This window comes from Chelonoidis abingdonii, chromosome 16, assembly GCF_003597395.2.
Source record: "Chelonoidis abingdonii isolate Lonesome George chromosome 16, CheloAbing_2.0, whole genome shotgun sequence".
NCBI lineage: Eukaryota > Metazoa > Chordata > Testudines > Testudinidae > Chelonoidis > Chelonoidis abingdonii.
Window position 1 is genome coordinate 21,647,467 of NC_133784.1, and position 72,089 is coordinate 21,719,555.

The following is a 72,089-nucleotide window of genomic DNA, read 5'->3' on the forward strand; positions in this document are numbered from 1 at the left end:
GCTTCAGCTACATCTCATTTACAGCAGGAAGTTCCGACTGGGGGCTGCAGGGTGGCTCAGGACTTGTGTCCACATTGTGCCTCACGCATGGATTGAGGTTTTTTAACAGCATCAGATAAAAAGATATCACCGGCTCCCCCTGCTCCATAAGCAAATGTGTCGAAAACAGCACTCTGTACCCAAGTCAAGGCATCTGATTTCTGCTTGCCATGCTCTGGAAAACAATGTGCTTGTGGCTATGGAAGTTTTCCCTTAACACTCTGCAAATGTGCCTCAGACTGGTCCCACAGCACCCCCTGACAATAATAGGCTGGGCTTCTTGCGCAGCTCTGCCAATGCTCCTCAGCATCCCTAGATAGTTCAATCCTGGGGCTCTTGTGAGCAGAAACTGCCAGCTGTGCTGTATTACATGGTGAAGCGGAGATGTGAACTACCATCCCTTAGAGCAGGGGTCTCAAACTCAAATGACCACAAGGGCCACATGAGGTTTAGTGCATTGGCCCGAGGGCCACATCACTGACGCCCCCTCCCTCACTGCCCCTGGCCCCATCCCCACTCCACCCCTTCCATGAGGCCCTGCCCCCCCTCTTCCCACCCCTTTCCTGCCCTTTTCCACCCCCTTCCCCAAAGTCCCCACCTCAATGCTGCCCCTTCCCTGTCACCAGAGGTTGCAGGAGGGGTGTGGGGTGCGGCAGGAGGCTCAGGGCAGGGAGTTGGGTGCAGGAGGGGTGTGGGTGTGTCAGGGGGCTCAGAGCAGGGGGTTGGGGTGCAGGAGGTGTGCAGGATATATGAGGGGACTCAGGGCAGGGAGCTGGGTGCAGGAGGGGTGTGGGGTGCAGCAGGGGGCTCAGGGCAGGGAGTTGGGGTGCAAGAGGGGTGTGGGGTGGGTTGGGGGGCTCAGGGCATTGGGGTGCAGGAGGTGTGCAGGATATATGAGGGGTCTCAGGGCAGGGAGTTGGGGTGCAGGAGAGCTGCGGGGTGCGAGCTCTGGCCCAGCACTGCTTACCTAGAGCAGCTCTGGGGTGGCAGCGGTGTCATCGGGGCCAGGGCTTGTACCTGGCCCTGTGCTGGGCCGCGCTGCTCCACTCCAGGAAGCAGCTGGAACCACGGCCCTTGGGGGAGCAGGGATGGGCACAAGGCTCCACTGCTGCTCCTCCAGGTACCTCCCACTGGCCGTGGTTCCCTGTTCCCAGCCAATGGGAGCTATGAGGGGTGGTACCTTGAAGTGAGGCAATGCAGAAGCCCTCTGCCTCCTTCTCTCTCCCCTCCGGCCCTAAGGGACGTGCTGCCAGCCACTTAAGGGAGTGGCGCGGAGCTGTAGTTTGCCCACCCCTGGCCTGGAGGTAGGCAGGGGGACACAGGGAGCTTGGCAGGCCGCACAGAAGAGCCCCGCGGGCCATGTGTTTGAGACCCCTGCTTTAGAGAATAGAATGAGACCCACCAAACTCATTTCATTAATGATCTAATTTGGACCCCAGTACTGCTGAGATAAAAAGATCCAGAGCCTCCAAGGTTTAGCAGCCTCAAACAGCTGGCTGAACTCTCTCTTCCTCTGCATACTGAGAAACCAGCATAACCCAGCGGCAATGCTGCCCCAGACAGCTTTCTAGTAACATGTGTCCCTGCTGCTATAGTTAAGCATCTGCAAGGCTCCCAATTATAAACTCTGAGGGTATGTCTACACTATGAAATTAGGTCAAATTTATAGAAGTCAATTTTTAGGAAGCGATTTTATACAGTCGATTGTGAGTTTCCCGACTTAGCACATTAAGTCGGCGGAGTGTGTCCACAGTACCGTGGCTAGCGTCGACTTTCAGAGTGTTGCACTGTGGGTAGCTATCCCACAGTTCCCGCAGTCTCCATTGCCCATTGGAATTCTGGGTTGAGCTTCAAGTGCCTGATGGGGCAAAAACATTGTTGCCATGGTTTTGGGTGTATGTCATCAGTCGCCTCTCCCTCCGTGAAAGCAACGGCAGACAATCGTTTCAAGCCTTTTTTCCATGCAGATGCCATACTGCTTTCAGCAGACGGTGCAATAGGACAGCTAACAGTCATCATCCAACCACTGCTTCCACTGCAACTCTGCTCTCCTGGTGCCTTGAATCCACCTCACAGGTTCTCTCGTCTTTCAGTATAAATATCTATTCTCGTGTCATCTGTTGTCATTCACTGCTTCCGCTGCAACTCTGCTCTCCTGCAGACCCCATACCACGGCAAGCATGGAGCCCACTCAGCTCACTGCTGCTATCGTGAGCATTGTAAACACCTCACACATTATCCTGCAGTATGTGCAGAACCAGAACCTGGAAAAGGAGGCAACGGCAGCACAATCATGATAGTGATGAGGACATGGCCACAGACTTCTCTTAAAGCATGGGCCCTAGCAATATGTTGATCATCGTGGTAATGGGATAGGTTCATGCCGTGGAACACTGATTCTGGGCCCAGGAAACAAGCACAGATTGGTGGGACCACATAGTGTTCTAGGTCTGGGATTTCCCAGTAGCTGCGAAACTTTCACATGCGTAAGGGCACTTCCATGGAACTTTATGACTTGCTTTTTCCCTGCCCTGAAGAGCAAGAATACCAAGATGAGAGCAGCCCTCACAGTTGAGAAGCAAGTGGTGATAGACCCTCTGGAAGCTTGCAACGCCAGACAACTACCAGTCAGTCTGGAATCAATTTGAAATGGGTAAATCTACTGTGGGAGCTGCTGTGATCCAAGTAGCCAATGCAATCACTGAGCTGCTGCTATCAAGAGCAGTGACTCTGGGAAATGTGCAGGTCATAGTGGATGGCTTTGCTGCAATGGGATTCCCTCACTGTAGTGGGGTGATAGATAGAACACATATCCCTATCAGTAGCGTAGGTAGCAGGGTTCAGTGAAAGCAGCCGCTTCTCCTCAGGGTGGCAGGCGCGGAAGTGGCACCTGTGGGCCTAGCTGCCAGCAGCACAGCCAGAGGAGCCGTGGGGTGGCAGTAGCAGGCCGGCGCGGAAGCGACACCTGCCGGCCGGCTCTGACAGCAGCACAGCCAGCAAAGCCATGCGGGTGCGGCAGACGCGGCCGGAGGAGAGAGTGGGTCGGCTCCTCAGCTCAGGGCTCAGTGACCAAGCACTCCCTGCCCCCCCCCTTGCTAATGCAGCGGGTGGGGGAGGCAAAAGGGCCCCGTGCCTTTAAGGCCGCCTGGCTGGCGAGCTCCACGTGGAGCGTGCCCAGCGCTGGGAGCAGGCCGGTGACAGGCGGTGGCACAAGATGGAAGGTGAGAGGGGGAAGTGTGTCCGATCGGTGGGCATGGCCAGAGGAGGAGCCAGGGAGTGCCTTTTTTATGTTTGCTCCCCCTACACTGAAAACCTGGCTACGCCACTGATCCCTATCTTGGGACTGGACTACCTTGGCAGTCAGTACATAAACCGCAAGGGGTACTTTTCAATGGTGCTGCAAGCACTGGTGGATCACAAGGGACATTTCACCAACATCAACGTGGGATGGCCAGGAAAGATACATGATGCTCTCATCTTCAGAAACTCTGGTCTGTTTGAACAGCTGCAGGAAAGGACTTACTTCCCAGATGAGAAAATAACTGTTGGGGACATTGAAATGCCTATAGTTATCCTTGGGGATACAGCCTACCCCTTAATGCCATGGCTCATGAAGCCATACACAGGCATCCTGGACAGTCATAAGGAGCTGTTCAGCTATAGGCTGAGCAAGAGCAGAATAGTGGTAGAATGTGCACTAGGATGTTTAAAAGTACGCTGGTGCAATTTAATGACTTGGTTAGACCTTAGCAAAACCAATTTTCCAATTGTTGTTGCCGCTTGCTGTGTGCTCCACAATATCTGGGAGAGTAAGGGGAGAATGTTTATGGTGGGGTGGGAGGTTGAGGCAAATTGCCTGGCCACTGATTACGCGCAGCCAAACACTAGGGCGATTAGAAGAGGAGGGCATGCTGTGCATCAGAGAAGCTTTGAAAACCAGTTTCATGACTGGCCAGGCTATGGTGTGACAGTTCTGTTTGTTTCTCCTTGATGAAAACTCGCTCCCTTGGTTCACTCTACTTCCCTGTAAGCCAACTGCCCTTCCCCCTTCGATCACCGCTTGCAGAGGCAATAAAGTCATTATTGTTTCAAAATCATGCATTCTTTATTCATTCATCATACAAATAGGGGGATAACTGCCAAGGTAGCCTGGGAGGGAGGAGGGAAGGACCAGGTGGGGTAGTGGATGAGGGGAGGAGAGAAGGGCAAGGCCACACTGCACTTCAAAACTTATTGAATGCCAGCCTTCTGTTGCTTGGGCAGTCCTCTGGGGTGGAGTGGTTGGGTGCCTGGAGGCCCCTCCCAGCATTCTTGGGCGTCTGGGTGAGGAGGCTATGGAACTTGGGAAGGAGGGCAGGAGGTTACACAGGGGCAGCAGCGGCGGTCTGTGCTACTGCTGCCTTTCCTGCAGCTCCACCAGATGCCGGAACATATCAGTTTGATCCCCAATAGCCTCAGTATTGCATCCTGCCTCCTCTCATCATGCTCCTGCCACCTCTCATGTCGCTCATCCCTCCTGTGCTCACATTCATTTTCTGCTTTCCTGGACTCTGACATTGTTTGCCTCCATGTATTCTGCTGAGCTCTTTCAGTGCAGGAGGACTGCATGAGCTCAGAGAACATTTCATCACAAGTGCGTTTTTTTTCACCTTATCTGTGCTAGCCTCTGGGATGGAGATGACAGGGGGAGCGTTGAAACATTTGCAGCTGCAGGAGATAAAAAGGGAGAGCAGTATTTAAAAAGACACATTTTAGAGAACAATGGGTAGGCTCTTCTGCAGTGAACCAAGCTGTTAACATTACATAGCACACATGCTTTCGGTGCAAGGTCGCATTTTGCCTTTTATATTGAGGGTTTGCCGGTTTGGTGTGAGAGATCACACACACACACACAGGGCCGGGCAACAGAATTAGGCTTGCAGGCAGCCATGGTAAGCAACAGTCTTTCAGCTTCTTCAACCTTCATAACATGAGGGAATGGTTTCAAACAGCAGCGCCCTCCTTTCCCATACCAAGCACCCATTGGGTTGGCCATCTAAAAGGAGGGGTTTTACTGGCTGCGAATGCATCCCAAGTCTTCAGGGCAAATTAATCATTAAACATGCTTGCTTTTAAACCATGCATTATATTTACAAAAGTACACTCACCAGAGGTGCCTTCTCCAGCTTCATGGTCCATGAGCCCGCCATGGGAGGGTTGGGAGGGTATTGGCTCCAGGGTGATAAACAGTTCCCGGCTGTTGGGGAGAATGGTTTCTCCGCTTGAGTGCTATGTGCTCTCCTCCTCCTCCTCTACCTCCTCATTTTCCTTGTCCCCCAAATCCTCACCCCTGTCGCATGAGACTCCTCCCTTGCAGGTGTCCATGCACAGGGATGGGGTAGTAGTAGGCCCCCCCTAGAATGCCATGCAGTTCATCACAGAAGCAACACGCCTGGGGCTCTGACCCGGAGTGGCCATTTGCCTCTTTGGTTTTTTGGTAGGCTTGCCTGAGCTCCTTAATTTTCATGAGGCATTGCTGTTGTAGCCTCTGTCCATCATGCCCTGGGAGATTTTTTAAAATATTTTGGCATTTCGTCTTTTGGAACGGAGTTCTGATAGGGAGGATTCGTCTCCCCAAACAGCTGTCAGATCCAGTAGCTCCCGTTTGGTCCATGCTGGAGCTCTGTTGCGATTCTGGGACTGCATAGTCACCTGTGCTGATGAGCTCGCCATGCTGGCCGAACAGGAAATTAAATTCCAAAGTTCCTGGGGCTTTTGCTGTGTACCCGGCTAGTGCATCTGAGTTGAAAGTGCTGTCCAGAGCGATCACAATGGAGCACTCTGGGATAGCTTCCGGAGGTCAATACCATCAAATTGCATCCACACTACCCCAAATTCTACCTGGTGATGTTGATTTCAGCGCTCTCCTTGGCGGGGAGGAGTACAGAAATGGATTTTAAGAGCCCTTTAAGTTGTCAGAAATGGCTTTCGTCGTGTGGACGGCTGCAGGGTTAAATTGATCTAATGCTGCTAAATTCGACCTAAACTAGTAGTGTAGACCAGGGTTGAGTGCTCTGTTCTTCTGGACTGACACCGGCCACACGTTCACACAGGCAGAGACCTTATTTGGTTAAAAGGGAACTGGATTCATGATCTCGCAGCACAGCTCTTCTCAACTGCATCAAGTCTTACAGTCCCTGATGTTCTTAAAGTCCCAGCACCTGAAGTCATGTGAGAATCTCTGCTTGCATTTAAATTCAAATGAGGTTTCTGGAGAACAGTTTGAAAATGTGAGCTCTGAAGGCTCAAACCAGGAAGAGCTTTGGGATCCTGAAGGCTGAAGAGTTTTATAGAACTCTAAGAGGCTAATGGTAAATGTCCGATTCACAGAAAGAGGCTACACCCTACACTCGGAACATCTTTTGTAGAAGTGATATCTTCTGCTCCTAAGATGATCTGTATAATTCTTTATGGGAAGGTCTTCCATGGAGACACAGCACTCTTCAACCTTCAGTGCTTCCTAAACTGCAACACCATCTACATGCAGATCACGTCATCCACCTCCAAAATGCAGACACCTCTGGGGTGGAACACAACAATTATTTAACAGTGTGTCGAATCCCAGGGCAGGTGGTGAAGAACTTTGCCTCTACCTGAGATCAAACAGGGACACTTCAGTAGGGAGGATGCATTTATCCAAGCTGGAATCTAGATCATTCACTAGGGTTAATATCCTTATCCTTGTCACCATTAGAAGTATTCTGGCACTTTTTACAAGTGGCCAGGAGGACCTTGGTTGATATTTCATCTGCATGACAATACCTCCAGCAACGCAGCACCCCCTAGCCCTATGCTGGGCATTGGCTCAGAGGCAAAAGTGCCACCCTCCTCTTCCCAATACTTATGTGTTTCTTGGAGATCTCCAGTCCAAGGGTCTACCCAGCCCACGCCTGCTGGTGGGCTCACAGCACAAGATGGCATAGCTGGCTGTGGCTGTATAACTCCTTGGGGGGAATGATGAAAAGCACAGGTGGAAGGTGTAGTTCATGGAGATGAATGCAAGTATCTGGGTAGATATTTGGCATGGTTAACCCCCTCATAGTACAATCAACTCCAGGGCTTGCCTTATCATGAGGTGAGCTGAGGCAGCCGCCTCAGGTGCCAGACTTGGGGTGGGGAGGGCACCACTAGGATCCAGAGTGTAGAAAATTGTGTCTGCTGCTGGTGCATGTATTCTGTCTGCTCTAGATGCACAGAGATGGTGGAGTGCTGTGCTGGAGGAAGGAGGGCACAAGAGACATAACAGGCAGGCAGGAGAAAAGGTGAGAGGGAATAACAGAAGGCAGCAGGAGCTGCAGGGAAAGAGAAGAAGAGGAGCCTCTTATGTACCTCTCTGGCATCCCCAGGAGCCTGGACTGATTAACACCAGCTTCTCAGGGAACTTCCTGTTTCCTGCTACTTCTGTGAACCCACTTGAGGAGAACAGGCAGTCAACTGAAGCAGTAGGAGCCAGTTAGGCCCTTAAGACACTGATATCTTCCCTCACTCAGGCCCTGCTACCAGCCTGCTTATTTGTCCCCTTCTACTGAGGGTTGAGAGCCATTATAGCTGGCACAGAGCAGCAGTCATGAGTGAAAGAAGAAAACGCCCCTCTGGGGCAGCATTCAGAAAAAGAAAGAGGCAAAGGAAGCTTTTCTATCTAAGCAGGAAGGAGCTCTCCTGAGATACACAGACACAAGTGTTCACAGTGAGCCTTCCAGCCCCAGTGAGGATGTGAGTGGTGAGGAGATGCCTGATCTTCCAGTTAGAGTGCAGATGACCTGGCAGCTACTGCAGCATCCATATCTCCATCTCAAATGGATGTAAAACTATGCACTTTCCTGAAGAAAAGTGTAGATCAGAGAAGAGTGTGGTGGAGGTGCAAGAAACAGCTGCTGCTGAGTCTAGTTCCTTAAGTCTAGATGATCCAGGACTTTGGACCCACTTGAGCAGTAGCCTGAGGGACTTCCTTGTACTGTATGGGCCACAGCAAGTGAAAAACTTCATGTTCCCCAAAGACAATGAAAATAGAAGTTTCCATCCAATACATTACTGGCGTGAAATCCCCAACGGTAAAAAAGTGGAGAGACTATGGTTTATGTGCTCAAAAACCCAGAATGCTGCATACTGTTTTTGTTGTGAACTCTTCTAGTCTAATGTTCTAGCCACACTGGGTTGTACAGGAACAAAGGACTGGAAAAGTCTGGCTAGAAATCTGGCATGCCGTGAGAAGACAGCAAATCACTAGAGAACTTTCCATAGGTGGAAAGAGCTTGAGATGAGACTAAGGTTAAAGGCCACCATAGATGATCAGCATCAAGAGAAGATTGCATCAGAGTCTCTTTACTTGCAAAATGTTCTGAAAAGGCTCATTGCCATTGTGAGAATGCTTGCTTGCTACTCAAAACCTAGCACTGCATGGCACTTCAGATCAGCTCTATGTGCCATACAATGGAAACTTCATTAAAATTGTGGAGCTGATGGCTGAGTTTGATGCTGTACTCTAGGACAGTGGTTCTTAAAGCCCGTCCGCCGCTTGTTCAGGGAAAACCCCTGGTGGGCTGGGCCAGTTTGTTTACCTGTGGTATCCGCAGGTTCAGCTGATTGCAGCTCCCACTGGCTGCGGTTCACAGCTCCAGGCCAATGGGGGCTGTGGGAAGCAGCACGGGCCGAGGGATGTGCTGGCTGCCACTTTCTGCAGCCCCCCATTGGCCTGGAGTGGCAAACCGCGGCGAGTGGGAGCCACAATCGGCCAAATCTGTGAATGTGGCAGGTAAAGAAATCGGCCCGGCCCAGGCTTTCCCTGAACAAGCAATGGACCGACTTTGAGAACCACTGCTCTAGGAGCATCTAAGAAGAGTCACCACCCAAGAAATGTACACACACTACTATCTTGGTAAAACAATTCAAAATGAGATCATACATTTACTGGCAACAAAAGTCAATCAGAAGATTGTGGCAGATCTGAAGTAAGCAAGATATTACTCTGTTATTCTGGACTGCACACCTGACATCAGCCATATGGAACAAATGACTATAATGGCGCATTTTTTAACAACAACAGAACCTAGTGAAAATGTCGCTGCAATGGTGAATGTCAGAGAGAATTTTCTAGAATTTATTGACATTGATCTGTAAAAAGTGACAGAGTCCTGTGGCACCTTATAGACTAACAGAAGTATTGGAGCATAAGCTTTTGTGGGTGAATACCCACTTCATCAGACGCATGATATTGATGATATTACAAGAGCTGGTATGACAAATGTGCTTCTTAAAAAGCTGGAAAATACAGGAATTTTGATAGCTGATATGAGAGGCCAGGGCTACGATAATAGTACCAATATGAGAGGAAAGAACAGAGGAGTGCAGACATGGATCCGAAAGTTAAACCCTCGAGCTTTTTTTTGTCCCATGCAGTCCTCATTCATTGAACTTGGTGGTCAGTGATGCAGCATCGGCTTCTAGTGAGGCTGCTGAATTTTTTAATGTAATTCAAAGCATCTATGTATTTTTCTCTGCATCAAATCATCGATGGCAAATTTTGAAGCAACATCTGCGAACATCCTCTCTGACACTGAAACTGCTAAGTGCCACAAGATGGGAAAGTCAAGTGGAGGAGAAAAAAGCCTATCAAACACCAAATTGGGAAGATAGATGATGCCATAGTTGCCATTATGGAGGATAATGCTATGAAAGGAACTGTTCATGGAAGAACAGTGGCAGAGGGAAATGGAATCACCAGAAACATACATAACTTCAAATTTCTGTGGTTTCGGGTTGTGGTATGACATACTGTTTGAAATAAATGTTGTAAGCAAGAGATTTCAAGGTGTTGACCTTGATATGTCTGGAGCAATGGAACAACTGGACAAAGCAAAATCACACCTACAGTCTTACTGGTCAGATGTGGAATTCCAAAACATTCTGAAGAGTGCACAGAAGTTGGCAGAGGAACTTCACACTGAAGCTATTTTCCCACCCATTCAAGAATACAAAAGTCACTGAAGAAGAAGACATTTTGATTATGAGGTACAGGATAATCCCATCAGAGACCCCAAACAACAATTCAAATTCTTTAGCCAGGTGCTAGATTGTGCAATATAGTCAGTTGAAGAACATTTCATGCAGCTCAAGCAACACAGTATTATATTTGGGATGTTGTATGATAGTCCAAAACTCCTCACTATACCCGAAGAAGACCTACACCAGCAATGCAGGGCACTAGAGACAGTGATACATGATGACATGTGCGATATTGATGCGAGTGATTTAGGTGATGAACTGAAAGCCCTTTCAAGATACCTTTCAGAAGGATCAACTCCAAAGGCTGTTCTGGAATATATGTGCACAAATAAGATGACCACCCTCTTTCCAAATGCTTTTGTTGCTCTGCGCATACTTCTAACACTTCCTGTAACAGTTGACAGTGGAGAACGCAGTTCCTCCAAGCTGAAGTTAATAAAAACACATCTATGCTCCACAATGACACGGAACCAGAAGCTTCCGCGCACCCCGTGGGGAGTGCACAAAATGCCGGCCTCCAAATTCTGCCTAGGGCACCAGAAACTCTGGCACCGCTTCTGGGGACTGGCTATTGTGGAATGGCTAGATAAACCCCTGATCTGATCCACTCTGGTAATCCCTATATTCCTTTTTCTGTCCTTGCATTCACCTGACGCGCTGGACTGTCTCCGAAGGCACAGGAGCCTGGGATGGCATGTGAACTGTATCATGAGCCTGTGTAAAGCTGGGTCTGCCCAGGATCAGTCAGATCTCCACTGCCAGTACCCATCACCCTGGGTATCCAAGCACCTGCTCCTCACTTCCAGCTAGGTAACATTTCTGCTTGTGAGGGGCCCAGGTGTCCCCAGCTAGAATCGGTCAGAAAAAAAAGTTATTCAAAACAATTTTCTGTTGGGAAAATACTGTTTGGATTAAATCAAAATTTTTGACAATCGGATTCATTTTTTATTAATGAAAAAAAAATCCAGTGGAAAACACTTTTTCAAATTGTCAAAACATCCTACTTCAACATTTTTGGGATGAAAAGTTTAAGTTTTCCATTTTGAAATGTCTTGTCATCTCGAAATTTACTGTACATTAAAAGGTGGGGGAAGGGTCAAAACTTCAGTGAAATACTCTGAATTTATCAAAGCAAAAATATTTCAGAATTTCCTTTTGCTAAAAAACTTTGAAATTTTGACCCAGTTTTGAATGGAAAAGGCTGAAATCTCAATTTTTTTGCAAGATAGAAAATCTATTTTCCAACCAGTTCTACCTTGGACTCCTTCACAGCTCAAAGGACACTGGGTCTTTGGTGCTCAGATGAGCCCCTGTTGCAGATACGAGAAGGAACGGGTGGTGCTGGGTTGGGTGGGAGAGTGAAAGGGGTGCTAAATTCCATTGTCACCTGCAGGATCAATCTACTGAGGACTAGACCTGGTGAACCAGGATAAAGGGACAGGAGCTAGGAGGAAGCAGCTGGAGATAAGCTGAGCTGGAATTCCCTTATCCTGAGCAGGCCTGGGCTACCAGCACTTATCTGGCATCTATCTCTCCAAAGCATTGCGGGCATTTAGATCCAAGTTTTCTGTCTGGCCCACAATAGAGTTGGGAGAAAGCCACCAAACTTGGATCTCATCTCCAGCCGGATAAGTGGACAGTTCTGACGCAACTCAGACAGAGTGAGCCCCCCTCACTTCAGTGGAAAGGCCCTGGCTCCAGGGTTTTTACCGCTCCAAGCAGGAAAAAAAAAAAAGAAAAGAAAAAAAAAGCTGTGATCGCGATCTGCAGGAGCTCTACCGCCACCGCTTCAGTCTACGGCGGCAATTCAGCTGCAGGTCCTTCACTCTGAGAGGGAGTGAGGGACCTGCCGCTAAATTGCCACCGAAGAGCCAGACGTGCCATCCCAAGCACTTGCTTGCTGGGCAGGTGCCTGGAACAGGCCTTGAAAGGCCATGGGCAGCAGCCCTTTGCACTAATAAGAGAAGGAGAGAGGATTGTGAGAAATCATACAGTGTGAGCGACTAGACTGAGCGATGCCAGACTCCTAGAAAGGGAATTTCCCCCTGGCAGATCACACTAGACAGCAGTTGAGGAGCTATGAAGCCTGTGCAAGCCCGACTGTGCTGCAGATGTTCCACACTGCGTGACTTCATTTGAACCTACTGGAGATGCGCAGGCTAAATACTAGTAGCTCTTGGGCTGGAGTGTAAAGGCAGGAGATGGTGCTGGAAGACCCTTCCAACCCCTGTGAAGGAGGTAGTCCAAATCCTAGAGCTCACACTCCTGGAGTACAAGTACTAGGGGCATCAGTGGGTGGATGTATGGCCTAGTGCTTAGGATGGTGGCCTAGGACTTGTGGAAAGTGGAGTTCAATTTCCTGCTCTGCCACAGACTTCTTGTCAGACCATGGGTAAGTCACTTATCCTCTCTGCCTTACTTTCTCTCTCTGAAAACTTCTCTTTACAGGAAGGTTGTGAGGATAAGTGCACTAAAGATTTCCAGGTGCTCAGATACTACAGTAGTAGGAGCCATAGAGGTACCTGAGCTAGAAGATAGTGCCAGACATTCCCAAAGAAGGTAGGAGCCATGGTTACCCCTCCTGAATGATCTGTGGTCTGAGGCCAGGTTAGAAGGTAAACTTGTGTGCTTTTCTAGGCTATAACACTGGCCATCCCTGCATGTGCTTCCCCAGGGCATTCTACCAGCCTTTGTTCTACCTAAATGGAATAAATCCAGCTGCTGCTGTTAGTTTGATCGCCTGTTGCACTCATTCCCTACCATGTTCTGCAACCACATCTGTAGTGTGATGAGCAGGCAGAGAACCAGAGTAAAATTTTACTCATCAGACTTTATTTTCGTGGACAAATGACCTTGTTCAAACATTGGAACTTTTTTTTTTTTTGCCACAACTTCTTTTTAAATTTACTTTTTTTCCCCCAACAAAACTGGAAAATAAAAAGCTTAGTTTTTGTTTTATTTTTTCAGGGTTTTGGTTTGGTTTTTTTCCATCTATCATTTTTTTCACCCTCCCATCACCTCTATTTCTGGCCTCTTTGCCTTCTTCCCCTTCCCCTTCTTCTGTGATGAAATGGACAAAAGGGGAAAAAGTGGCTGCAAGGACTGGGGGTGGGGAAGGAAAACTGAAAAGCCAAAAGTATAAAGAGAAGCAAAACATTTTGAAAACTTTTTTTTTAAACTGTAAAATTTCAATTAAAAAAAGCTACGTGAAAACGTTTGGAAAAATGACAACATCCTCCCTTTACAGAAGCTGCAGCAAGGACGCTGTCTCTATAATTTCTTGCAAAGAAAAAAGCTGTTCCCTTTGCTAAGAGATACATGACCCTAGGGGTTCCTAAAGAAAGCACTGGTTGGAGGAGAAAAACTAGAGCGCTTTTCACCAGTAGCTCTCAAAGTGCTTTATATAGGAGATCAGTGTCATTATCTGCATTTTACAGATGAGAAAACTGAGGCACATAGGGGAAATGACTTGCCTGAGGTCACCCAGCAGACTAGTGACAGAGCTAGACTAGAGCCGGGTCGTCTTAGCTCTAGTACAGCACGTTACCCTCTAGGCCACACTGGTTAGCTTTTTGCTAGGCTGGGAAACCACATTACAAAAAAGCTAACTAAGCCTAAAGTGTGACTGTTTTGGGACAGATGAATGTGACTCCATCAATCCTGAGATTGTCAGCAGTCTGGGAAACGCTTGGGTTAACTAAGGGTTAACTGTGGTGCTGAAGATGGAGAAAGTTTGATTGTAGGAATTATCCCAAATAGCAAACTGGGATGACGGGGGGCTCATTTTATAAAACTGTGTCTGTCCTGTTTCCTTGTTCTGATGGGGCCCAAGAAAGTGGCAACTACAAGACCACACAGAGGCTTAAAGCCCAAAGTCCCTTGGTCACGTAACTAGGTTAGAAAGCCTCTTCAGTAGGCATTGTGTAACTCAGTGCAGTGCTCCGAGTGAGGGGGCCTGTCTACAATTCTGCACGTGGCACTTTCAGGCTTTTTACTGTAGTTACATTCTGTCTCTGAAACAGCAGGGAGATGACAGCACTGCTGGGTTTTATTACTGGCAAAGTCAAGCAATAAACAATTTCCGCTTTTCAATCCAGGAATATATAAGCACAAGCAAACACATCAGTGTGCATTTATTATGCATCTCTAAATGTACATGCACTTGTAGACAAACTGCTTCAGGTGTAATGATGTGTTTACCTGCAGTATGTATTTCAGCACTAGATGTCTCTGTGAGCTGTAGTGGGTACAGCCTCTGGTAAACAAGGCTGACGAAGCTGGCACTTGAGCTGTGGAGAAGATTATTTGTAGTTATAGCTGTTTTGTTTAATAAACATCTCCTGTTTAAGATGGATTTTGATCCCAGATAGCTTGACAAAAGGCATGGGCCACAGGTCCCTGGTATGTTAGCAAATTGTGTGCCCTCTTATTGTGTAATACGCTGGTTCTCAAACTTTTGTACTGGTGACCCCTTTCACATAGCAAGCCTCTGAATTCGACCCCCTCTTTTAAATTAAAAACACATTTTTATATATTTAACATCATTACAAATGCTGGAGAAAAAGTGGGGTTTGGGGTGGAGGCTGACAGCTTGCAACCCCCATGTAATAACCTCACAACCTCTTGAGGGATTCCAACCCCCAGTTTGAGAACCCCTGGTGTGGGGGGAGGGATAGCTCAGTGGTTTGAGCATTGGTCTGCTAAACCCAGGGTTGTAAATCCAATCCGTAAGGGGGCCATTTTGAGATCTGGGTCAAAAATCTGTCTGGGGATTGGTCCTGCTTTGAGCAGGGGGGTTGGACTGGATGTCCTCCTGAGGTCCCTTCCAATCCTGATATTCTATGAATATGCCTGCTACACTGGGCAAAATTCCTCTCCAGTTCCTGTGCTTAATGGATCATGTCACTTCTCTGGTGATTGCATTGAAAGATCAGCAGAACATGGCAGCGTGGGGTGCTGTAGTAGATGAGCAGGAGTGAATCAGTTAATGGTGCTGGGTATGTGAGAGGGAGCTCCCAATTCATCTGCTGGCTGGATTAGCAAAGAATGCAGTTGGCCTGGCATGACAGGAGTGGTGAATGCTAAAGCTAACAGAGCAGCTGCAGCCATATTCCAAGCACTATTTGTATAATCCAGTGTCCTCGCTGCCGCTCCAGCACTAACGTGTGCTCGCTCCATTCTTGTTTTAGCAAATGAAGAGGCTCAGCCAGCTTATCTCCAAACATGGAGCACCATATTTCCGCCACTTCCAAGAGAAAGGGATGTGGGAGGAGGTGAGACAAGGAGGAGAATGAGATCAGAAAGAGAGGGAAGGATCCATTTTATGCGCCATCCCCACTTCTACTCACCATTCCCTTCCTACCTGTGGTACAGCTCAGGACAAAGGACAGTGAGCAGTGGGATGAGCGTGGGCATCGCTGGGACCCAGACCCCAGGCAGGGAGTGAGGATGAGTATTGGGAGTGAGTGTGGATAAAAAATGGGGGAAAAAGGAGGGGAATACAGGAGGCTCCTGTAAGCTGAGGGGCAGTGGAGAGTGCAGGGTGAGAGTCAGAGGGACAGGACGGGGAGCAGACATCCCTGCTTCTGAAAAGAGAGGCCCTCCAGGACAACAGGCCTAGAACAGACCCTGAGCTCAGTCACTCTGGCAAGGGAACATCTGCCTCTTTTTGGAAGCTACTGTCTTCTCCTAAAGAGGGGCTGCAGCATGCCCAGCTTCCTGGGGCCAACCCTAGTGCACAGCTGGTATGACTGAGTCTGTGCAGGTTGCAAGGCCCCTGTGTTCTGGCTGGCTGCTTCATCCCTTCTCATGGGAGTGATGTGTATACGGCACCTGCTGGATTTGTGTGTCTCTCCCGTTCCTGCCTGCTCTAGAAATAGAGCAGCCACGGTGAGGAAAGGGCATGGTGCATGGGGCAGGGCAGAGGGATGGCATACGGGGCAGAAGGCTGACATTCAGGACAAAGCAGATATGTAGTATATTTTTTCACAGGTACTCTTGGGCTTGGTGGGGAAACATCAAGGGATCCCATTATGAGTCGAGGCTGAGAGCAGACAGACACAGACCACATAGTCTGGACCAGTCCTGTTGCCCTTGTGGACCCTGCAGAGCAGCTGGGACTCCAAATTTCAGGGCCCTGGGGGGGAGCCCATCTCAGATTGGGAGTAGCTGTCATGAGGTGGGCAAAGGCGGGGAGGCACCCTGTTCTGGTGCTGGCATGGAGCCTGATGGGACACTGTCCTTTTCTTACCAGTTGGTGTGCACGTCTTTGGATCTTCCCAGTCCTTCCTGACTGGAGGCTCACTAGAGTCTTCACAGTCATCAGGTCCCCCAAAGTACCTGGCTGTAAGAAAAATACATTTAAATATACCCCTCACCCTGCTGAGTTGAATACCCTCCCAAGGTCCCCCTCGCTGTCTCTCTCTCTCTCGTTTTCCCAGGGGTGAGGATAAAAGCTTTGACATTTCTTAGCAATAGAGCGACTGCATTATCCCCACAGCCACCGCTGCCACGCCACCTCCCCACCCCATCGACGCCTGTCTGTCATTCAGCCTGATGCCCCCCCCTTGATTAGCATTTTAATTATTTTAATTACCTTGTTTGCCAGCTTATCTCCAAGCTCAAATCCGTCCATGTGTGCACACACACAAACGCCAACTTTTATCTCCGGCCCTCTGTGGCCACCATTAGCATTTCCGCTCCCGTGTCTCGTTGTGGAAAAGAGAAATTAGCATTTGTTCCTCTCGTTTCTGTTGTGATTGCCACTGGAACAATAGCTCGCTTCCTCAGCTCAGCTTTGTTCAGGGTCACTTTATTCTCCGAGCAGAATGGGGCTAATTTATCTCTATTTTCTCCTCTCTGTATCCATTTCAAACAAAGGCACCGAGAGATTAAAAATAATACAAAGCTCCCACAGAGGCCAATGCCATTCAAGGCTCATTAGCCTGTACAACATTTCAGCATTTTACCTTCCAAGGCCCAGCTTGGACTAGGCTGCCTGGGCATCTTGCTTTGTGGAGTGGCAGGTTCCCTGGGGAATGAAGAGGGCCCTGATGAAGAGGGTAGGTGACAGCTGAAGAGGCAGTATAGTGGGGACAAGGAAGCTGTGTGCCCACTGAGAGCTGGGGACTAGGTCTGATGGGAAAACGTCTCTTAGTACAGAAAACTTCAGCAAAACCTGCCATATTTGTCTCAGTGGAAAACTACCTTTTGGTAGCAAATGGAAAACCAGAGAACCTTCTGATGAAAACTGCCGTCCACTCCCATGTTCCATTTTTGGGGCTTTGATTTTCAGATTAAAAAAATCAAAAAAGTTCCTAGGAAAGCCAATGTTTTTGTCAATTTCTTCCTTAGTTGAAAACCCCCATTTTCTGTCTTCTAAAAGAAGCTTCAAGGGAGAATGTGTGACCACCGCTGCTGGGCACACAGCTTTCTCTGTGGTTGGCTGGTGGCGGGGCTCCCTTCCTGAAGAGATCAGGGTCTCCTTGAACCTCTACCACCTTCTGATCCAAATGCAAGAACCATCTCTGGACTCTAGCTTTCTGTCCCCAGTACAATAATCATAAGAATTTGAAAATGACTCTTTGCTGTCCTGAGCTGGGAAGGGATAGAGAGCCCGGCACCAGTGAAACACCTTCTTATCTTCTGGGAAGGCGCTCAAATGCTATGGCGATGAGCAGGAGATAGAAGTCAAAACAGAAGGAGCAAAGGGAACTTTCACCAGGGAGAAACTTGGCCACAGCCACACCATAGGATTCTATCATTCACCAGTCCTTGTGCTGCTGCTTTGTTCAGTGCCCTCAATGCTGGCTGTGCATGGAGAAAAGAATACCTGTTACACAGCCTCAGCAGATCGGTACTGGCTCCCAGCTTGAGCAAACTCATGATATCAATCCACACCTACGGTGGAACTGCAAGCCGCTTCTGTCCTCCTCCCCCGTTGAACACACTGTGCCAGGACTAGGACCAGTTGCTCTACTACTAAAGCACTTGTGACAGGGGCTGCAGTCTCAGCTTCCTGTCTCATTTCCAGCCTAAACCCCCTAGCAGTCACAGTGCACCAGGGTGAAGCATTGTACAGTGATTTATACATCTGGGGGAGGAAGGGAGGCAGAGCAGAGTGACTCTAGTGCAAGCACCAGGCTTGCTAAATACTGTGATTAGGGCCTGTGGCCATGAACACTCCATCTTCTTGTGAAACCAACTGTGATGCTCCAGCCCTGCTAAAATCTGGCTTCTCCCTTGTCAGCGCCACACAGCAAAACATCTGCATGCCACGTACACCGAGCTGTCCTCTGGGTGTCCCCAGTGGTGCAGCGAAAGAGCACAGCATCTGCTGTTGGGATCGGGGAAGACAACTTTTGGAGATTAAGTCCTCATGGCAGTTCAGAAGGTCTTGTCCGTTACTAGGCAGCACAAACATGATACAGGCTGGGGGGTGATACTGAGGGGCTATGGGCAACATATGGGCTACGGGTGGAGGAGGAGAGAGGGCCTTCGTACAGATTCGTCCTTATTCTTCCTACTCAGGCAATACAAAGTGTCTGTGAATCCAGCCCCACTAGACTCTCTAGGAATGTGGGGCTAGATCCTAGCATAGCTTCACTGAAGGCAAAAGAGCTATGCTTATTTGCACTAACTGAGGATCTAGCAGATTCTTTCTCCTCCCTGTAAGCGAACCATCTGCTTGGGTTCCCTGGAGATGATGTTGTTTTGAGGGTGTAAGAGAGTGGCTTGCCCTTATGATTTGGAGGGCCAGCCAACCCTCATGGTGAAGGAGCCACAGCTGGGCTGGATCAGGTGATTCCACTCTCAGAAGCTGCAGTGAGGAGGCAGCTGCAGAGGAGGAGGGTTTTGAGAACACTAGAGGCAGGAGGTAAGGTGCAAATGAGGTGCCCCTGAGGACTGAACTCAACTTGCAAGGTAACTGTTGTGGTGTTTCCAGTTTTAGGGAAATGGAAAAGGAATAAAAGCCTGAGCTTGTGAGATAGCTGGTTTGTGGTGAATGTAATGAGAGAGCCCTGAAGAGGGGAGGAATAGTTAGCAGACCCCATAGAGGTGCCCCTAGCTACAAAGGGGTGCATGGGAGGCTGCTGAGCTCACTACAGGGAGGAATCCCTTAGGACTTGTCTGAACAACTTGCTGGATTTATGGCTCTGCCTGCTATTGGAGTGACCCAGCAGTGTGCATAATCCTGGGGGTGGAATTAGGATGTTAAACTTTAATATTTAGGCTTTCAAATTAGTAACTGGAAGTTCTTGGTTATCAGAGGACATACTCCCCACTCTCACTCCACACAAAAATTAGCATTCAAATATCATGAGGTTCATTTATTATGTCCTCTTTCATTTGAGCCTCTAGGGGGTGTGATGCTTTCCCATTTATCTCCACAACCAGGAGGGCTAGAAATTGACTTCCTTTTTTAAATGAAAGCTGGATTCTTCTCAAACCCCATGACTCCAGGAGCTGACGATTTAAAGAAAGAACTAAATATCACAAGGTTAAGCATTGCTGAACAAGCTTCAACTGCAGGAATGAGGAGAGGGCTCCTGCCGCATCAGTTGCCCATGATGGGCAGTACTGGTAGGGGTTTCTGATGCCATGTGACTAACAGTTCAACATGGTGCAAGGGTTGTGGCTTCCTCTTAGTCTTGTTACTATGTTGCAAAGAGTTCTGGTTTGCTGAGACCCACAGTTATGTTTAAGAGCATGCTTACAGAGAAGTTAAATTGAAAACATAAAATACTCTTACTGCAAGGCTGCAGAATAATGATGCTTTTATTTTTAGACTCCATAACAATAACACACAGTTATCAAAAACAGAGAGAGACAAAGGAGGCTGCTCCCTAAGGCAGTCCGAGGCACAGTTCACCCCATCCAAGCTGGGGCTTCACAGACTAACTGCTGCTAGGTCACAGGCTTTTCTGCGGGATCCCCTAGCGTGCAATTTAGGAACCCCTAAAATTTAAGGTGACATCTTGTAATTTTTCCACGTAGTTTTCTGAGAACACAGAAGTTGAGTAATACTGCTGTGAAAACAGATACAATTGCCCCAGGGCAAGGACACCTCTACCATCCAGCACAGAGCCTGTACCCTTGTTTCCATCCCCAAGGACTGTTCGACATACTCTTGCTCCTCTTTGACCATAATCCCAAGAGACTTTCCCATATTGTTCTTCTCTTCTAAAACCTAATTTAAATACTTGACACGCTTAATATGTTAATAAAAGGCCTCATTCTTGTGATTTATGTCATTAGGGAGAATAGAGTGAATTAAACAAATTCCAGATAAGGATAAATCTCTTCAAAGCCTACCTTTAATGAGACCAAACTGCAGTTTCCATGCATCTGGAAAAATCCTTTAATACCCAAGAAAGGCATAAATACAATTTCATCAGCCAGAGCAATCAGACAAATGATCTCCAGGTTGCCTAATAACATCTAAACCTGTTAAAATGCATAAATCTTATGCACACAAATGTCTATCAACATAAAGAAGGTCCTCTTTAGCAAATACTCAAATAAGCTATCAGCTCGAGCCTGCTGCAATAGATGGCACAGACCAACAGCTGGGTTCTTTAGTCAACGTCTTTCCTTCTAAACATAGTGTCCCAAGTTCTCTGTTTCAACTTGTTCAGTAGAGTTACAGTAGAGCCTCAGAGTTACGAACACCTGGAGAATGGAGGTTGTTCGTAACTCTGAACAAACCATTATGGTCGTTCTTTCAAAAGTTTACAACTGAACATTGACTTCATACAGCTTTGAAACTTTACTGTACAGAAGAAAAATGCTGATTTGGGGTGTTTATAAGGTTACCTTTAACACAGCACTGTACTGTGTTTGCCTTTTTTTGTGTCTCTGCTGCTGCCTCATTGTGTGCTTCCAGTTCCAAATGAGGTGTGTCGTTGACTGGTCAGTTCATAACTCTGGTATTTGTAACTCTGAGGTTCTGCTGTAGTTGAATGATTTGTTAGGGATAAGTTATCCAATGAACAGAACACTTTTTTCAGTTTGTGCATTTTTCATGGGCCATTCCTGATTTGTTGTCAATCTGCTTTTTATCTGCAAGCAAACAGCTTGCACAAACAAACTTAAGCCTACAGGTTGTTTCCTTCAATGTCTGCTTGACATTCATGGAATATGATTGGTCGCCCTAGTCACATAGCATTGTTTCTGCTCCCTGGCAGCTTAAATGGAACTTTTAATACTCTGGAATAACGAATGGGAAATATTCGTGCTCATGTAGTTGTTTGTACCCTTAAATGCATGCAGATAGAGCATTCAAGAGAACAATTTCACCAGCTCTTGAACACCAGAGGTAAATATTTGGGTTGTCCATGGGTCTCAGATGTGTCTTTATATGTTCTCATGAAAGTTGCTAATAATTTGTCAGTTACAGTGTAAGGGATTAAAATCTGTACAGTGCACATGCACACTGGGCTTTGCACAAGGATCTCTTAATCGTTCCATATGTGTGTTTAGCTCAGGGCTCTGCTTCCTTCTATTATAAAGAGTGCATGAAAAGAGAATGAGGCTTTTCTCTCACTGGTGGCACAGATATGCTGTGCCATCTTTTCTCCTACTCGCTTGCAAATATCTGAATATGGAATTTCTTTGTTTCTTTTTCTTTAAAAAAATAAGTGGGAAATTGCCCCATGGCCTGCTACTTCCCAGAGTGTGGCAGAAAGCCCTGCAGTGTGTGCAATGAGTGAACGAAGCAATTGCCCTTTCCCCATTCCTCACACTCTTTCCTCTAGCATATGGAACACTTCAGATCCCTGCTTTCCTCTTTGCGCCTTCCCCTCTTGACACACTGACTGCTATGGATTATCTGATAGGATCCCAGGAGACTGAAATCCACTGTTGAGCCACCAACATGGGCAAGAACATAGCAATCATTGCTTCAAACCCTGACCTGAGACAGCCCCCTCTGTTGGTGAAACCCTGATTTCAGTGGGGCCAACTGTTTTCTGTGACATCAGCATCCTCTGCCAAGAAATGGACTGAGCCCCAACAAGTTTTCACATCGAGGCCCCGGAACAGACAGTGGGACAGCAATGCTAACAAAGGCATGTGCTGGTCACAAGTGGAGTTGCAGTTTCCCACCCTCCCCCAGCAGAGCTGTGTTTAAACACCTGTATATTCCATATGAGTTAATCTAAGGCCTCCTTATAATCTCTGGTTTCAGAGTAGCAGCCGTGTTAGTCTGTATCCGCAAAAAGAACAGGAGTACTTGTGGCACCTTAGAGACTAACAGATTTATTTCAGCATGAGCTTTCATGAGCTACAGCTCACTTCTTCGGATGCATAGAATGGAACACACAGACAGGAGATTTTATACATACAGAGAACATGAAAAGGTGGAAGTATGCTTACCAACAGGAAGAGTCTAATCAATTGAGATGACTATCAGCAGCAGGAGAAAATACACCATCCTGGCCACATGGATGTGTGAAGCCCTCAAAAAAAAAAAAAAAAAAAAAAAAAAAAAAAAAAACAAAAAAAAAAAAATACACCAACATTCAAACAAAGATGGACTACAACCATCAAGGAATAGTAATCCCGATATATATCTACATGCTCACTGGTGGCTGGAGCTTGTGACTTTGTCCTCACTCCACAACTATTTCAACATTTGGTGGACAATATTATACCTCAAGTCAGTGGCACTGCTATGGATAACCCACATGGCCCACAGTATGCCGAACATCTTTATGCTTGACTTTGACAACGCTTTCTTAGCTCTTTGTTCCTAATGACCCGGGCGGCGCTACTTGCGCTACATTGATGACATCTCAATATCTGGACTCATGGAAAAAGCCCTCGCAGGAATCACAGTGATTTTACAATTTCCATCCCACCATCAACCTCAGCCTAGACGCATGTCCAGCACAAGCGTCCATTTCCTCGCACTACTGTGTAATAAGCGATGGTCACATAAACACTCACCCTATACCAGAAACGCCACTGACCGCTATACTTACCTAATGCCTTCAGCTTCCATCCAGGAACACTACACGGTCCATTGTCTACAGCCAAGCTTAAGATACAACTTATTTCTCCAATCACCTCAGCACAGAGATAAACACCTACAAGATTCTCTATCAGAGCCTTCTTAAAATACAATACCCACCTGCTGAAGTGAAAAAACAGATTGACAGAGTCCAGAAGAATACCAGAAGCCACCTACTACAGGACAAGCCCAACAAGAAATAACAACACCAGTAGCCATCACCTACCAGCCCCAAGACTAAAACCTCTCCAGCACACACAGATCTACAACTATCCCTTAAGTATGATCCCCACTCTCACAGATCTTGGAGACAGGCTAGTCCTTCTTATAGACAGCCTCCCAACTGAAGCAAATACTCACCAGCAACTGCGAACCCAACAAGAAAACACTAACCCAGGAACCTATCCTTGCACAAAGCCATGCCACTCTGTCCACATATACTATTCAAGTGACACATCCATAGGACTAATCACATCAGCCACGTCATCAGGGGCTCGTTCACCTGCAATCTACCAACGTGATATATGCCATCATGTGCCAGCAATGCCCCTCTGCCATGTACATTGGCCAGACCAGACAGTCTCTACACAACAAATAAATGAGACACAAATCTAACATCAGGAATCATAACATTCAAAAACCAGTGGAGAACATTTCAACCTCTCTACCACTCAGTGACAGACTTGAAGGTGGCAATTTGCAACAAAAAAACTTCAAAAACAGACTCCAAATAGAGACGCTGAACTCGAATTAATATGCAAATTAGGTACAATTAACTCGGCCTAAACAGAGACTGGGAATGTTGGTCTTACACTAAATGAATCTTTTTCCCTATGTTAAGTCTCCTCACACTTCAATGGGTCATCTTTAATCAACTTCAAAAGTTTTTTTCTCCTGCTGATGATTGCTTATCTCAATTGATAGACTCTTCCATTGGTATGCATACTTCCACCTTTTCATGTTCTCTGTATGTATAATAATCGCCTGTCTGTGTGTTCATTCTATGCATCGCGAAGAAGTGAGCTGTAGCTCATGAAAGCTCATGCTGAAATAAATTTGTTAGTCTCTAAGGTGCCACAAGTACTCCTGTTATAATTCTACAAGTCTCTGCCCTGCTCTTACGTGTATCACCTGCACTGCAGCCAGGAAGCCAAAGCTAGTGAGCGAGTCCATGCGCTCTGTGAAATTGGCATGACACTGCAATGAGCTGAGAGCCTCTAGACTTCCTCGAAGAGTCTCTGGCCACGCTTACACTACGGGATTAAAATCGAATTAGCTAAAATCGGTTTATAAAACTGATTTATAAATTCGATTTCATATGCGGGCACATAGGCACAGTAATGGGCGTTGTGCGTCCATGGTCGAGGCTACGTCGATTTCTGAAGCGTTGCATTGGGGTAGCTCTTCCGTAGCTATCCCATAGTTCCGCGCAGTCTCCCCCCCTTGGAATTCTGGTTGAATATTATTGTCGCGGGTGTTCTGGGTAAATGTCGTCAGTCTTCCTCATCCGGGAAAACATCAGCTACTAATTCTTTCGCTCCATTTTTCCCTGATGCCCTGGCAGACGCCATAGCATAGGCAACCATGAGCCCGTTCAGCTTTTTTTTTTCCGGCACCGTAATGTGTACTGGATGCCGTGGAGAGAGGCTGATACTCCAGCGCTTACACAGCAGCATTCAACTTGCTTTGCATGATAGCAAGAATGGTTACAAGTTGTTCTGTACCATCTACTGCTGAGTAAAACTGGCAATGAAATATGCGTTATTTCTCCTCCTCTGTACTGTCCGCTGCTATCATGAGTGCCCCTGGCTGAAATCGGCCGGGGGCGCAACGCAAAAGCAAAATTGGGATGACTCCCGAGTCAATCCCTCTTATGGTTTCTAAAAATAGAGTCTGTCCTGCCTAGAAATAAGGGGCAAGTGTATTAGAGGAACGTGTATCGAGAGCACAGCTGCTCCATGTCAAGATTCACAGGGGGTGCCCCTGCACAACACCAGCACCGTTGCTTCCTTCTCCCCCAACCTTCTGGCTACCGTGGCAGTGTCCTGCCCATTTGTGTCATGAAGTAGTAAAGGAATGCAGGATAAGAAACACGATTAGTGACATAAATGAGGGGAGGCAGCCTCCCGGCACGATGACAGTCCAGGCAGGACATTACGGTGTGGGGGAGGAGAGCAGGAGCAAGGTGACAGTCCAGGCATAGACAGAATCTTTTCTTTACACAGGAAAAGGAGGGGGCTGATGAAGCTCAGCCCCCCAGTTGCTATGAGCGAAGATTGGTTACGCGCGTTCTGTACCATCTACTGGGAATAACTGGGGAGTCATTCCTATTTTACCTGGCACCCCGGCCAGCCTCACCTAAAGCCAGCAGGAGCACTACGGGCTGATGACGACAATAGATATCAGTCATATTGCACCGTCTACCACCGGGAGGGAGGAAACGATACTGTCTTCATTGCTGCAGCATCGCGTCTACAGCAGCATTCAGTACAGATCGGTGACATGAAAGAAGTCAAGAAATGATTTCTTTCCCTTTTTCTCATGTGTGGGCGGGGGGGGGGAAGAAACTGAGGAGCTATTCCTGACACACGCGCACACTGTGTTTGAACCTACAGACATTGGAAGCTCAGCAAGAATGCAAATACTTTTCAGAGACTGCTGTGGACTGTGGATAGCTGGAGTCCTCAGTACCCCTCCCTCCTCCATGAGCGTCCATTTGATTCTTTGGCTTTTCCGTTACACTTTGTCATGCAGCAACATGTGTAGCCTGGAGATTTTTTTCAAACGCTTTGGCATTTCGTGTTCTGATACGAGCTCTGATACAAAAGATTTGTCTCCCTATACAGCGATCAGATCCAGTATCTGCTCCGTACGGTCCATGCTGGAGCTCTTTTTGGATTTGGACTGCATCGCACCCGTATGATCAGGAGCTCCACGCTGGGCAAACAGGAAATGTAATTCAAAAGTTCGCGGGGCTTTCCCTGTTTACCTGCCCAATGCATCCGAGTTCAGATTGCTGTCCAGAGCGGTCAGTGGTGCACTGTGGGATACCACCCGGAGGCCAATAATGTCGATTTCCGTCCACACTAACTGTAATCCGATATGTTAATATTGAATTTAGCGCTGCTCCTCTCATCGGGGAGGAGTACAGAAATCGATTTAAAGAGCCCTTTCTATCGATATAAAGGGCGTTGTAGTGTGGACGGTACAGCGTTAAATCGATTTAACGCTCTTTAAATCGATTTAAACGCATAGTGTAGACCAGGCCTCTGTATTGCTAGTGAGTAGCTGGATGGTTTCAGTCCTGGGCTAGAACCATGGCATCCCTTCATGGTTACTCTTGTCTTCCCCATCAGGGACTGATCTTTGCTGGGGAGCAGAATTGCCAGGGTAGAAGAAATAGCAGCTCAGTTGGAAGCAAGCACTAATTGAAGCTGGAGATGCTAATGGCTTTTGTTAGCACCATGAAGGGTGTGTGAGGTGGGGGTGGTGAAGGTGTGGGGGGTTCTAACCTTTAAATTAATTGAACTGCTTGGAGGGATAAGAGTAAAGAAGGGGTAATAGATGACCCCTTGGAAGAGCTGCTTAGCTACACAGGGAGCTTTTCTATTAGTGAAACTGCAGGCAGACTAGACTTCTCCATAGTTTTCAATCAACAAACCCCATTTTATCAGTCGATACCGGCAATTAGGAAAGTGAGATAAAGCCATGGGGCTATGAGATTGAATCCAAGCAGTTCATTGCTATGATACCACCTGGGGTGAGTCTATCTCTGTCCCATCCAGGGGTTAGCAAGGGCTGGTTTCGTCTTCTTCTGGCTAGAGGAAGGAGTGCAGCTGAAGTGCTGAGCCAGATGGGGAGGGTTACATCTTTCCTTCTCAACGCCGGAGCTCTGTGCTGGGGAGAAACGAGCTGGGAGTGCCATTCTAGGCAGTGGGTTGGAGTAGAGAGGAGAAGCAGGGGTGTTTTCCTCTCCCCTGGCTGAAATGAGCCACAATCTAATCCTTGGCTTTGCATGGGCTGAAACAGGCCTTACCTTACCCAGTTACAACTGGGTTTCCTTCTGCCCAAGCCTTCATCTGGCTCCTCAAGGGAGGCAGGACATTGTATACATTCCCTTTCCTGTTTTACAATCACAGATGTCAGAAATACCCCACCCTGTGGTACTAAGGTGATGCCCTGGCCAACATTTTCCAAACTGAGGAGTGTGACTTTGAGGGCCTCTGCTACTACCTTGAAACTAGGGCATGGCTGTCAGAAAAAGCAGAACAGCTGCCCACTGACAACTTTCAGGTCTCTTAAGATGGGCACTGTAACGTATAGAATAGGATTGTACCCCTTTGTATAGTGTGTGAACTCTCTAACTGCTTTCAAAGAAGCAGGATGGAGCTATCCCTGGCTCAGTCTAGTGAGTAAATAGGGTTATTTGGGATCTAACTGTGCCTGGCCGGTTTCATCACAATGAGCAAAAGACACACCAGGCCCCCAGACTCTCTGTTCTGAGAATCCTGGTCCGTGTATATCCTGGACCACCCCTTCCCAAGCTGCAGGCACTGGGAATTCTGAATGTCCCTCACTATTGGCAGGAAGGATGGTTTGTACCACCAGCTCACTACTAGCCATTCACTGTTCTCTGGCTTAAAATCTTTCAGACGCCCAACAGAGGAGCAGAGATAATATCATGTGACCAAGGCAATCAACCGCATAGTGTGAGTAGCAAACAGTACCCAACTAAAGTGCAGTCTGGAAATCATTCAGTCAAAGTGAGTGTAGGAGGAGAAGGAGTAGGGTAAAAGCAGCTCCATTGCAGGAGCAGGCCCAGGAGGTGCTGTGGCCCAGAGGCACCCCACCTCCCTGGTCCCAATTCCTCCATGGTCAGGCTGGACAAAGGGGAATAATTTGCTCCTAGCCTATATTCTGTGCACTAGCTCAGCTGCACTGGCCTGCCACTAGACCGTTGCCCATTTCCCACCCTCACTCTCACTCCCCTGCAAGTATCCTGCATCCACATATGAAGATATGCAGCCAGATGTAAGGTCTGGGAGCCTGTATAAGTGGGTGGCTTTAGGGTATGTCTGCACTTTTCACTGGGGGTATAATTCCCAGCTCAAGCAGATGTACCTGCACTAAGCTCTCCAATAAAAACAGAGGATAGCCATGGTGGCCTCTGCCGTGGGAGGGCCTAGCTATCCTGAGTACGTCCCTAGTCTCAAACAGGGCCGTGCATGAGGTGGCTAGCCCCTCGGCTGCTCACACCCCCATGGTGACACTCTGTTTTTAGCATCCATACGTCCCCTCAGCTGGGAATGACGCCCTCCAGCTTGAAGTCTCGACGTACCCTTAGACACAGCCCCCCTGTGTGGATGTGTAGTCAGTTGTACTCTAGCCCAAATTGTTTAGGAGAAACAAATCCCACAGAAGACTGTCCGGTGGGCAGAGGGAAGGGTTAGATAACAATGAAAGGCCTAAATTTATAAACCCTCCTCTCCCCTCCATCTTGACTTAATGTGCCCTTATGTTGTTCGGCCTACATGAAACCCAGGAAGGTATGGAGGCCGAGAGCCTTGCGTCTGAGTCACTGTCTGATTCAGACATGATGCTGCTCCTGAATGGAGCCACCAGTCAGATATTTTTCCTACCTTCTTACCTTCTCGAATAATTTCAAAGGGAATTTTATGACCCAGTGGGAAATGACACTGTTTTGATGAGCTGTAGACAGCAATAACTTAATGACAAGGAAATTAGAGGCAAAAACTCTATTAAAATAGCATTAAGACCAGGACATAATCCTACCAAAGCAATGAAATGAGACGCAATTGAAGGTAATAAGGCTGGGGACAAAACACAGGGAAAAGTAACATACTGCACTGTACCATTTAATAAATCTGCTCTGGGAAATAATGAACAGTAAAGGGACCCAGGGGAGGCAATGGAAAACAAACTCTGAAACTGTCAGCACAATGTTGGCAGGAAGGAGAGATGCAAAGAATTTGCAGGTAAGGGCTGAGAAACACAGAGTTGGACTCCCGCCCCGGGTGAACCAAGCTCCGTCTTGGACACAAATCAAACAATGGAGCTTTCTGGGAAGTAACAGAGGAACATGCAGCAGACGTGATGTGTTACAGCTTCGGTGGCCTTCAATGGACCACGTATGACTCAGTCTTGTACTTGACACTTGTGTAACCCTTCTGCCAGTCAGAGCTGGCAGCAACAAGGGCTGGATTCAGTATCTAGGGGTTCCTTTTCAACAATACAACACAAACTGACTTGAGCCCCCAGCCAGTGACCAATTACACACCACCCCCTGGGTGCCTCTAGGAGGCAATACTTCCCCTCTTGCAAGCACAGAGTCTGGGTGTAGCAAAAAACTTTTAATAAAAGGAGGGAAATAATGCAGCATTAATTTGGGGAAACACTGCAAACAGGGTATATAAATATAAACCATGAGCAAAAGACCCACCCCCCAAGTAAGTTCGGCAGTGTCCTTTTCCCCTCAGGTTCTTAAGTCCAATAACCCAAAAATCCCGTCAATGTGCCCATCCCATCTCTGAACCCCACTCACAGTTGGTGTCCTTGGACAGTGCAGACCCAGAGTTCAGAGGTGCATCTGCAGAGTTCACCTCCCACCCTGGGTGGAGGGGGTAAGGGGTAAGGAGGCACCTTACTCGCTCTGCTGCTCGGGTACTCATTTGCTATCACTCTCTGCAGGGCTCTGCTCCGGCACTCTCAGCCAGCCTCTCTGCTGGCCGTTTGCCACACCTCTCCACCAGCTGCCCTGCTGGTCACACCTCTCCGCCAGCTGGCTCCCTGCTGGCCGCTTGCCACACTTCTCCATCAGCTGCCCTGCTGGTTGCTCGCCACACTTTCCACCAGTCACCCTGCTGATCACCAAGATGTCTTCAAGGCCCCATGCTTAGCATCGCTCTTACTGATTTCAGCTCTCAGTGATTTCAGTTGTTAGTGGGGAAGCTTCACTGCTAGTGCACACTGAGCAGTCTCTGTTATCAGAGACACTCTATCAAAGCAGGTCTAATACTTGGACCTAGGTGTAAGTGATTTCAGCTCTGCAACATGTAACAAGACTCTCAATTCAAGGTAAATTAGCTCTGTTATTACACAGTGGAGAGAGGCAGGGTCAAATGGTGTCTGGAGCCCTTAAGCAAGTCACACATGTGCACATCCCAGTTACAAGTACTTGTTCCCACCCTCTCTCTCCAGTCACGAGGCTTTGGGACCCATGTTCACTGCCTAGCAAGTGCTATGTAGTTGAGGGTGAGGTCTTCATCAGGACATGCCAAGTACAATTCTGCTACCCTTGAGTCACATAGCAAGGATAACAGCCCTTTATTACTCCTGCCCCAATAACAAGAATACTGGGGACCTCGCACCAGCCAAAAGTGACCATTTGGGGAAGCAATCGCATCATGCTGAGCACCTAGGAAGGTGGGCATGCCCATGCAAACGAGATCAGCTCCTGAAGTCATTTCCCACAGTTCACCTCTAGATATCAAGGGAGAGCTCATTCAGACTTTGCTTACACTTGCATACTGCAGTGATGGTGCAGCTGAAATGGAAATGCTTAGCTAGGCAGCATGGTATAATGCGAAAAGCACCAAAGTAAGAGCCAGGTAACTTGCGTTTTACTCCTGGCTCTGCTGTGTAGCTGAGGCCAAGTCATTTCCCTTTTCTGTGCCTCTGTTTCCCTTCCTATCCTTTGTCTTTTTGTCTCATTAGATTGTAAACTCTTTGTAAGGACTGTCTCTCATTGTGTGTGTACAGCGCCTAGCACCAGGGACTTAAGATCTTAGCTGGGGCCTCGGGTGCTACTGTAATGCAAAATAAGATACACAAACATACTAGGTATGGGCTGGAAGTTGAACCCAAATGCCCTGAGCAAAAAGATCATTTGGTTTTGCTGTGGGATTTGAAATATATAGTTTGGTCAGCTTTGCCATGGGCCTAATTCAAAAGCCTGATTTCGAAGCCAGACCCAACTTTAGGAAAGCCTCACTCAAAACTCAAACTTTAGAAAAATGGGGATAACATAAACACTGTATTTTACATTTGTACACCACCCCTCCCCTACCCACATCCTCCTTACCTCTGAGACCAGCGTGAAGACCCCCAAACTTTGGGGCCATCCTGACCGAGAGCCAGAGTAAAATTCTGTAGCTGGCCTCTATTGCTATAATGAACTTGGGGTCCAGATGCCCCCAAATTTTGGGGAAGTTTTGATCTGACCTGAACTTTGCGGCTCAAGCTCATCTCTACTTGCCTTTCAGTAACCAAAACTTTTCAGGTTTTGGGTGGGGTTGAGTTCTTTTTTTCACAAATGCCCCCACAATTTTCAATAAAATTGGACCCCTTTTTTTTCCCCCAAAAAAATTCCATTTTGTTGAAAAACCATAGCTGGGCAATTTTCAACCAGCTCTAACTTGCTTCTTGCTTTGACCTTAGTCCATGCTCGAAAGTGATTTTATTTGGGATTCCCTGCATTAGTTCTTCATAAAAGGATGGTCCCAGGGTACTTCTGGAAACAACCCCAGTGGATATCCCCAGCACTATCAACTTATCAGCACTGTTAGATGTTTGGCTGCCACTTAATAGCATTGCTGCCCCCATCCTGCAGTCTAAATGAACCCTTCTGCCCATCTCCAGAATTTGGGATAAAGGCCTGTCCGCACCCATGCTTGGGTCTTGATTGCTCCTCTACCTGATGTAATGCTCCCTGAAGGTTCCTTTCTCAGTTCCTGATCAGGATTTTAGAAAAATTGGATGCTGCCATGGAAGATTCCACCCCGTTTCTTACTGGAAACCGTGTGTCTACTTGGTCAGGGAACTTATTTGTGTTGTGTTTAATTAGTTTTAGGGAGACCTCCAGCCGGCCAGGATGGATTGAACAAATATGGTTGAGCTTCACTTTTAATACAGAGTCTCAGGTATTCATTAAAGGCAGTTGGTGATCTCTCTCCTTCCCCTCCCCCCCTGATTTTGTCCTGAGATGCTGCTGTTTGGCTAGCGTGCCATTAGACAGTGGTATTTTCATTGTGCTCAGGTTCCTGGCTCTCATTCTGTCCTTCCCTCCTGAAACTCCGGGGTCAGAGAAGTTCCATTTGCAACCAGATCACGGGCTTTGCTGCTCCACATCTGATGGAAAGTGTGAAGAGTTTGATCTATAATTTACAGAGATGTCCGTCTGGGGAGTGGTTGGATGTGCTGGGAAATATAGACACTACTCGCTTGCCTCTTCTTCTTCTTTTAATTTGGAAAATATTTACATCAAGGAACAGTATCAATAATCGTACGCGACAGGCATGATCATTGCCCTACCTACCCCACACACACTCTGTCCCCACAAACCCCTGCATCCTTTTCCTCCAGAGAGACAGGCAGGCTGACCCTGCAATGCCTCTCTCTGCTCCCTATACTCATGCTAAGCAATAAATGCCATGCATGGGGGATGTATCACTGGAGCAGTTGTCCCATTCCTTCTCTTGAACCTGGTCTCCCCCTTTTACTTCATTCACAGGCAGCTGCCCCTTGGCTCTTACCATCTCAGAATGGCCTGCCAGCTGGCTGTCCTTTGAGGTTTTCTCTGGGCCAGGCCTTGGGCGAGGAGGTGCCCAATGAACTCCTCACTCTTCTTTGCATAGAAGCTGGACAGAATCCCATTGGGGAGGAGAGCCCCTGCAAAGGAGCAGAGAGGGAAATAGAGAGGGCAGGAGGGCAGAGGGGGGAGTGCTGAGTCTTGGTTCTAACCACCTGGCCAGTTGAGCTGGCAGGGCAAGGAGAGAGGAATACGCCGCACGCTTGAGGACGCAGCAGGGGTAGCTGGGTGGGAGCTGCTAGGAGGAATTCTGTCTGATTGATTCAGTGAGCATCCCAGCTGGGGACTGATTTTCATGCAGCCCTCCTTTATGCCTGCTGAGTGCCCCAGCGTGACACAATATCAGCCTTTATTCCACTTCTCCCCTGAGTCGGAGTCCCTTGCTTCCCCTCGGTCAACTTAAGATACGTCTATGCTACAAAATTATGTCAACCTAAGTTAGGTCAGCGTACAGCCGACGCAGTACTTAAATCACTCACATGTCCATGCTCTGCTCCTTGTGTCGGCAGTGAGCGTCCTCACCAGGAGCACTAGTACCAACTGTACTGTCAGTGTGAGGCATTGCGGGATGACTTCTGAAAGGCACTAACAGTCAATGTAGCCAACACAGTGTCTACAGACACTGTGTCAACCTAACTCTGTCGATGTTGACTCTATGCCTCTCGTGGAGGTGGAGTTATGTTGGCATAGTGGGACAGTTACATTGGAAGGAGCGAAATTTTAGTGTAGATACTTATAGTTAGGTCGACGTAAGGTGCCTTGTGTTGAACCAGGGCCGGCTCCAGGTATCAGCTTAGCAAGCAGGTGCTTGGGGCGGCCACTCTGGAGAGGGGCGGCGCGTCCAGGTATTCAGCGGCAATTCGGCAGAGGGTCCCTTGCTCCCACTTGGAGCAAAGGACCTCCCGCTGAATTGCCGCAGATTGAGATCACGATTGTGATCGGGGTTTTTTTGGCTGCTTGGGGGGGCAAAACCCCTGGAGCCGGCGTTGTGTTGAACTAACGCTGTAGCGTAAACCTGGCCTTCGAGGAGAGTTTGTGAAACAGAGGCCCTTCAGTGCCAGCTGGCAAAGGGTTCCATGTTCTGGAACAGAGTCTCCTAACAGGCCTGCCAGCCTCACTACACATAGCACACTGCTTTCCTATTTATCCATAAAGAATGTCGTGTAAGAGCTTAAATGAAAGCCAGGATCACACTGGTCATTAAGATCATTGTGTAATGTATATACAGCTACAGCATAAGGACCTGTGTATAGGTACTGAAAATATGGTTTAAAGTCTGTGTCCAAGGCTGCACTGACAAACAGGTTTTGGGTCAGCCAAAGGATGTTGAATCACCTCTCTCTCTTTCGACTGTGTAGATTAAGCATAGTAAGCCAACATAACAGAAGCACCGTTTGCATGGGAACTCAATTGGGGGACAGTAAATCAACAGATAGGCAAGACACTGAAGAGTGAACCACAGCGAGTTGTCCTGTCTCTGGGGCAGACAATGACTTAGGAGAAGGCAAAAAAGACACCCCTTTATCCTGCGCTGGGGAAGTAAATGGACAGCATATTTATGTTTGTGAAAAGGAGATCTGAGCCAGGGTTTGGTGGAAAGTGCTGAGAAAGTCTAAACTTTTGCCTCCATAAATGTATCTCATTCCCAAAGCCTACGTTCAATTTAGTTTCTGAAAAGAGATTACATTTTTGTTGTATATGTCACCTGTTGAGTCTGTCATCCTTACAATTTCTTAAAGCTTAGCCTTTGATAATAAGCTCAGGATTGTGTTCACTCTAAATATAGCTCAGTGCTGTGATGTTATATTGGAACCAAGCCTCAGCTGAACCAAACAGGCTGGTGTGTGCACTGCTCCTTTGGTTACAGGTTATTTAATAATTTCCGTGAGTGTGCAATAGCTAAGGGCTGGATGCTGCAGAGGGGGCTCTCCGTGGACTAGTGCATTGGTGGATACCTAATCACTAGCCTCTATGGAGTGAGTGAGTGAGGCCTATGGAGGCCTGATAGTGGTGCTTGTGTGACTGTGGGCTGGTGGTTTCAGGGAGTGGAGCTGCATAGACATGAGCATTTCATGCTAAGGGCCTCAGAACGCTGAGTGCCCCTGGAGACTCTGCTCCCTCCGTAGCACTTTATCACCATTCATGGCTTAGCTGGGGAAGGCTCATTTGACAAAAAAGTGAGAGGCCATCTCCCGATTGAGGGTCCTGAGTATTTGACTGCCTAGTGCCTCCAGCTCCCACTGGCCTAAGGGAGTAAGAGATTGAGCTCAACCTTCATCTTGGGCTGCTCCCCTCACCACCAAACTTCCAGGTCAACTTGGGAGGAAGGAATTTCTTTTGACCCAGGTTTGTTCCTCCAGAAGTTACTTATGTAACTGTAAGTAGCCCCAGTACATAAGAATCCAGCACATAAGCCCCAAATAGGGGACTTGTCTAGGCCACCATGTTGTCAAAAGCAACATGCCCATCTTCTGTGGGACTTGAAGACTGTTCCGAAATTTGTCTATGCTTGTTGAGACCCTCTACCACTTCGGCCATGGTTCCATCACCCTCTAGGCCAGTGGAACACAGAGTACCTGAATCCCAGAAGCTAGCTCATCTTGTCCATCCCCATCAATGCAAACCTACTTTGTATTCTCCACTGCTTTTCCCAGTCTACTGTGAAATGACGCAAGCAATGGAGTGTTCACCACTTCCAGTGAGAGGCGATTCTGCATCCTTACAGAGCTCACTGTCTGGAGCTTTCCCTCATATTCAGCTGCATTTTTCTTTTGCTGGATTTCACCCCATTTTTCCCAGTTACACTTCCTTGGATCACCACAGAAATTCTCTTTCTCCTTGGTGTCGACGCTGTTCATATACCTGATGATATTTACTGTATTTCTCTTTGTCTGACAGCTGTTAACAGCTGCTCACTCCCACTCACCCCTAGTTTAATCAATGCAACAAAAATCTTCTCTCTCTTGCCCTCTGTTTCATTTACATCTCTCTGCTTGCTCTACTGCCCTTTAATAATGCCTCCCTCTCTTTACCAATTATGAAGAACCTGGCATAGATCATTCTTAGTTCTCTCATCCCCTTCCATAATTGGTATGGAAGATAACATGCTTTTATGCTAAAAATTGGTCCAAGCTACCAAGGTAGGATCCAGATGGGTTTGGATGCAGGGTTCATGGAGACAGCAGGAAACAATGATGTTAAGTTCAAAATTCAGGTAGCTGAGCTGTGGGGAATTTGATTCTGGCTCATCTCTCGTTTACACAGTGGATACTAGCAGTCAGCTCTCTAGCTCTTTAACATATAAAAAACCACTTAATAACTGGATGGATTTACACAGAGCTACAAAACAAACATATTTTAGTGTGATCATGTGAGCAACCCATTGGTTTTAATAAAGTAATAATTAAAACCTGCAGCAGACCAGCTAACTCAAGGTTATACTGTCAGCTTTGGGGCAGATCTATCCAAAGTACTTATCTAGCACCCATACTGTGGTATCTGAACACCTCACAACCTTTAATGTCTTTATTCTCACAACCCCTCAGTGAGGTAGGGAAGTCTTGTTATCCCCATTGTACAGATGGGAAACTGAGTCACAGAGTGGCTAAGTGACTTGTCACACAGTCACACAAAATGTCTGTAAGATGCTAATCACTGGATCATTCTTCCTCTTCCATCTTCAGCAGATGTACATCAGCCTAGCTCTGTTGACTTCTAAGGAAATTTGCTGCTTTGCACCACTTCAGGATTTGGCCCATGTTTTATAGTGATGACCTTAATTGGATACCAGATCAAGTATAGATTGACTCATGCCTCTGTGTTGTCATTTTAAATTGCTATTTTTGGCACCTGCTGTATCTCCCATGGCAATGCCTCCCTGAACTCAAGTAGAGAGCTGCATGCATCAAGGCTGAGAGGAGCCTCATGGAATCAGAATCCATGACACAGCAGTCACAGTTCAGGGCAACTGCACCTGTATTTCTTCTCCACAGTCCAGGAAGAGCACCCACTGTCATGTTTCCGGTTCCCCAGCCATTACCTCTCTTGGGCAGAGACCCGCACTTCTCTTCCTCCTGTCCAGGATATTCCCTGTTTGCACTGTTCCCTGCCAATGCTGTGAATTCCACAGCAAAAGACAGACTGGCTCAGCAGGCTTGCTTTGCCTTCATTCCTCAGAGGCTATCACCTACATCATTGCCGACAGTGATACGTTACCACCCAGCTCTTTCTAAGCAAGCACATTTATTCTCAAGGTAAAAGCATTACAGAGAAAACATTAAAAACAATAAAGGGACCTACACAACTGATAGGTTTATCAGTGATCACCCTAACTACACTGAGGGTCCTGGCAGATAAACAGTTCTTCAAACTCTAAGGTGCTTCTCTGGCTTCCATCTCTGTGATATCTGAACCCCTCACAGTTCTTCTGTGGTCACACATTCCTAACAGCTGTTAGCTCAGAACAAGCATGCTCATGAACAGTAAAGTCCCTCCTTTATACGGCCTGGTTCTTTGATCTGGGAATAGGTAATCTGGAGACTGTGGGTTCAGGGCATAGTCTCAAAAGGCTGGGTATTTGCATAACCAAAGGAGTTACCTCCGCATACACCTTCCCCTAGAGGTTTCCTGGGAAGTCCACTTAACGATCACATTGGTTCAAATCATCCTTTAAAGCTCATAACACTTCTGAGGGTTCACGTTACTCAGGGTTCTGCCCTAGAAAGATGACATTCAAATATTTACTGATTATTTGGAGATTGTATTTTTAATATGGTGAATTCCCAAAATACTTCAACCTAATTCAATAAGGGTTGGCCAGGAAATTGCCATATCTGTCACGCCGCCTAGCACTGAGGTGCTGTGTCCTATTCATTTGCCTCAGCCGGGGATTCATACTGGAGCAGCTGTTAAGTCAGTAGCTACACAACACAGGCATTCTACCCCTTCCTCACACTTGCGGGTGGTGGTGTTCCCAGAACCCTCCACTGTCATACACAGCTGGGTGCCTAGGAACCCTAGATCCATTATATAGTGCCATTCACAAATGAGTCTCAGCTTGATACAGTGTATGAATTTGATCAGACATCTGGCTGAAGGCTGATTGCAAGACAGCCAAAATAGTTGAACCCTACTAAATCAATGGGCAGGAGCCTTATATGTGTGTGCGTGTTTGGGTGCGGGTGCATGTGTAGGCGTACACCTTCTCTTGGGGCATTGAGAGGGGACATTCGTTAGCATTTGGCGGAGGTGTTCCACAGGGTTATTCACCTGCCACTGCTGGGGAGAGGAAGGTCAGTTGTTCCCATAGGGTAGCTGTCTGTTACTAATGGCAGTTATGTCCATTGCCTGTGGGTCCATGTGCCTGGAGCAAGTTCTGAAGCAGCACAAGAGTCCCTCATACGAGAAATCCTTGTGCATTTGAGAAGGAGGTAACGAACAAATGCATTGCCCGCAAGGTGATCCAAGCGCAGATCAGCAGCATCTCCTGCTGGCTGGCTCGTGTGGTGGTTTCCCTGGAGATTGTTTGACCTCCTCTTTCAAGGAAGGGAGAAAAGACTAGCAATGTATCTCATAGACTCACAGACTTCAAAGTCAGAAAGGACCAAAGAGATACATTTCCCACCCAACCTGCTGTCCCTGACCCCACAAAAATCTCAGGCCCCAGGCTTTGTAGTGGATCATTGTTGTTATTGGCCTCTGAGTGGCACCAATGATGGACTAGGTGCTGTCTGTGTACCCAGGAAAATGCAACCCCTGCCCCAACTAACACTTCCCACTCCCAATGTGAGTGAGGTCATCTCCCCATCTCTGTGAAACAAACTCCAGGGTTGTGCCTCTGTCAGCCTCCCTGCCCCTGCCCACAGCTTCTCAGCTCAGGGGGAGCAGAGAGGGCTCATTCCACAGGGCTCCACACATCCCATGGTAATGACTGTGGCAGTTGCTGTGAGTTCTGAGATTTCCCAGCTTCTTTGCCTCAATAATTTTGCTTAATTTAAAAGCTTTTACTAGCAGGAACCTGCTAGCAAATGTGAAAATATTTCAGTGATGGGGGGATTAGGGTTTCAATAGGGTGAGAGATTTTTTCAATGGCTAAGCATGATCGCCCTTCAAATGTCAGGTCAAACTGAGTTTATGTCTATGCTGGCTTGGCAGTCTGTGCCCCAGAAAGGCCCATGCAGAGAACTACACATGCTCTCAGACCTGTGTGCATGCACACATGCCCCCTACAGGCTCTCAGATATGCTCGCAGAGACATGCCCATGCATGCTCACAGTCCCATGTTCATAGCCCTACAAACATACACAAGTGGATAGACCCGCACATGAAGCCCTCACAAACAGGCATAGACCTGCATGCGTGCCGATCTACACACACTCCGTCCTGCTCTCAGATTTGCACGCACAGACGTGCAATCATGTGTACACACTCACAGACACATGCACACACGCATACAGAGGTCTAAACACGTGCATGCATATGCATATGCACATGGACAGGACTATATGCACCCTCATGTGCCTGGATACTTGCGCAATTCCCCATGTGATTGCACACACGCCAAGACCTGTGCACATATAATATGTGCACCCAGGCTTGCAGACAAATACACAAGAACCCCTGCACCACTACATATCCCAAACATTCATATCATCAGACACATCCATTCACACACCCACAGATCCCCACATGCATACATCTCCATGCAGCAGCCACGCAATCACACACATTAACTTAAAAAGATCTGGGGCCAAATTCACTGTGGCTATGGACTGCAGTGAAGTTGCCCTCAGGATGGATTTGACCCTTTGCTCTTCCCTCCAGGAAGCCAGCAATTTTATTGTTTCGTGTGGTGCTGGCAGCCAAGCGCTGGCAAAATGGATCCGGGATCAATGTGGATTTTACAAGGCAGAGACATAAAACCATCTCCTGCATCTTTAACTCAGGCTGTCGCTAAGCAGGGCCCAAAGTGAGAGAAATCAAATTGTTTTGACAAACACATTTTCTCGAGGAACCTCAGGAGAGTTGCTGTAGCTAAACAGAACGGGGGCTGAATTGGATTGGTTGCCATGGAAACCTCAGAGAGCCGGAACCCATGAACTAAACCATCCTAATAATACCTTCAGCTCACACACCAGCTAAGGGCGTCTGGGATGGCAGGATCAAAAGCACTCTAGCTCCGGGGCTGCAGCTTGGGAAATTCGGTGTGTGTGCAGTGGGGGTGTGTTAACTCGACGGTTCAGCTCCAACTTATCCCCTGCTTTCCCTTGTCGCCAGGTGCAGGACAAAAGGCAATTGACTTAAATGTTCAATAGTGAAAGGAACTATGTCAGAAAAGCAGATCGCTCTTCAACTCCTGCTCCAAAATTTGTATTCTCTGTCTTCTCCCCTCTCTCTGTTAATTTTGTTCTTTTCCCTTCTCCAAAGTTATTGTCCCACTCTTTCTTTCCTTATGTTTCCCATCTGGCTCTCTCTTTCTTACTCACTTTTCCCTTTCATTCTCCCCCATCTGTCCTTCCTCCTGTGTTTTCTTTCTTCTCTTCCTGGTTTGGGAGAGGGGAGTTCTGTCTCCATGGCCCATTCTTCTTTTGGCTTCCCTGCCAGTTCTGCCCAAAAGGTGCCAACTGGTGCCAATTATCAGGCTGGCACCAATCCACTGGCAGAACAGAGTGACCGGCGGGGAAAACCTTCTGGGATTACTCGTTCAGACTGAAATGGAGATTTCAACTCTGCCAAGGGGAATGGTAAATTCATCATCCCTTGGAGTCTTTCACTTGAGGTTTGATGCCTTTCTGAAAGATACACTTTACTTCAGCTGTGTTACTAAACTCAATAACATTCACTTATGTGGCAATTCTCTCCACTGCATGAAATTCTCTGGCCTTTGTTATACAGGAGGTCAGACTACATGATCACAGCAGTCCCTTCTGGCCTTTGTGACTATGGATCTACATTCACAGCCCTTCTATCCAGGGCCGGCTCCAGGGGTTTGGCTGCCCAAGCAGCCAAAAAAAAAAAAGAAGCTGTGATTGCGATCTGCGGCAATTCAGTGGGAGGTCCTTTGCTCCGAGCGGGAGTGAGAGACCCTCCGCCGAATTGCCGCTGAATACGTGGAAGTGCCACCCCACTCCAGAGTTGCCGCCCCAAGCAACTGCTTGATAAGCTGGTGCCTGGAGCCGGCTCTGCTTCTAGCGAGCTTTCCACGAACATTTGAGTGCACAAAAAGGGGAAATGGGAATGTTTGAATGTTCCCAGAGGCAAATTTCAGGTTGTAGAGTCGACTGAAATATTTGCAATTTGCAATTCATGCTCTGTTGGTTAGTTATATAAATTGTCCAAATAGAGAATAGAAACATCACCACATGAGCTCTGAAACCACCCACACAGTGCAACGATTGTACTCAGCCAACAGCTCACAAGCCATTCCCCTAGACATGGCCAGCCCTGGACAGACTTGTACTTTGATGCCCCTGGCCTCCATGGGTACAGTGCCCCCAATTACCCATGGGCTTCCCAGGCTTCCCAACTCACTTCGCACCTAAGCCCTGCACACACACACCCACACGCAGGCCCCTAGGTGGACATGAAGAAATGTTGGGGGGGCAGCAGTATCTGTGCATCACCACTCATGCCCCCCCCATGCAGGAGCGGCGGCAGGGGTTTTGGCGCCCTAGGCGGGGGTCCTTCCGCACTCCCGGTCTTCGGGGCACTTCGGCGGCAGGTCCCAGAGCGAGTGAAGGACCCGCTGCAGAATTGCCGCCGAAGACCCTGAGCACGGAAGGACCCCCCGCCGCTGAATTGCTGCTGAGGGTGACAAAATGCCGCCCTCCCAAATCCTAGCACCCTAGGTCGCGCCTAAATGGAAGCACCGGCCCTTCCCCCATGTTGTTTCACTGAAAGGAGGAAGAATCTGTGCCTCCCCCCCTGCCCCCAAACGGCGCTTCCCTGCCAGCCAGGAGCAGTTGCTGACACTAAACTGACAGCACGCCCCTCTGTGCTGATGCACGGTGCCCCCTTGACCACCGGCACCCTGGGTGGTCGCCTGGGTTGCCCACCCATAAGGCTGGTATTCACATTCAGGAAAGCACTTAAGCACACGCTTAAGTCCCATTGCTTAAAGTTGCAGACTTACTGAACTGCTTTCCTGAGGGCATTTTGCAAAGGAACGAATTAATAACTTTGAATAAGAAGCACAATCAGGAACAGAAATAGAGAGAAATTTCAGTAAATAAATGATTCATATAGTTCAGGGCTGCTATAATCCATAGGTCACCTAGCAACCAGGCAATGACTCTTGGTCAGTATTGACCTCAGCTGGATGGCAGAGGGCCAATTGGGAGCAAATGGCTCTGTAGTCCCCTGGACCACCAGTCCCTGCTTCTTCCTCATCTCTCTTTCTCTCCTCCTCTCTCTTTCCCATGTCCTCCCTCTCCCCTGTTCCAAGTGTTGTAACTTCTCAACCACTGTTGTTAAGTGAATTTGGGAGCAATGCACAGTCAGGGGAGGGGATGGGGGCGCCAGGGGCCTAGTTCTCTTCTCATTTATGCCTGTGTGAAACTGGTATAACTCCTCTGATGTCAGGGGAGTTACTCCAGATTTACCCCACACTCTCAGGGCCTGATACAGAGCCCATTGACTTCAGTGGATCTTGGATTAGGCCCTTCATGGCAGGAGAATTAGGCACAGGGATTGACATTTTCGTATGTGGATGCCAACAGCACCTAAGAGATTTAAAAGCTTATGTCCCATTGAAAGTCAAGTGGCTGCTGCAGGGGTGCAGCACATCTGAGAATCAGTCTGCTTAGTTAGGTGGATTCAGGTGATTAGCTGTAAGCAGACACCTTTGCAAAGTTCAGCCAAGATCATGGTGTGTGGTTGTGCTGTTGCAGCCAGAGCTGCAGAGAGCTCTGAGTGCCCACCTGGCATTACAGAGATCCGAAGACAGTCCGATCTGACCCCCCAGCAACCACTGAGCTGCCCTTTCTACCTTTTAGCTTCTCCGTTTCATTCACTTGAGCTCTGTGTAATTTGTCTAGCTCCGGTAAGAAGCTTTCTTGTCCTGAATGCAGCTAAGATACTGACCCGAGCCCTGCTCTTCCCCATCTCCCCCCATTCTTTAATCCCTCTCTCCTTCCCATACTCTCATTCCTATTCATTATTATTATTTGCTTTTGTATTATTGTAGCCCCCCAGGCAGGAGCGGCTCCAGGCACCAGCGCACCAAGTGCACTGCAGGGGGCAGCCTGCCAATTGCTGTGAGGGCGGCAGTCAGGCTGCCTTAGGCGACATGCCTGTGGGAGGTCTGCTGGTCCCTCAGCTTCGGCGGCAATTCAGCGGCGGGTACGCTGAAGGAGCGGGACCAACGGACCTCCTGCAGGCATGCTGCCGAATCTGCGTTACCAGCGGACATCCTGCAGGCAAGCCTCTGAAAGCCGCCTGACTGCTGTGCTTGGGGCGGCAAAATACATAGAGCCGCCCCTGCCCCCAGGATCCCAAGTCGTGGGCCAAGACCCTATTGTGCTAGGTGTTGTAGAGATACAAAGTGCAAAGCTGGTCCCTGTCCCACAGACCTTAGGATCTTGCTCCCCTATTTTCCTTCTGTCCATATGCCTGTTTCTCTGCTCGCCTTTCTGTCTCACCATAGCTTCCCCTGCCGGGGAACACAGTATAATTTCTCATTACTATATAAAAGATTCCCAGGAATGACCATGTCAGGGGAAGATCCACTCCCTATCTCTGGCCAGGACTTTGGGACAACTGAATGTGAGACTGAGCCCAGTGCATGCTGGGACAGGATTTGGGGACTGTAGGGCCAATGAAGTCTCTGCTCCTGTGAATAAGGGTTTGCAGGATCAGCTCTGGCTAGGGTGCATACCCAGGCAGCGCAGAGAGGTTGAGCTAAGCCAATCACTATGCACCTCATTAGCGAAGGTGAGATCCTTGTCCCATTGAAGTCAATGGCAAAACTCTCACTGGGCCGGCCTTTCACTTGCAGTCCGCACTTTAACTCAAGAAGCTCCTGGTGACAGATGATTTCACAGGGCCTCTTTTTCCAGCCACTCCTCGGCAACAAATCACCAGCCATAAGAAATGCTAATGGTTCCAGGTCCTACTGACTGCCTGCCTTACTCTCTGCATGTGAAAATCTTGCTGCTAGGTGTTTGCTCTCAGAGTTGACAGCAGTTAATGCACCAGGGACTGGCGCACTTTGCTATTAGTGTGTGTGTGTTTAATTTGCACACATGCAGCATCTCACGGCATTATGTTAAACTTGATTCCAGGGAACTTCTGTGCCTCTAAGCTGCTGCAGTACAGCGCAGAGAGAGATTGAATGATGTGGGAACTGGTACATGGATGGATGATGATGAGAGATGGATAGATGATGATGGGGATCAGATTTGATTATGATGATAATTGGGGGATAGATATATAGATAGTGAATAATGATAATGGGGATGCATAGATAGATGATCGTGATAGCAGAATAGCTTGCTAGCTAGATATGGATAAAATCACTTGGTTTGTGCCAGAACCTCTGGCTATTCCCTGCTGATCCCCAACATATGAGTACTGATCACAAAATTGGGCAAGTTTCCGGAAGCAGGTTGTCATTCTCCCAGGCCATCTTTAAATGACATCTCATTTCATCCTCCCACACATCTACCCTTAAAAGTTACAGAGGATCTTAGGGCATGTGAAAGAGACACAAATGCTGGTAAATGATTAGCTTAGTTTAGCCAAAACACTTTGGCATTGGAAAAAGGCGATAGAATAGCATTCATTCTGCTAATAAGCTCCTGGTATTTGCTTAGCACAGATGAAGGTCTGTCAGATGCTCACTCCGGGATATTTATCAACAGAACACTGAACTGTGAAGGTCTGTGGACAGTTTTCTGCTTTCAAGATGCAAAAGGCTGCATTCTTTCCCTCCCCCCCGGCCACAAAAACTGCCTGTAAAATACCCTTTGAAGAATGTTCCTCTTGCAGGGCTTTCTCTCAGCATGCTCTCTGGAAGGTGTTTTTTTTCTTTCCCTCACTCTCCCCTTTGGAAGATTTGCTCCTTCCTGATGTACCCTGGCTTTTTAGCAGCATGATTCAAAGCTTCTGAGGTTTCTGATAGAGCTGGTCCTCTAGCTGTGGCTGCAGATTAATAATCCATAATGACCAGTACAGTGAGTCATATGCGGGGATGTGGGAAGGTCACAGAATCCCCTGTAAAAAAGATGGAAAGCAGACAGAAAGTGGCATAAGGCCACAGCAGCAGTGCTTGGAGGATTCCTTGGGATGCTGGAATATGTAAGGGGGTCAGCAGGGAAACAATGAAGGAGGTCAGTGACTGAGTGATCCAGTGAGAAGACAGTAGAGCGTAGGTATGCGGTGACTTGGCATGAGATGTATAAGGAGTGGGACCTGAGAACAGAGTCCCATCCATGCTTAACGTAAGGACATAAGAGCTGCCATACTGGGTCAGACCATGGGCCATTTTGCCCAGCATCCTGTCTCTGACAATGGCCCATACCAGAGCTTCAGGGGGAGTGCACGCAGCAGAGAACTTTACTCCCTACTCTTACAGGATTCAAAGCCATGCACCTCAGCCTGCTCCTGTGAGGCTCCATAGCAGGGGGAGATGAAAGTTAAACATTGTACATTGCCAAGTATTCGCAAGGGCGAAAGGAAATGCAGGCCTGTTATTTACCAGGCTGCATGTGGCAACAGACTATATAGGTAAGGGATGCAAGGAGAGTATGGGTCACGATGCAAACTGCAGACACACACACACAACTCAAATTAATCAATTTAAAGTTTCATTGGGGATAGTTACAAGGGGTAAGGGAGCAGCGTATGATTAGCTAATAGGGTTAATAAAACTTAAAACACACAATGACTAAAATATCTACTAACAATATATATAAACAAAGATGCAGCATTTAGTAATAACTGATACTTACAAACACAAACCAACGCATAACGACCGGCAAACGTAGAAACTCTGTTTGAAACACGTGAGCTGAGAGAGAGGCTTCGAGGTGATCAGGCTCGGTTATGGGAGTACACAGGATACACAGGATTCGTTTTTCTTTCTCCTCTCCCTGCCTGCACATGGCAGGGCGACCTAAAGTACCCACTATGACATCACAGAAGTGTCATAGGGGACGGAGCCCAAAACCTGTGTGTGTTCATTTCTGATTGGCACAAGCAAAGTTTACACCAAGTAGGGGAGCAGGTGCCTAAAAGTCTGGCTTCGCCCCCAAAAGGTGAGGTGATGCATATTGTTTTAGAATGCGTTCAACACTGAATGACAAAAGAAGAGGCCAGGGCAATACCGGTATGGGCAAGTTCTACAGGATGCAGACAGGAACTCATCTTAACAAACATGACCCAGAGTGACACAGTAGGCAGAGCCCATAAAATGACCGTGTATTTCCCAGGTGTGGTTTAGATAGAGTGTGGGACCTAGACCAGCCAGTCTGTTTAGTCCTATCCCAATCCACCTCTGTGCCAAACCTATAACAGCAGTTCTTCTCACTTGCCAGTCTCTCCTGCCATCTCTCTGTGAGCTGAGCGGTGCCTTGGGCGAAGGGGGGTTTCCTTTCAGCAGTTTTGAATTTGCCTCCTTTCAGTTTCACTCAGTGTCCTTGATTTCTAAAAATGCTTTCTAAAAAATGCATCAAGCACTTTTCTCAGACATTTGGGACCACCTCCTCTTCCGTATGTATTTTAGTCAATCCGCTCCCCTTTAAGCACAGATAAGAAGTCTAGATCAACAGAGTCATTTTAACTCTGACCAAATCCAGTTTTTCAGGGCATGGAATTTAAATATATAATTACTGCATATTTAGGCTGTATCTGAGAAACTCTACATTTATGATCCTGATTCAGCAATATACTTAGGCACTTGCATTCTCTGAATCATCCCCTTGGAGCGACGGAGACTGCTCATGTGCTTACATTTATGCATATGCTTAAAAGCCCTTGTTCAACAAGTGCTTATATCCTTATATGGGTCAGATCTTCAAAAGTGATCATTTAGATGTCAAAATAAGTGGTCTAGAGTCAAGTGTGACCAGCTAAATCCAGGTAGAAGGTATTAACCTGTGTTTACATGAGAGAAAAGGTCCTGGCTAGGTTAGCGCTAGCTGGGACGTGTTAACTAACCTCAACCTCTTTTCCTAATCTTCACAAACCCATTAAGGGTTTGGAGTCTGGGGGATTGTTCTAGCCCAGGGGTAGGCAACCTATGGCATGTGTGCCGAAGGTGGCACATGAGCTGATTTTCAGTGGCACTCACACTGCCCGGGTCCTGGTCACCAGTCCGGGGGGCTCTGCATTTTAATTTAATTTTAAATGAAGCTTCTTAAAACATTTTAAAAACCTTATTTACTTTACATACAACAATAGTTTAGTTATATATTATAGACATACAGAAGGAGACCTTCTAAAAACGTTAAAATGTATTACCGGCACGTGAAACTTTAAATCGGAGTGAATAAATGAAGACCCGGCACATCACTTCTGAATGGTTGCCAACCTCTGTTCTAGCCAGTGGAAGCAGAGCCCTAACCAGGAATGCATTAAAAACTGGTTAATTTCTTATTTGATTTTAAAACCTGTGTGGCTCCGCCTAATAAAAATAGATTAAAAAGCAAATAAAATGTTAATAGATGCGTAAGTGGGGACAGATCTTGGTGTATTACCCTCACCACGTGTCTCATTCACACTGCTCTGCCGATGTGCCCTACTTGGCTGGATATACCACCTCTAGAAATGAGAAGGCCCATATCCCATTTAATCACTGGACTCCCTATTATGTCTGCCAGAGGTTTCGGGTCTCGCCAAGTGCAGGGTCGCATCGCTGACCATCTTGGCTAATGGTGGCTCTATCCTCCATGAACTTATCTAATTCTTTTTTGAATCCAGTTATACTTTTGGCCTTCCCAACATCCCCTGGCAATGAGTTCCATGGGTTAATTGCGCACTATGTGCAGAAGCACTTTCTCTTGTTTGTATTAAACCTGCTGGCTATTAATTTCATCGTGTGACCCCTAGTTTTTGTATTGTGGGAAAGGGTAAATGGCAAAGACTTTTTCTTAAAATTGAGCTAGAGGGGAAAGACTCCCCATCTCCATCCCCCGAGTCCTCCATCCAGACCCTTTGGTACATGTTCCAAATGTACCAGACAGCACATTACTGAGCCAGTTCCTCAGCTAGTTTCAGCCAGCAGAACCCTATTGACTCCAAACTGATCTGTGCAGATTTCCATCAGTGAGGGCTCTGGCCCACGGTAAGTCTCCTTCTGTCATTTCATGTTTCCAAGTATGAAAACTCAAGGCCCCTGGGAACCATCACAGGAATTCATGGCAGTGGAGGGGCTCCTCACAGCTGGCTCTTGACAGCTTAAGACAAGGAGGCAGCATTTTGCCCTTGCCTAGGGGAGAATCTCCTTCCTTTACCTCCATCTCTCCTACTCCCTTTCTCTTTCTCTCTCTTCCTGCTGCTAAAGCCCTGGTGCTCTGCTCCTGTTTGTGGTTGGGTCCACAGCTCTCCACTAGGCTTTTCCTCTGCCCTTCTGTGAACAAGAGCTCCCCCAACACCCCACTCCTTATTCGGCTGGCACTGTGTGAGAGGTGGGCCGGGGCAAGAGGGCTCGGAAAGGCTGGGCTGGTGAAATCTCACAGAGTCCTTTCAGCAGCTTCAGGCTATAAGTTTGTAGAAAATTAACTCCAGGTTGGTTTTTCATGTTATTGGGAGGAGGGGGCAGGGAGGGAAGTGGGTATTAGCATAAAAATCAACACTTCCACCCAGATCCCTTGTGCCTTGGCTAATTATCCCCTGATGGTCACCCCCAGAGCGCCAGGCGTTTTACCCACAGAGCAATGGACTCATCTCTCCACATAATGCCAATGACAAGCTGCTGATGAAAGATGAATTAAGGTACCATTGGTCCTCCTCCCTGCTGGCTTTAAACTTTCATTCACTGGCAGCTCCAGTGCTGTGCATGCCAGGCTGAGAGTGACTCTGGCTGTCCCGCTGAAACGCAACAGCCAACGTCGGTGTTGTAACATGAGGGGTGGGTGATTGGTGCAGACCACACCTGGCTTAACACTACCAGGGAAGGTGAAACCTGCAGACAAAGGCCAGAGTCTCTGATGGAGATTCCAGTGCTCTGAACTAGGGAACATGGGTCTGAGTCTGCTGGCTTTACACTAATGTAACTTCCGTGATGTCACAGGGATACAAAGCAGAGGTAAGGGAGGGGGAAGTCTGGCCCCCCGAGTCCAGAGAACACTGTACTGCAGGGGGGTGGGAAGGGGGATTGGAGGGGACACTGGAGGCTACTTGCTGTAGCAGGAAGAGAGCCTGAGACCTAAGCCCTTCTATCAGAGGCCAAGTATGAGGCAGGACCTGCTCACAGAATCTGGGAAGAACAGGGCTGATATTGCAGAAATACACATTCCTAAGAAGTGCTAGGCACAGAGTGTTCATGCAAATACATCCCGATATTAAATGGTACCAGAACATCCTGATATCAAGGATGGTATAAAACATTCCCCAAGGATAACAGGAACACACTGACCACTTCTAAAAGGTAAGGTCAGGATGACAGTACATAATAGAGATGTTTTAATCCAATCAACATGTACAAAATGGTGGGTGATAACTAGTGACTTCAGGGGGCAGTAACTAACTATGTCAAAGGGGCAGTACTAACTTGTTTGTGTTGGGGTATAAAAATGTATCTCAGAGGAAGTATCTTTGGCCAGCCTAGAAAGCAGTGGAAAGTCCTGCCACTGACTAAGCTGCATCCATTGTTACAGGCATACAGGTATTAGTGGTCCGGTAGAGTCTGTGGGATGCTAGTACCATGCTTTGTCAACAATTAACTTGGCTGGATGCCTTCACCCCTTAATGGAACTTGTGGTCATTGGGTGGTTTGCTCAAGGACTGCCATGCCAGTTGTCTGAGCAGGGCTGGGGCAGCACACAGATGACCACACACACGCACACAGCCAAACATCTATCAACATCTAACCACACTCACTACAGGATGGAAGTTCCGAGGGTAGCCCTGCTTACAGAAAGGGTCTGGGTACTGATCAGCTAGCTAGATGTTAGGGCTCGGATTTGCAGCTAGGTTCAGATTGTCATTTGTACTACAGTAGTGCCCTGGAGACGAGGATCAGGGCCCCATACCCAGCGAGAGACAGTCCCTGCTTCAAACAGTTTATGGTCGAAATAGACAAAGGGGAGGAAAGGAAAGAGAGGGGCCCAGGATCACACAGTTAGCCAGTGGCAGAGCCAGGAACAGAACCCAAGTCTTCTGGGCCTTTGTCAAGTGCCCCAGCTATGGTGTCCTGGCAGGGAGAGAGCCAAGGTGTTAACTGAAGTCGCACTTTATCCTTTTCCAGAGAAATTGTCATCACTTACTGTGCACACACACCCGCTTTTCACATTCCTAACAGCATTGCCAAAAACTCCCCTTCAGCACAGAGGCTAGTGCAGTGTCATGCAGCAAAGGGAATTTCACTTCTGTCCTGGAGCCAGCTTGATCTTGTTGCAGACAAGGAGACCAGGAGGTTGGGAACCAATTATGTTGGTACCAACTTTAGAAATCTCACTTAGTCTGGGTGCTCTTTGAGACGCTTGGTCGGACCATTTAGTATTTATCATTTCAAGGCAGCTCAAAATGGCTTCAGAGAACAAATGGGATCAGGCTAATTAGTATTGACTGGAAGAGAGTGGAAATAGGAGAGGAAAGCAAAACAACCTATCTTTTTCCTAGAGCCTCGCTCTCTGGATGCTACAGACTTAACTGTGTCTGAATGGCTATATGCTGCTCCTACAAGCTTTTGGAGCTGCAAGCAGTTTTTGAATGTATTCCCATGTTGGACAGAGCAGGACAGAAGTTTGCTGGAGTGTTGGTTAGATGCAAACCGGCCTCACCATTTGAACTCTGCTTTTAGCAACATCAGTGCTCATTGCTCATTGGGCTGAGGTCATTTTACTGCATAGGGAAGTGATGCCTCAGAATTCCTAGCATGCTGCTGCTAGGAAACATATGTCCTGAGTTATACCTTAGGGGTGCTACCCAGCCATGTGGCTTAGTGCAGAGCCATTGCAATGGGAAAGGTACCATCCCTCTCCTGTCACCCAACTGTTGACTTAGGAGAGAGAGGCGGATGACTTTCTAGCTCACTTGAAGACCCTGGAATTGGTGAACAGTGACCCTCATGAAGACAGACATGCTCCTCATGCTGAACATAGGGTTCCAAGCTTTGTGGGGGAAATGGAAGTGGCTGGGAGGGGCCCCTGCAGGGAAGGGGATCAGATGAACACCTGGAGGTTTGTGTTCTTCATCTCCAAGTGATCACAGCTGGGGTGGCTTCCTGCCAGTCCATCTCTATCCGTTCTACCAGGTTTGATCTGCACACCACATTGTGAACTAAAAGGCATGTGATTTTCACCGCTTTGGGGTGTGTCAACCTGAAAGGAGGAGGTGGCTGGAATGTAGATGAGATCTATGGGACATTTCTAGCACCATGATGGCTGAATAAAGTCTTGTTTGATACTGGCCACTTTGGCACATGGCTGAAAAAAGTGTGGCTTTATGATATAATGTCCAGAGCTGGCAAATACTGTGTGGTTGGTCCTGTTTCGAGTTGAGTTTGGTTTAGCAATGTTCACCCCCTTGTTGACTGAGTTTTAGAATGGCCAGAAACCAATCGAAAGATTAGTCTCCCTACCCGCATCTGTCATCAGGCTTTAAGATGACCTAAAATAAAAACAAACAAGGGAGTGCAGGGGTAAAGCTCAGGTATGTTTATTAAAAACAAGTTAAGTAAACAGAGTGTGCTATAAAGGACTCCCAAAATAGGTAAGTTCAAAATAGGTAAGCAGGTACAGGTGACACTATAACTGTACTGACAGTGACCAAAAAGGGTTTACTCCCTTCCCAAGGTGGGTCCCAGGTAAGGGATATGGAGAACTTAAAAGATTTCTACCATTTCTTGCAGCTTGTGTCTGGAGCCTCCTGACCTCATGACGCAGATTGGGTCCAGAACCAACTAGGTGACTCAGCAAGGTGAGAAGTGGACCTCAACCAACAGGTAGGTGGTAACTCTGCTTAATGCTGGTGATTCTTCTTTCTTCTTCCCTGCGGCATCATGGGTGCAAGTAAAATCCCAATGAGAGGGTGGCAGCTAGTAGCTCACCCTTGCATGCAAGTGTGTTAAACACTCCCACCCACCAGCGCGGTGGTTTGGCTAATGCACCTAAGTAGAACTAACTGCCGTGATCCAGCACTCTGCCACTCAGACAGGCAGCACCCTCCCTCAGACATGCCAGCCCTTATCTGCCCTGCTGTTACTGGGCAGATCACATCACATGGTTATCCAGTTTCCCACCTTTCAGCAAAAAGGCGGGAAACTATACCTAAGGAGGGGAAAGAAAAGCAACCAAGATGGATTCCTAGTTGCTGTTGTCAGGAATTCAAGATGGCACGTGGGTATTAACAACCAGAATAGAAATACAGAAATTCTCCCCCCTACACCATGTGTGTTCACTCTCTGCAAATTGGTGTGACTGACTTTTCCTGGCACTCATGTTCAGGGAAAAGGAATTTTAACCTCAAATACTCAGGGAACATGAACTTCACACTTTCCAGGAGATTTTGCTCCAGGAAACTGATGATATGAGTTCCAGTCACCCACTTAGTGAACAGCAACAATACCATTGGGGTGACCAGATATCCTGTTTTTAAAGGGACAGTCCCGTTTTTTGGGACTTTTTCTTATATAGGCGTCTATTACCCCCACCCCCGTCCCATTTTTTTCACAGTTGCTATCTGGTAACCCTGGCCATACTGAGTCAGATCAAAGGTCCATCTAGCCCAGTATCCTGTCTTCCAACAGTGGCCAATGCCAGGTGTTTCAGAGGGAATGAACAGAACAGGTAATCATCCATTTTCTGTCACCCATTCCCAGCTTCTAGCAAACAGAGGCTAGAGACACTATCCCTGCCCATTCTAGCTAATAGCCATTGATGGACCTATCCTCCATGAATTTATCTTGTTCTTTTTTGAACCTTGTTATAGTCAGGACCGGCTCCAGGCACCAGCTCAGCAAGCAGGTGCTTGGGGTGGCCAAGGGGAAGGGGCGGCAAGTCGGGTTCTTCGGCAATTCGGCGGTGGGTCCCTTGGTCCTGCTCAGAGGGAAGGACCTGCTGCTGAATTACCACCAAAGAAGAAAGCGGCGTGATGCTGTCGCCGATCGCGATCATGGCTTTTTTTTCCTGCCACTTAGGGCGGCAAAAACCCTGGAGTTAGCCCTGGTTATAGTGTTGGCCTTCACAACATCCTTTCCAAGGAGTTCCACAGGTTGACTGTGCATTGTTCGAAGAAATATTTCCTTTTCTTTTTTTTCCAAACTTGCTGCCTATTAAAACCACAATCAAACAACACAGCTCAAAAGCAAAGAATCCAAATTCAAAACTCAGGGGCCAATGAGTTGGTAGAACAGTACAGTCACCTGATGGCCTCTACTATCCATGTCCTGGGCCCCAGGTACTGACCAAGGAGATTAGCACAGTTCACTAACAAACTCCAGCAGATGAAGCAGAAAGGAAAAAGATGAGAGGCAGATGGTCCAAATCCCTGATCTGATTCCATCCACTAGCAGCACTAAGACATATCACAAGTATAGAGCACCACAGCAAGGGAATCAAAAGACTGTTCTGTTCCTCTGCCATTGCCACAGCAAAATCCCAGCACCGGAGCTATTCCGCAGAGTGAATTGGCTAATCTACCCAGATTGTGCAACCCAAACATCGGCTCCAAGCACAAGAGCACATCCTACTTGGCTGCAATGATGAACCAAATAGAAGCGGCTCTCACACAGGCAGGAAATTCTCACCTGGACAAGATCTTGGTAACCACCTGCCTCCATCACCCCCAATGGAGCCTGGTACCATCATGCACACGGATGCTCCAGAAGCCCTGAGAAATATTAGGCTGCCCCCTGCAGTACGGATTCCCCCTCTTCCCTGGTCAGAGCTATTGGAGAATAGGAATTATCACTAGCCAGCAGCATACCTGCCAACCTCCTTGAAAATTGCTGTGGTCTCCCCAAAGTTTTAAATGCCAGAGACTTTGTCAAACTCCTTTCATTCTCCAACTTCCCATCCCTAGGCAAAATCACTGACAAAGGAGTTATTTAGCCAAGCACCAACAACAGTTGACATTTGCATTTTGCAGTTGGGCTTCAGGTCAGGGTAGAGCATGGGAACAGGCCAGGAACCATGAAAAGGTGACTTCCTCATGGCAAGGCCTATAGGCTATGTCTCTAGGATAGTCTGACTCGACCTCTCTGCAGATTTCAACACAGCCGACTACAAGGAGCTGCAGAGCCACCTCCATGGCCTGCCTGGAGACAGCGCAACACTAAACAAGTCCCAGTCATGCCTCTTCAACAGGATCCAGAAGATAGTCATGACTGGGCAGCTCCTCCTCGTCTTCATGAGCCCTCCCTTGGGGGTCCCTCAGGGAGCCATCCTGACTCCCCATCTCTTCAACATTTCCTCAGCAAGAGCATGAGATGGCACAGGCTCTGCCGCCCACAATATGCTGATGGCACTCAGCTGCCATCTCAAGCTCTGAAGGCTTGTCTAGATGGATAGTTAGCATGTGACAAGCTGGGGTGTAAATCTACAGCACACTAGCCTGTCAGGTGCTCACTGGCCATGTGGGCCCAGCTGCTGCACACTAAAAGTTCTCTAGGGCAGGTTGACGTAATAGAAGGCAATCAAAGCACACTGAGGAACTTTTAGTAAGTGACAGCAGGGTCCACACATCCAGGGAGTGTGCGGCAGGCTAGCACATTGCACAAACTCTGTCTAGATGAGCCCTCATTTTCCAGCACAAAGATGTTGCAGTGCTTACAAAAGACCAGCACTGGGAGCAGACACAGCTGGCTGCAACTGATCAAGGGGAAGCTGGCTGGAAGAGGGAAATGCTTTGAAGAAGGAACACAGTACGGTTGGCTCCTTCCAACCAAGCCCCAATCTTCATCTCACTCTTAAAAGCTAGGAGGAGCCATGGGTCTTGTTCAATTCATCGCTGAGCCTAGATGGTCATGTACAATCAGTGGCAAACAACTGTCTTCTGCTTGCTAAGGAAGCTTCACCTTTGCTCTTGGAGTAGGCTCTGGCCACAGCGAGTAGTCCATTCATTTGGCCCCTCCAGACTATACTCTGGTATCTGGGGCTGAACATGGAACCAATGGACAGCTTCAGCTTGAGCAGAATATGGCCATCTAGCACCTCAAAGAGGCGGTTGTTGCAAGTACATCACCACTGTGCTCTAGTCATTCCCCTGGATCCCAGTCTCATTTCATTGCCTGGTCCTGCTCTTCAAAGCCAATAACAGTCAGGTCCCAGCTCCATACATGACCCACCACGACATCTGTGCTTACATGGTACAATGAGGCTTACAGTGCCCAGGCAGCTGCATGTGAGAGCTGGAGAGAAAGCATCCCCGGTGGAGGGGATTCAACTGTAGAACGAGGTTTCAGAGGAGAGGAGATGAATCCAGAGGCGGATCCCCATTGGGCCATGTTGTCAGACTCCCATGCTTGAAAGAAGTTTTCACAGCCTAATCAGAATGAGATTTTCAAATAATAATAATTACCAGTAGCAAACTGAGATACCTGTTGCAGGGCAAGGAGAAGAGCAGAAAGCTCTGTGACATCCGTTAGGGACCTCATTGTGCAGGTCAGCTCTTAGATACTGTGGTGATTGGCACCATAGCAAGTGCTAATGCCGACCCTTCTAGCAGAGATGAAGTCGTAGGGGTGGGTGACTTTGCCTTTTGACTCGGGCAGTGTCGTTTGAATGTGTCATGGGATGATTAGGACAGCACCACCCTTCTGGGGAAGGGGGACTCAAACAATCCCACTGAATGGAGGGAAGTTGGTTGGGTGCTTCCATCCAAATGGAGTGTCACCCAGAAGGGGTGAGTGGAGATAGGGAAGAGACTCAAGCAGAGTTCCTCTACCTCCCCCCAAAAGAAGAGAGATGGATGTGAGTAGTGCTACCCACAAAAAGGGGAATTCAGGCAATCTGGGCAGGCATTGCGATCTGTCTTGCCACCCAGGCAAGCTTGACTCTGTGATAGATGGTCCCTTACAGTATGTGAAAATCCACACAATATTCAGGTTACTCCCAGTCCCAAAGGCCCGATCACTTACACCAGGTCAATTGCACCTAAATCTCTCACCAAAGACCATAGCCTACCCTGTAACGAACTAACTAAAGGTTTATTAACGAGGAAGAAGAAATTTCAGTTTTTTACATGATTAAAGCAAGTAACACACAGAAATGAGTTACAGTCTTAAATTTCAAATGATAGTAGAAACTTCTAGTATGATAAGCAAACATATGTCTTTTAGGGCTAACCCAAGCTAAACATTTGGGGATTCCTTACTTATGCTTAGAAATCCTCCCCCCTGCACCAGAGTCAAAGCAACATGGCAATAATAAATTTTCCTTCCTAGGCCAGCGTTCAAGCTATGATGGGACAATAGCTTGGGCCCGTCCCCTCTTCAGGGCTGTGGGGGAAGCAATTAATGAAGTCTTTGTTCCACAATGGCCCATTTGGATTCCATAGTCTGTCCCGATGGGCAGGAGATGACACCTCTTGTGGTGAACAGTTGGTAATTGTTCTCCCCTGGATGTGGGGGATTTACAGTGTTAGCAAACATTGTTAGAGCTACAACAGAGCTGACATTTAAATGTTACTTTATAATATGGGCTACAGATGTTACAAGGAGGATTAATACACGCAGCATCCTACAAGCATTCTATAAAGTCTAAACACGAAACATGCTCTGATAACATTAGTATCTGTTTTAACTACATTAACCCACAGGTGAACCAGACTGGTTTCCAGCTCTGCATTTGTCAGTGTTCAGTGAGGCCCAAAATGAGCTGGCACCTGGTCTGCCAGCATTACACTGTAACCACTTAAAATCCCAGATCCTGAGAGCTGAGTGTCCTGATGCCTTTTGCCAACCATGGAAAGAGGCCTCGCGTGCACTGCAGGTTGGAGCTGCTTTCACTCTCTCTGCGTGTTCATATCTCCAAGTAACTTGCTGTCCTGGGCTGGTTTCCTCCTGCTGCACTGGCTTCCCCATCTTTGTCACTTTGCAGCACTGTCTGGTCCCAGCCCCGGCACTGCTGTTAACTGCTTCTCACTCCCACTTGGGTGGGGGACAGAAGGGGGGAGGGGTAAACATGGATCAGCCTGGCACTGGGCGAATCCCTGAGCCAGCTGATCCTGACCCCCTCTTGGCAGCGACAGGCATCTGAGGCTCTCGCGTGGCCCAGATCAGTCCTCCCCCTGTCTCCCCTTGCAACCAGACTTGCTCGTTAAAGATGTAGGGATGACAGAGCCTCCTCCTGATGGGCAGGAGGAAGCCAGCTACAGCCAATCCATCCATCAGGACCCCCACTTCTGCCAAGCGCATTAGGGGATAATTAAGTAAAAATAGGCCTTCAGACCAGTGTAGCTCATTAAGGGCTAATTAAGTTAATTAGTGCCAGGTGTGGATTGTGGCGCTTTCGCGCTTGGCTGTTGTTTGCTATAATTGCATTTTCTCAGCAGCTTCCTCTGTCGGGCTGGAACGCAGCCAAAGGGAAAGGTACTCAACGCCTACCACTGTTGGTGCAACAATGACTGGCTAATGTGCATCTAATGATGTCTGCGTGGTAAAAGGGCTCTTAACCCTTGCCTCCCCATACACCCCGAATAATATGCCACCAACAGAGAGCAGGGCCCAGTCCAGAGCTACAGGCCTCAATACCAGATAAAGCCTCTGTACTCAGAGCCTAATCAAAGACTGATCAGCCTCCTGCAGGCAGGTTAGTGCTGGCTGCTAGTTCTTAATGTGGCACAGACAGGCACTGCACCTGTCTCTGGGACAGGCCGGTTGGCTCTGCCGTGCCTGACTGGGAGCTAGCACTCTGTGCAAATTGCTGTGTCAATGATCTGCTGGCTTTTGCAGCGGGGAAGGTGCAACCATATTTATTTCTTTTGGTTTAAAGTTTTTTAAATAATTGTTGGACTGGCTAGCAATCAACCGCTTTTCTGCAGCTTTGAGTCCAAACAGACCCAGGTGCTACTGATGAGTAGGGTTTTTTAAATGAAACAGGCTTCTTCCCAGTGACCTGGTCTAATCCACCAGTGAGTGTATCCCTCCATCCCTGATCCACGGAGGATGGGAGGCTCAGGTCCTCAAAGATATTTAGATGCCTAACTCCTAGCTCAGTACCTTTGAGGATATGGTCCTGAATCTCTTACAGCCCAGAGCCTGGCTCTTTAGTTCAACTTGTAGCCTCTGAGCTCTGGAGGTTCAACCTGTAGCCTCTGAGCTTCAATCCCTGGTGTTGGCTGCCATGTGGCTGTGGCCTGCTGCTGTGTGTGATGAGGTGGGGAAAGGCTGACAGGGAGACACCTACACACTACCTAGTGGGTCACACTGGTTACTGTTACACCCTGAGGCTCCAGGGTGTGGGTCTTGCCCTCCTCCTGTAGAACAGAAGAAGGGAGCGTGCTGCCTCAGTTTCCCATACCTTCTTCCTTGGGAACCCTGCTATGGGTTCACCTTATGCAGGAGTGGGTGGGTTTGCTAGAAATTAAAACGTTCTAGTTTTTCTACTGAGTTAGGCAACAGTTCAAGAGCTTTCCTGGGCTCCAGGCTCCCCATAAATGCACACACAGCTTCATCATTCTTAACCTCACCCACCAAGGAACCACCTAGAGACTCAGGCGCTCCTGGTTCAGATCAGTGGCCTACCCATCATGGAGGGTCTCTTGCTAACTTCAAACACCCCCCACCCCCAACATAGCATATTCCAGATTCCATGCACTCCTCAGCCAGATACTTCAGGCAAGCTTCCTAATCCCCATGCCCCAGGTCAGGCTGCACATTAACCACATCTGGTTTGGTCTTCCCACAAGCTGGTGTTGCAAATGGTTCACCTACCCATGTAGACGGGGCAGACACGTTCACTCACCACTGCTGTAAGGAAGCACTGTTGATCCCTCAAGCTGGGTCTTCCAAGCACCCCTTCTCTTATTGTTGTGTATTTGGTTGTCAAGGTTTTTGTTCCTATGGTAACTGAGTTAGATTATTAGGGGATAGCCCAGCCAACTTCGGCCGGTTAGGTGAGCTCTGTGTCTGTAAATAAATGGTAGTTTTGTTAGTTGTCTGCTCTCTGCCTCATGTGATTTCTTCCTACACCAGCTGCCCCCAGGGATATAACAAGTAGCAACAATAGATGGGAGTCCAGTGCTGTTCCAGTAACAGAAGGAAGTAGAAGTCAAGGTAAAGAACAAACAAACAAAAAAAATTGCTTGTTTGCACTGATTGTGAAAGTGAAACTAAAAATCATGGCTACTCTGACCAGGCCACTGGAACCTTTTGATGAAAATATAGAGCAGTGGCATGTGTATACTGAGCGTTTTGAGCTTTTTGTTATTGCGAGTGACATTACAGAAGAGAAGAATGTGCCTATATTCTTAAGTGTTGTAGGGGCTAAAACCTACTCCCTGCTATGCAGCTTACTACACCCTGTTAAGCCTGAGACTAAATCTTACAGTGACATTGTGGAAATCCTGGAGTCCCATTTTTCCCCAAAACCACTGGTAATTGCTGAAAGATATCGGTTCCACAAAAGAGACCAAAAGGAAGATGAAACAGTTGTACAATTTGTAGCTTAAAAAAGTAGCAGAACACTGTGAATTTAAGAGATGTTAAATGATGCCCTGTGTGACAGGTTATGTGTGGCCTGTACAGTGAAGCTATACGGAAGCGCCTACTGACAGAGGCTCAGCTTACATTACAGAAGGCTGTTGATATTGTGTCTCCATGGATGGCTACAAGGGAGCGCAATACTCGGTGCATCCTCTAGAGTGCAAAAAGTGTTCACAAGAACCTACCCACAAAACTGTGCAGAGTCAGGAATGTTACCGCTGTGTAAGCCGGGTCACCAGGCATCAGAATGCTGGTTGTAAACCCTGTGTGTCGACACTGTGGCAAAAAGGGACACATTGAGTGTGCCTGTAACAAAAGAAAAGAGGCCTGTGGTCTGGCCAACAAAGAGGAACCCTGAATACCGAAGAGCAGACTCAGGATGATCAAGATGACACCTCCGTTGCAGGAGAGTGCCACTGCATGTTTTGTCTTGTGCAGTGGGCTCACATGAATACTGGGTAAACCTGTTGTTGGATGGCGAACCTATACGCATGGAACTGGACACGGTGCAGCCGTCTCACTGGTCTCCGAGGACTGTGTATAAGAAAAGCTACAGCATCTTCTGCTTAAGCAACAAAAACTGTTTGAAGACATATATGGGAGACTGTGCCATGTTGGGCCACTATTGATATTAGGTGGAGCTCAATGGACAGCTGCTAAATTGCCACTGTTGTGGTGAGAGGTAACTACCCAGCCTTAATGGGTAGGTCTTGGCTTGGAAGATTCAGCTGAACTGGGCAGAAGTGCACGGATGACTAAAGAAGAACCAGTCTAACCCCTTACTAAAGAAAACTGGTGCGTTTTGGAGAGGATCTGGAAAGTATGAAGGGAATCACGTGTGACATTGAACATTAAACCTGACAGTCCACCAATATCTTGAAGCGCAAACTGTGCCAATATCCATCAGGCCAAAAGTTGAAGCAGACTGGGCACCTGGTCACCAATGGAGTCCTAATACCAGTTACCCAAGAGCCATGGGCCCACTCCTATGTTCCAATAGTGAAGAAAGATGGCTCTCTCTTGGATTTATCAGTGATTTTAAAGTCACTGTCAACCCAGTGTGTGTGCAGAGCAATACCCCTTCCTGCATCGATGACCTCTTCGCAGGCCTGGCTGGGGACAAAAGTTCAGTGAGATTTGATCTTGAGTCAATATTTACAGATGCACGTCGATGAAAAGTCCCAAGAGCTGTTGACTATTGTGACTCATAAGGGGCTTTATCGATACTGTCGCCTACCCTTCGGAATAACGTCTGCTCCCGCCCTGTTCCAGAGGGCTATGGACCAGATCTTGTGTGGCTTGTCAGGAGTTCAGTGCTATCTGGATGATATCCTGGTCACTGGAAGGAATGAAGAGGATCACTTAAAGAATTTAGAGGCTACCCTACAAAGACTGGAAGAGTATGGCCTACGAGTTCGCAAAGACAAGTGTGAATTCTTCAAGCCCTCTGTTGAATATTTTGGGACACATCATTGATTCTGCAGGTCTTCATAAGGCCCCTGCAAAAGTTAAAGCTATTGTGGAGGCTCCCCCACCTCGAAATGTAAGCCAGCTGCGCTCGTTTCTAGGACTACTGAACTATTATGGAAAGTTCATCTCACAGTTAGCCACACTGCTAAAACCTTTCATGAGCTCCTTGGGCAGAACAAGGCCTGGAAGTGGACTGAAGCCTGTGATGTTGCATTTAACAAAGCTAAGGATGCATTGCTAAATTCTGAAGTTCTAACGCACTTTGATCCATCCTTACCCCTACAATTGGCCTGCGATGCCTCCCCTTATGGAGTGGGAGCAGTCGTGTCACACATTATGCCTTCGGGAGAAGAGAGACCTATTGCTTTTGCTTCACGCACTCTAAGCAAAGCAGAAACTAACTACGCCCAAATCGAACGTGAGGCATTAGGAATTTTTTTTGAAATTCGGAAGTTTCATCAGTACCTGTTTGGGCAAAGTTTACTCTTCTCACAGACCATCGACCTCTGACGTCAATTTTTGGACCCTACACAGGCATTCCCCCATTAGCTGCTAGTCGTATGCAACGTTGGGCATTGTTACTTTCAGCACACACATATGAAATCAAATATCGGAAATCCACTCTGCACGGCAATGCAGATGGCCTCTCAAGGTTGCCTTTGCCGGTCAAACATCAAGATAGTGCCCAAAAGGAAATCTTCTACTTTGAACAGGTAGAGAATACACCCATCACTGCTACTCAGATAAAGAAGGCAACTCGCGTTGACCCAGTATTGTCCCAAGTTATGGACCTGGTGATGCATGGAAAATCTCGACAAACCTCTCCGGTCTCACCCGACCTTGTTACCTACATGTCCAGGAGGACGGAGTTATCGGTCCAATCTGGTTGTTTTGTTGTGGGGAGACGTGTCATTATTCCACCACCACTGAGATCACAGATGTTAGAACAGCTACATTCCGGTCACTGTGGAATAGTGCGCATGAAGGAAATTGCACGAAGCTATTTTTGGTGGCCTGGATTGGACAGTGCTATTGAAGAGAAGGCAAAAGCTTGTATGTCATGTCAGGGTGTGAGGAATGCACCCCAGTGGGCACCCCTACACCCATGGGACTGGCCTGAAAACCCGTGGCAACGTATATTCACATTGACTTCGCTGGCCCCCTTGAAGGAAGCATGTTCTTGGTGGCAGTAGATGCCCATTCTAAATGGCCAGAAGTCTCTATAATGCAGTCCACTACTGCAGAGAGTACTATCCAAAAACTACGGGACTCTTTAGTCGTTTCGGTCTGCCAGAACAACTTGTGAGCGACAACGGACCGCAGTTCAGTTCTCTCTCAGGAGTTTCAAAATTTTATGAAGGCAAATGGGATACACCACATCACGTCAGCACCATATCATCATCCATCCACCAATGGATTAGCTGAAAGATTTGTGCAGACAATGAAACACGCTTTGAAATCAGCAAGGGGACAACACTCCATTCAAAAGCGTCTGGATACCTTCTTACTTTCCTACAGAAACACACCTCATGCTACGACCCAGGCATCCCCGGCCTTTCTAATGATGGGACGACAGCTGCGCACTTGCTTTTGATCTGCTGAAACCTTCTGAACCCTGACAAACTGTGCAACACCAGCAGCAATATCAAGTCATCAGACAGGCACCCAGAGCAAAAGACTGAACCTTTAGCTCGGGACAGCCAGTTTTGGCTCGGAATTATACTTCCAGATCTAAATGGGTCCCTCCCACGATCATCACTCAAACAGGACCTGTTTCCTACACAGTCTGGACTGCAGAGAATCTTGCCTGGCGGCAACATGTAGATCAGCTGTTGCCAGGTCATGCTAGTCCTCAGGACCCATCTGCAGTTGAGTGGTCTGACTTCACCTCTTCTAGTGAGACACCGAATCACGAATCACCTGTTCCTGACTGTTCTCCTCCGTTTCTGCTGGCAGCTGAGATACCCCTTTGGCCAGCACGAGCTGATACCACCTCCTCACCCGTTCGTGCTGCGGACCCTGAGCCCATGGTACATTCGGGTGCAACAACACTAGAAGTTCGTCATAATCCACCTAGAGACAGAAGGCCTCCTCATTGGCTGGATCTTTAGCTTGGGCGAACCCATGGTTATGGGGCAAAATACTCCCCAGGGTTTAGCCGGGAAGGGAGGCAGTCTACCCTCCTTCTCTAGTCTAGTGTGTGTTTTATTTAGGGGATGTTCTTATTGGTGGGGAGTAATATGTTGTGTATTTGGTTGTCATGGTTTTTGTTCCTATGGCAACTGAGTTAAATTATTAGGGGATAGCCCAGCCAGCTTCGGCCTGTTAGGTGAGCTCTGTGCCTGTAAATAAATGGTAGTTTTGTTAGTTGTCTGCTCTCTGCCTCAAGTGATTTCTTCCTAAACTGGCTGCCCCCAAGGATATAACACTTATGTGTCTGGGAACTCATCAGGGCAGTCTGGTTGGTTTGTCTTGTACCGTATGAAGCACGTAAATAACAGAGACTGAGCAGATGTCTGGGAAACAAGCGTTCAATGTGGCTACACCCAGCATCACCTTAGGAAGGACCATTTTTCACAGCGGCTCGCGAGAGAACCAGATGTCAAACACAGGAGGTCTCACAGCATGGACAGAGGCCAGACAGGCACATGCCAACAGATCATGCTGGCTCGGTCCACACCCAGCTGGGAGTGAACTGGCTTTCTAGGCCCAGCTGGACTGGACTCCAGTTAAAAGCACCTAGGAAGAGAAGAAGAATCTGTATGGGGTTTCTGGGCCCACCTGGCGTGGGTTCTGCAGCCCTAGTTTAATTCGTGGCTTCAGAGTGAAAGCTGCCAGTTCCGTCTCTGAGCCTGGACTGCTGGAATCTGCTTGGCTTGCTTCATGACAGAGACACATATTTTCCATCGAGGAGCCTGTCACTGCACACTGCTGGAAATGTCAGATCAGGGGAATATCACATGCTCACCCCTTAACTACCAGGAAACATCCAGCAAATGTCACAGGCTGACCACAGTGAGCCTTTGTGTTAATCCAATAACGAGAAGGGTGCGTGGGGTGGGGGAGGGACAAACTGAAAAGAAAGGAGCAGCTAATACAGAAACTCTGTTGCTGCCCTCATTCAAATCAAAGGGAGCAGCAATTCAGGCAGGTTTGGGCCCCCCATAATTTATTTTGGGCATAAACAGCCTGTGATAGCAGGGCTTGTGGGTCACCTCACCCTGCCGGACTTGGGGTGCAGAGGTGGGGCTCAGTTTACCTTACGGGGTGGAGGATGATAGAGTCTCAGAGCATCACGCTGCTGTGAGCTGGACCTGGGGGTGGCAGTGCTCTCAGGCCCTCGCTCCCTTGTTGTCGATGCCCCATGCTAATGGGCATATTCAGTGCCTCTGCTCATCTGGTGTCAGCCCTGCCGCAGCAGCCTGGAGAGGCAGGAGCAGCTTTGGGTTATGCCAGTTCAGCCACAGGGCACATTCTGGTACAGAGGACTCAGGGCTCTCCCCTCTCAGAATGGAGGCACAGCTTAGAGGGAGCGGGGGTGGGGAATATGCTGAAGGGGAGGGGGACCGAGCACAAGAGGACCAAGTCTGCACGTGACACAAAGCCTTCATGTAGTGCTGCGCTGGGTCTTTAAGCACTGTGAAAGGGCTCCATGTGTGGTCCAGGGGATGGAGCACTTGACTGGGACTCAGGAGACCTGGATTCCAGACCCAGCCCTGCCACTGACTCACTAGGCGCTATTGGGCAAATCACTTCCCCCTCTCTGTACCTCAGTTTCCCCTTTTTCTGTTTTGTTACTGGGTGCACAAGCACTTTGGAACAGGAAACCGTTGTCTCTATGTGCATATATCCCGGCCCTTGATCTCAGCTGAGGCATCTAAGCCCTACAGCAATAATGAAGTGGGGAAAGTTACTTAGGCAGAGCCTCAAATGTATTCAAGCCCCTAACTTCCTTGAGTTGAGGACCTGGGCTTTAATCGCTCTGTGTCAGTTGCCCCATCTGTGAAATGGGAAAAGGGTTTCTACCTGCCTCTCAGGGCTATTGAATGACATAAACAGCAGACTCCGGTAGCGCCACTCTGTGTGTCCCTATCAGATTGTCATGCATGCTCACTTCACACGCACCGGCCATCACTGGAGAAGACAGGGAGGTGTGCAGCGTGAGCCCTGTAGAAAGGGTCCGCGAGGGGAAGGGTCTGGAGGGAAAAGCAGCCCTGATTGAAAGTGGAAGCCAAGATCTTTACAGGGTCCAGGCCAAGTTACAAAGTGTCTGGAAGGAGCTTTCAGAGCCTGCCTAGGATAGTGGCTCAGTGAATTTGCTCTGGTGGAGATGAACAGAGAGCTGCAAAGAGAAAGAGCTGGAGAGAGAGATGATGGAAGAAAGCTGGAGAGTAAGCCTGACAGAAACCTAGGGCATGGGCTAGATTCTGCTCTACGCGCCTGTGTGTACCTGGAGCGACTCTACCGCTGTCACCGGAGTCCCTGCATTTATGATGCTGTAACTGACAGCAGGATTCGGCCGATATTTTTAATATGTGCAACTTTCACTGAGCCCCATTGCCATGTGTTTTGTGCCCCTTCCACCACTAATGCCATTCTAGTGCTCATCCCCAATGCGGCACAGAGCATGGCCCTTGCTGGTAACAGCCTAGCTCGGCATTGCTAACGCTCCCTCTAAAGAGAGAGGCTCAGAAATTATCCCTTGAAATATCGCTCCGAGCCAGTGAGGAGATGAATAAGCCAGGCGCGACTGCCATTTATTCATCAGCATTCTCCAGCTCTCTCCTCATTACCCCGGCGATGAATCAGAGCGAGATGAGGCAAGAGCCTCGCAAAGCTCCATCCATAATCTGTGCTCTAGTGCCGGTGCACACATCAGCCTCCCCAGGGGGTGACTTGTCTGCAGGCTCAGACCGATGGAAAGTTACTGCTCCTTGCGCAGATGTGGCAGTGACAGTCCTGCAAGGACGAAGGGAAAAGGAGGAGGTGGGGAAGGGGGAGCATTGGATTGTTATGTTGGCAGGCCGCTATTTCTCAGCAGCCAGATAATTGCCTTCCAGTGACAGTCGAGGTCAGGCGTGACTGGCATCTCTGGGAGCATCTCCCTGCTCCGGGACCCCTGCCTGTCACTGCCACGCTTTAAGGCTACAACAAGTCAAGACAAAAAAAGAACCCCAAACCCTTGGCTTAGTGGCCCAGTAGAGCTGGGGATGGAAACACAAACAAAGCCCTGACATTCAGAGTTATGGCACTCTATCCATCTGTGCCCCATGGAGCCTTGCAGCTATCATAAGCCATCCCCCTACCCTAGCCTCAGGGTACCCCAGTTGTTAGGGAAACCCCAGCAGGCATAAGTCAGGGCAGCTCACTCTAGATCACCCCCTGCAGGCTTGCCTTGTGCAGGAGGCAGAGTGGGGGCATTCCTGTGCCTTGGCTTATCCCGAATTACTGGAGGCGCCACTGGGGGCTGGCAGTCCGGTGGATGCCCGGGCTCCCCATTGCTCCACCCCTGTGCTGAGCTCAACTCCACTGGAGGGCTAAACTAGATACCCCCGGCTCACACTGGAGTGGCCTGTGAATCATGATCAGTGGCAGTGGAGGCAGAAGCTCAGCTTCAGTCAATAACCCCCTGACCTCAGGACCACCTCTGTTCTGATTAGAGGCCAATCAATACCTGCCCTGCTGCTGCCCCTGCCCTAGAAATAGCTCCTGCCTCCTCCCGTCCTGGGGCCAGCTTGTAGCTCAGCTGGCATCTGTGCTCCCCAGTTTGTGATCTTGGGGAGGTCTCCTGTTGGGACATCTGAGTCCTGGCTACCTATTTCCCAAGGCCTTGTTCCTGCCTGGCTGCTCTTTTGCTCCACAAGCCACCTGCCTGGGCTCTTGCCCTAGGAAAAAACTCTCTTGACAGCGATTCTAGCTACAACCCCGCCCCCCAAGTACCTCCCCTTCTCCTTGCAAAGAACAGCTGAGCTGAGGTAGGGGGCGGCACTGGGGGTGAAATTCACCTGCATACAGAAGGCTGCAGAGGTGGTTGGGGATCCAGCAGGGCTGTGCAGGGGAGTGACGCACTGACTGGCTGCACCAAGGAGGCCAGGGTGGATGCTCATCCCAAACAAAGGGCAAGTCTAAACTCGCCTGGAGCAGACAAGTAGGGATGGGGAAGGGACCCAAGATGCTCTGATACATGGAGCCAGTGGCCCAAGCCTCCCACATAGGAGATGTGGGGTGGCAGCAACAGAGGCTGTGCCCCCCACAGGGTCCTGAGCAAAGCCCCAGTACTCAAGCATTGTGCGGGAGAGGTGAATTTCATCTTGGCTGAACAAACACAAGTCACATTGGTGCTGCTGAGTCCCAAAACTTATTAATTCAACCACTGAACAGCTCTATCTCCATCTGAGCCTGATTCCCTTGACATTAGCCATAGCAGATTCTAGTCCAATGCCTCTCTTCACCTCCCAGCCCCATTGTGTTCCCAAAAAGGATTCCACTGGAAAATGATGTGCCTTTGCAAGCCAACCTCTGCAGAAGCCAAGCATCCTGTTTTTTCCACTACAACAGCTGATTTCAGGTGCTCATCCATCCTTGAAAGCTGGTCTGACCACCTCCCTCCTTCCTGCTATGTTGACAGAATGATGCACCTTTTTGCTGAGAGCTCAACCCTTCCCAGGTCTCTGGCTACAGAAAGCTTCTTCTCTGGCATCTGGATCAGTTGCATTCTCATGGCTGAAGTTCTATGGTTCAGGTTTGCATTTAGGTCCTGTTTCCACTGCAAGAATCAGCTGTGTGGAGGAGACCTGGCATGGCACGGTTCCCCCTTCTCCTGAAACAGTTCCATCTTGTAGTGTAGATGGAACCAGATCGTGTCTCTGAAGCATGTGATAGCTGTTGGAGACATAGTCATATACCATCATGTTATAGCTACATGTAAGGCAGAGCAGTGATTTAGTTGTGTTGTAGCCAGGTTGTGGCTGATTTTGTGTTTCAGACATGGCCAGAGGCCTGGTCTACACACAAAGTTGTCCCAAATCAGTGCAGAATAACAACACACAGTAACCAAAAAGAGAGAGACACAAAACAGGCTGCTCCCTAAGGCACAACTCACCAACCTTCCAGCAAGAGCATTTATGGTTTTATCTACCTGGTCACTAATGAGCAAGGGGTTAAGTTCATATCAGCTGCCCCTTCTCTGGCACAAGTGCTCAGGAATAAGGGCTCTAGGAGTGGCTGCTGTTTGAGAGTGAGCCCTAAGAATACTTTTGGGAAGGCTCATAGGGAAGAGGTCTCTCTTCCCAACTCATTTTGATTTCTTCCTACAGACACTCTATGCCTTGAAGAAAAGACCTGGCTGCCTACAGCTGTGTTCTTTCCTGCTATGTCTTTCCATCAGCTTACCCCAGGTTTATCCAATTCAAGCTTGTGTCAGTGGTTATTTTGGCTGAACTGGTTCCCAACCATCCTTGGCACAGGGAGATGAGTAGTCAGTCATATATGCAGCTCTTCCAAGAGGGACAGCTCCTTACATGGACCCATGAGAGGGTAGGTGTGGAGAACTTTAGGTAATTCAGTGATGGTGCTTTTCCACGGCCGTTCATTTCTTCATATGCTGGGAGGGGAGATGCAGTGAGGTTAAAGTGAATGGAGAGTTGTGTGTCTGATGGAATTCACCATCTCTCAGGAGGCTACTCACACATCCCTGCCAGAGATCAGTTAGCTCTGAGGAGCAAATTTCTGCCTCTGGATTGGATCAGGCTGCGCCATAAGGCAGGCATTTAAACACCTTTTTCATTATGATTAGTTTTGCAGCATCCCAAAATGCTCTGAGCCCTTCTCAATGCAGATGAATGACTTGATCCCTGCCTTATGGCACCGGCAGTAGGAAGGCTTGACAAAGCACAGACAGGAGGAGTTACAAACCAGCTGGAAGTACAAGGTTCCTATAACTGAGCTACTGGTGGTAGTGTTCAGTTATCACTCAGTATTTATGGGCTTGAAAGAGCTCTGCTCTGTTCTGTGACTGTGATCCATTCATTCCAGCTGGCTGGGCATAGCAACAGGTGTATCTGCAGCATCCCGCACAGGCTCTCCTTCTGGGAAGTCCAGCTCTTAAAGGCACAGTCCCCAGTACCACGCTTGTCATGAATGGACAAGGCCTGATCCAGCTCTCATGCACATTCTACACTATACATAGCTGCATAACGCCATTGACTTCAGTAGAGTCACCCCAGATTTACATCAGTGTGAAAAGAGAATCAGAGCCATGCTGTTCACACCCCCATTTTGAATGACCCCAGCTATGTGCTCTGCTGTGCTAAAATACACTCTGGAGATTTTTCTGGAGTGAAGTCCTAACCCTTCCAGCAACTACACTTAATCTAAATGTGTTTGTCACACGGTGCTGGGTTGGGAAAAGGCAATCTCAGTTATGTAGCAGCACCCCTCCTAGGATGACCTGCGAGACTGAACCCTGTTCTTATGGACCTGAAAGCACAAGCCGTTAGTGCATGAGCTAAAGGGCCAGGTTGCAAACAGCTCATAATCACGGGCAGAGGGGGAAGCCTCTTGGTTCAGCTATTGGGAGCACCCTTGTTTCGTGGTGGCCTCACCCACACCCCTGCGCTGCCCATTGGGATATAGGGGGTATTGTGATGCCCTCTCTCTCTAGTGACAACAGAAGCAGCTGCGTGAGAATCTTAGAATGACCCCCCGCCCCAACTTCTGTCAGTGCCACCTGCTGATGGATTACCCCGGCAGTGAGAGAGATCATGCTAACCTGCTCTTGTGTCTCATTCCTTAGCGATCAGAGGAGGGCTGGTTTTTCCCTTTTATTCACTCCCTTGACCCACCTAATGAGATTAAGATGTAGGGAAGAATCCGAGCTACATTCTTTGGCTTTCTGCTATGAAGAAACTGCCCAGAGAGTGGAGCCTGCCCGTCCTGGGACCAGAGGAACACCTGGCTATGCAAATTCCCAGTACTACATTGCCTCTGGATTTACACCTCTGTCCAGTATCAAGCATCAAATGTAGATCAGGAAGTGCTGGGAGGCAGGTCCCTTAAGCAGGCGTCTGGGTGGCAGGCGCTGGGCAGAGCCAGCAAGGAATGTTACCGCACTGTGGGTGATGTTCAATCCCTTGCATCTCAGTCCCCAAGCCTGCATGAGTTTGACACAGGTGCAGAGTTAAGTGTATTTTTCACTACACCTTGCTGGCTGGAGCACCTGCAGTCCAGTGTCTCTTTGTGAACCTGGGGGGTGGGAGAGAACTTGTTAGTGCCTCTGGAAGCATGATTAATTGGAGGGAAAAACTTGGTGGGAAAGGTTTCTGACATCCCCCCAAAACTGGAGGGATAGAGGAGCCATAGGGAGATAGTCCCAGGATGCAGAAGAGTTGAAGAGAGGGGGTGATACTGCGGAAGCTCTGATAAAACAGGACCAAATTCTGATGCCCTTGCTCATGTTGAATAGGATCCTACTTAGCAGCTAGTCCTGTTGTAAGCTCTCTGAGGCAAGGGCTGTCTTTTTGTTCTGGGTCTGTACAGCAACTAGTGCATTGGGGTCCTGGTCCATGACTGGTTCCCCTCGGCACTATGATAATACAAATGATAACTAATACATTGAAATCAGTGGGGTAAGATACCACCCAACACAAGAAAGGGTGTCAGAATCTGGCCTTGGCTGATCATCTCTTAAACTTCATTCGAAAGAATGCAGAAGTAGTTAATTAACTGAGTTCACGTCATTCACGGCCATCTCTGGGCTGGAGGGCAGCAGCCATTTAAAGTGCCCATGCACGACTCTGATGCATTATAGTACAGGACGGGACATGAGGAAGAAAATACCTTCAGCTGACACTGCAGGGGAAGTTTAAGGACAGTAGAATAAATTACCCAAGATGGGATTTGACAAAGGTGGTAACCTTAGACAAGTGTCTTGGGAGCCTGACCAACCACAAATGGTCCAGATCTTGGTTTTGCATCTTGTCTATATTATACTGTTCCTTAAATCCGTGCTGGGATATTGGCTCAGTGCTGACTCAAAGGGTCAGAATGGAGGAGCCAGGACAAAGCCGAGAAGGAAAGGAAAGCTGTTAGCCATGGGAGCATAGTTGATGGAGCACATTGGAGGCTAATACAGGGCAGCAGTGAGTTCTCAGTCTAGCCAAACATGGCAGGAGAAACGATGGAGTAGCACTGGGCTCCATTTGTTTAATATAGCACTGGTAACATTTTCTATAGTAAGGTCAAGCAATGGAATGGAAAGTTCTCATTTTGTGCTCCAGCTGACAGAGGAGAACTGTGGATAGTTTGGGTGAAATGCAGAAAGATGGCATGGGGACCACCTGCTTTTGGGATGATGGCAACATCTCAAAGATCCTGAGGTGAGCTGATGTGTCTAGTAGTTAGAGCAGGGCCTGGCATTCTGTTTCCTAGCACTGCCACTGATTTTCTGGATAACCTTGGGAAAGCCACACCATCCTGTCATGCCTCAGTTTCCCCACCTATAAAATGAGGCTAACAATGCACAGCCCAAGAGAGGGGGCAAGTATAATTAGTAGCAGTTCATCTGCAGAGTTCCTTGGATAAGGAAAGAAGCTGGAGATGAGCAAAACAAAATGAGGCTGAGCACTAAGGTTGTGCTCTGTGAGGCGGCTGCACTTGGGAATACAGTGGTGGGAGGTGGGTATAGCAAAGCATAATTCCTAAGGGATGCTTGGAGAAAAAGCAGGCGCATCCCAGCATAGTCCATTCAGTTCTTCCCCCCGCCAAGATAGAGAAGTTGAGATCTGAGTTTACTTTCTGGGGATCTTTCAGAGGAGGTCTATAAAAACTGGGGTGCTCTCTGCACTCTGTGGTCACTAAAAACCCTATGACACATCTCATACGGGAAACTACCATAGTCTTTTGGGCTGTAATTTCCCCTATTGTGTCTAGTGGTTACTGGCTCCCACCCCAGAGTTATCTGCATCTTTTTTGAATGACATGAGGCCAGGAACCCAACTGCTGAAAACACCACTCAGTGCATCAAAGCAAAGCGAGGCTGGGCATTGTCATTCTCTTGGCATATGAGGCTGTTGCGAGGTGAGGAGCAGGCAGGTGGCTCATTCTAAGATCTAACACCA